Raw genomic sequence first — 71905 nt, forward strand, 5'->3', positions numbered from 1 at the left:
CGCTCATCGCACCATCACAGCCCTTCTCACAGCACAACACCATCGCAAGTGCTAGGCACTAGCGTGTGTGCGTGCGTGTGTGCCTTCGCACAGCCCATCACATCATCGCATCACATAGCACAGCACTAGGAAGCTCGCCATGTACGTGTGCATCGCTAACACAGCACCAAGCAATAGCGTGCTTGTGCGTGTGGCTGGCGAGGCAATGCCCAGCATGCACGGCTCGCTAGCAGCACGCATGCTGGCTATGCGATGTGTGTGCGAGAGGCTAGGTAGAAGCACTACACACCAGCAAGCAAGGTTGTGCGTGTGTGTGCGTTGGCTAGGCAGCAGCGCCCAGCAACCTAGCAGCACGCAACACGCACATGTTGGGGCCAGTGCGTGCTGGCACCTTGAGCTGGCTGGTGTGCTGGTGTGCTAGCTGACTGCCAGCCTAGCAGCCCTTGTGGGTGGCGGTTTAGGAGAGGTGGGGACCAAGGCCTCAAGGCTTCCCTTGGGGAGCAAGGCAATGGTCCCCCCATGGGATATGGTCCTCACCTAACCTATTCTCTCCTCTTGGCACTTGTTGCCTTGTGATTGCATTTGCTTTATAATTTATTTTAGAATTAAATAAATTAGTTCATTTGCACATGATCCCACATTGATCATGAAATGGGATTCAAGTCCCTATTCTCTATAAATACCCCTTGGTTAGGATTTTGAGAATACACAACTTGAGTAGAACTCAAAGGTATCTTCATTGTTGAGAAAGCCTTAAGTTCGTAAAACTCCCTTTTTTATTTGATCGGTTCCCGACTAACCTTCGGGACTTAGATCACTCGGGTCAGGGTTCGTGGGTACGAGCCGTCGCAGACCTTGCGATTACGTGGTTCAAGTAAGAGCTCTTTTGTTGAGCGAAGCACGCGTCTAGGGTATAATTCTTTCCCCCCTTTTCTCTTAATTATGCATTAATTATGTTTTGCATGCTTTAATTGCTTTAGTTATCGGGGCGGGTCTTGGTGGGTTTCCTTCCGCGTAGAGTGGGTCTCTACGAAACTCTACAACATACTGTATTATCAAGCGGCAGCCAACTTACAGGTCAAAACGGATTTAGAGGCGACCAAGAAGAGGATCTTAGAGCTGGATTCGTCTATTAAAGACCTCAAGGTTGAGCTCGAGCCTCTTAAGGATGAGGACAAAGAAGAAGCCGGCCTCCGCACTAGGGTGGACAAGCTCAAACTCCGCCTACAGAACCAAGAGACCAAAGTTGCCAGGAAATACCTCTCTAGGGCTGATGAAGAAAAGGAGGCCCTAGTCAAGGACATGATAGACGACTGCAACATGAAATGGGGGGCTCTCCTTCCCAGAGACCAGCAATGAGAACTAAGAGAATCAGTTTGTCGTCTCCTCCAAGGAATATTATGATTGAATCCTGAACCAAGTCCAAGAGGGTGGGGAAGAGGAGGAGGAGGAGGATTCGTCTGATTCTACTTCAGGGGAGTCGGACCAGGAAGAAGAGAAGGAGGGGGAGGATAATGAAAAAGAACAGCGGCCGACAGGGGACCAAAATGATGCGGCTGCTGATGCTGAACAACCCCCTCCTGCTGCTAAGGCTTTTTCCTTTTTATATCATTTTTTCTTTGGCCTTCGTGCCGCTTATTTTGTATCATTGCCCAACCAAGGGGTTGGGGTTCATTGACAATTTCATCTCTTTTTGTCGGACTTCTAGCCGACTGCTTATATGAATCATCCGGCAGTTTTGTCGGATTTTCCAATTTGCACTTTGCTTTGAATTTTTGCATTTCATACATTTTTCCAAGTATAGCTTGACTTTTTGTATGAATGCTTTGAATAGTTTCCATATGCCGATTGTTTTTTGTAAACCGACTATTTTTCCCCCTGGGCGGCTGTGCGCCTGATTTTTAAAGGCTGATGGATTGACTAGGAAATCTTTGATACTTTAAAGAGTATGGCTGATTTAAGTCAATCAATCACTATGGTGATTGCCCCAAGCTAGGCGGACAGACGGCCATTGGACAGACGGTAATACACTCAGCATGATCCGGCTCTCAGCCTCAATATAGTTCTTTTAGACGAACCATGCTTAGCCACTAAGTTTTGTACTTAGTTTATTTATTGATTGTAAATTGTCCATTTGTTAAGTACCTGTAGAGAAACTGGCGCCAAACGGGAAGTCTAACCAAAGTAGTAACTGCTTGTTGGGTTACAGGAGGTAGCTTCAATTATTTTGCTACCCTAAATTCGAATAGTTGTCGAATGTCGTCTGTTTATCAAAAGGACAGGCGGCTTCGTTTGTACGGTTTAGGTTCCATTTAAGGTTAGCTAGGTCGAGCGACTATGAGTTATCCTTTGGGATTAATCAGTCTTTGTGACCTTAGTTTGAGTAAATAGAAGAAGTAGACGGCCGTTAGCCACATGTTGTTTCCTCACAAGTGTTAAGCTTTAGACTTAGCTTTTTACTCAATTAGCTGCTAAGTGTGGAACTTAGCTTATATCCTCAATTTTTTCCGACCATGTTTCCCCTGAGCAACAACAGTCGGCATCCGACTTAGACATTATATGCTACCGCATTTTTTTAGAGCAGTCGGTAGTTTTTGTTATCTTTGTCTCATTTGATCAATTCACAGAGCAATGTGCCACCCAAATGGGAGATGCTCTCTGCGACAAATTCACGCAAATGGATGTCGTCGGACGCCTGCTCATGTTAGGGACAATCCGTATTGTTTTTATAAATTAAGAATATCCGGCCATAGGCCTCATTTTAATCGTCAGGCCATGAGCCTGACTTAGATCATCCGACCATAGGCCTCATTTGTTCTGACTTAGCTTATTTTCTACTCATGTTAGAGTAGTAGGAAAATAATAAGAAGGCCGACTGCTTATTAGGCAGGCGTCCCTCCCTTAGGGGAAAGCGTACAAATACAAAGTATTGAAACAAATATCAACTTTTTATTGATGTGCTTTCATTTTCAAAAAAATTACAAGTCTCAAAGGTAGTACTTTTTCAAGTTGTCTACGTTCCAAGTTCTGGCTAGCTGCCTGTCGTCTGGTGTTTCCAGGTTGTAGGTGCCGCCTCTTACTTCTTCATAGATCCGGTAGGGGCCTTCCCAATTGGGAGTAAGCTTTCCTTGCTCATTGGCCCTACCAGTTGCTTTCATTTTTCGCAGCACAAAGTCCCCCACTTTCAGGGGCCTCTTATGCACTCTTTTATTGTAGGCTCTCGTCACTCTCAGACGGTAGATCTCATAGTGCAAGGCAGCATTGCCCCTGTGCTCTGGGAGTAAGTATAGTGCTAGCCGCATGGCCTCCTAGTTAGCCTCCTCGTCATATAACATAACTCGAAGAGTCGGCTCATAGTGCTCAATAGGCAAAAAAACTTTTGCCCCATAAACCATGAGAAATGGAGTTTCACCAATCTCCCCTTTTTCAGTCGTCCTGATGGCCCACAGAACCTGCCGTAGCTCGTCAGCCCATAGGCTGCCAGCTCTTTCAATTTTCTTTTTAATGCCATCAGATATTAACTTGTTGAAAGCATCAACTTGGTCGTTTGCTTGGGGACGGCCGACTGATGCAAAACAGTGAAAGATCCCTTGGTCTCCCAACCAGTTCTTGAGAGCAGGCGTCTCAAATTGAAGACCATTGTAGAAGACCATAGACATGGGTACCCCATACCGAGTGATGACATTTCTCCAGATGAAGGAGATAACATCTTTTGTTTTAATACCTATGACTGCTTCCGCCTCTACCCATTTGGTGAAGTAATCGACAGCAACCAAAATATACCTCCGTCCGCCTGTAGCAGGCGTATACGGACCCAGAATGTCCATGCCCCGTTTGGCGAATGGTACTGGGCTATGAATGGCCATCAGATCAGTGGCTAGACGGTGTATGAGCTTGCCAAACCTTTGACACTTGTCATATTTTTTCACCATCTCCATGGCGTCTGCTTCCAAGGTAGGCCAGAAGTAACCTTGCCGCCTGGCTCTCTTTGCTAGGGTTCTACCGCCTATGTGGGAGGCGCAGAAGCCCGAATGCAGGTCTCCTAAGACCTCTCGTCCCCTCTCTAGGGTAACACATTTCAAAAAAGGTTGGAGATAACCTTTCTTAAAAAGCTCTCTAATGTGAATTTCAAAATTTGCCGCACATTTTTTCAATACGACCATCTCTGGGTAGGTATCCGACAAGGTGTCGTTTGTTAGGTATGTATGGTTTCGTAGTGACCCGACACTACGCGGAAGGAAACCCACCAAGACCCGCCCCTTAATTAAAGCAATTAACAAGCATAATAAACTTAATCAAACAAAATTAAGAACAAGAATTATACCTTTGACGCGTACTTCGCTCCCAAAGAGCTCTTACTTCAAAATCCCGAAAAGACGAGATCTCTGACGGATCGTACCCTCGACCCAACCCGAGCGTCCTAAGTCTTGAAGGTTAGTCAAGACCCGGACAAAATAACTATGAGTTTTACGAATCAAAGGTTTACTCTTTCTTAGAGTTGACTTTTTAATTCCACTCAAGGTTGTTCATTTCCCAATACCCAAGCTTGGTATTTATAGGGAAATGATCCCTTGATTTCCAATCTCCCATGAATGTGGGAGAGTTAGTAAAATGATAATTATTTAATTCCAAAATTAAATGATTAATCATTTCAATCACAAATCGACACATGACACAATAATAGAGAAAGCCAAGTGAGGACCAAGGCTTTGGGGGACCATTGCCTTGATCCCCAAGGCAATGAATTGGTCCCCACACACAATGCCCAAAACCGAATCAAGGTGGGCTAGCTGGCTGCCAGCTAGCGTGCCAGCTAGCATCGCCTTGCTGCCCAGCACCCAGCCAGCCAGCCAGTGCATGCTGTGCTGGTGCTACGTGCTGGCGTTGGGCGCTGCTAGCACCTAGTGCTAGCACTGGCCCTAGCAGCCCACGCACACCTCCTTGGGCGCCATTGCTAGCACAGCCAGCATGCGTGCTGCTAGCGAGCCACGCATGCTGGCCCCTTCCCTCGCACCATCCACGCAACACACACCACGCACCACGCAACCCTCGCATCAGCCAGTGCCTAGCAATGCTATGCTTGGTGCGAGGCACGCACACACGCACACGCACATGCATGCGTGGTGCTACTGCCTAGCAACCCAGCATCCCCATTGCACGCACACACGCACCAGCCCACAAGCATCATTGCTGATGTTGTGCGAGGCTGCGAGGCGAGGCGAGGCTGCGAGGCACACACGCACACACACGCACGCCCCTGGCATTGCGATGGTGTTGTGCGTGGTGCCATGCCTTGCTATGGTGCCTGGCTTGGGCAGCGTGTTGCGACAGCCTGCCACATGCACCCAGGCACCCAGGCTAGCGCGCTGCTAGCTGCGATGGGCTGCCTGGTGCTTGTGGCACTTGCGATGGCTTGACATGCGCACCTAGGCTAGCTGCGATGCCCTAGGCTCGATTTCAGACGTCTTTATTCGTAAAACTCTGTTGACTCATCAAATCCTTTCGGATTAATTCGTCATCTCGGATCAGTGATTCGATTGGGTTCGACCTGAAGGGTTCAGTTAATATTAAGTTGTAACATCAATTGCACATTGATATTACTGATCGGAAGCGGCCTCCACCTAGGCATTCCGATCACTTGACCTTACTGAAGAATTAGCTCTTTAATAATTCTGAACCTTCTATCGGAAGAATACACTTGTTGGAAGGACACTATTGCTTTTAATCTCCCACTTGTCCTTCCGAACAAGTGTGCATACAGTGTATAGCTCATTTCCTATGTCACTTAATGTTTCTTAGTGAACTATAAGGTAAGATTCTTTGTCATCCTTATTACGTTCAGAAGTGTTTCTCGATCTCCGAGTTCGACTGTCAATAAGAAGATGATTTCTAAAATCCATCTGAGCACGGCCATGCATTTTCATAGTCTCGCTCTTTGAGCGGCCTTGTAAACAACAAAACATTTTTCCCTATTGTTAGTAGGGGGACAATTCCAGTCTTGTATTGTAAGTTCTTCTTACTAAGAGGACATAGTCTCCTGAGTGTTCCCGTTATGATCCCCAGTTACGGCAAACATTTTGAAACATCAAAGAGCCTAGTACTCAAACAAGAAAAACTTCTCAGTACTCATGGTCAGAGGAAACAAGTTCCGATAGTCATAATGAGAAATGTAATTATGACAAAATTTAAATTTTCTTAAAGTACTCTCATAGGTCTTATCCAGTACAGTTCCAAACTGTACCTGTGCAAATGATTTATGACTGTCACGTCCTTGCAGCACAAGAATTGGTGCTGTAAATCATACTACACACTAATCTATGGTGGTCATCAATCGTCCATCTGTTAGATGACCTCGATTAGGGACAATTTTTGATTTAATATTTAATGTTCACTTAACAGGTGTTTCTTTATCCAAGACATGGACTTGATACCCTGTTTTGAATATTTCCGTAAATTGAATGGACACATTATTTAATTCTAAACCACAAATAAATAGTAATGGAGTGAATGATAATTTTGCACAAAAATTAATTACTCCATTAATGAATGGTTTTAATACAGTGTCTTACATTAAATATCCTATTTAACTAAAACACATGTACAGGGAATTTCAAAGCCAGTCTCCAACATGCTTGATTCCCATCGCCTCAATGTGCTTGTTGTGTTTCACTTGAGGCAAAGGTTAAGTCAAAGGATCGGCTACATTATCATCCGTGTCGATCTTACAAATTCTGATTTCACCTTCGGATTTCCATTCCCTTATCATGTGAAATAGCCTTTGCACGTGTTTGACCTTCTAGTGTTCTCTCGGCTCCTTGGCCTGAGCGATAGCTCCATTGTTATCACAATAGAGATATATCGGCCCCTTGATTGTGGGTACAACACCAAGTTCGCTAATGAACTTGCGAATCCAAACAGCTTCCTTGGCAGCTTCTGAAGCAGCCAAGTACTCGGCTTCAGTTGTAGAGTCTGCACTAGTGCTCTGCTTGGCACTCTTCAGCTAAATGCTCCTCCATTCAGACAGAATATGTACCCCGACTGTGACTTGAAGTCATCTCTATCAGTCTGGAAGCTAGCGTTGGTGTAACCTTCAACAACCAGTTCTTTGTGGCCTCCATACACCAAGAATTTATCCTTATTCCTTTTCAGGTACTTAAGGATGTTCTTGGCCGCAGTCCAATGCGCCTCTCCTGGGTTCGATTGGTATCGACTCATTGCACTCAGGGCATACGATACATCTGGTGTTGTACATATCATGGCATACATGATCAATCCGATTAGCGAAGCATATGGGATCTGATTCATTCTTTCTCGCTCAACAGGTGTCTGTGGACACTGTTTCTTGCTGAGAGTTACGCCATGGGACATAGGTAAATGCCCTTTTTTAGCATTTTCCATGTTGAACCGAGCCAGTACCTTATCAATGTAAGTACTATGGCTTAATCCAATCAACCTCTTAGATCTATCCCTGCAGATCTTGATGCCCAATATGTATTGAGCCTCTCCTAAGTCCTTCATTGAAAAGCACTTTCCTAACCAGCCCTTTACGGACTCCAACAATTTTGTGCTATTTCCAATGAGAAGTATGTCATCGACATACAGGACTAGGAATGCAATATCAGTCCCACTGACCTTCTTGTATACACAAGACTCATCTGGATTCTTGATAAAACCAAACTTGCTAATGGCTTCATCAAATCGCAGATTCCAACTTCTGCTGGCTTGCTTTAGTCCATAAATGGACTTCTTCAGCTTGCAAGCCTTTCCAGCGTTGCTTGGATCAACAAAACCTTCTGGCTGTGTCATATACACAGTTTCTTCCAAAAATCCATTTAGGAAGGCGGTTTTGACATCCATTTGCCATATTTCATAATCGTAATATGCAACAATCGCTAGGATGATCCGGAAGGATTTTAGCATTGCAACTGGTGAAAAAGTTTCGTCATAGTCAATTCCGTGGACTTGTCTATAACCTTTTGCCACCAGTCTAGCTTTGTATATTGATACATTTCCATCCTTGTCTGTCTTCAGTTTGAATATCCATTTGCAACCAATGGGTGTATAACCCTCGGGCAAATTCACCAAGTCCCAGACTTGATTTTCAGACATGGATTCCATCTCGGATTTTATGGCCTCTTGCCATTTTGCAGAGTCGGGGCTCGTCATAGCTTGCTTGTATGTCGCCGGCTCATCACCATCCATGACTAGGATGTCCTGATCAGGTTAAGACGATACTGAGGTATCTGTCTGGTTGAGATCTTTGCCATTGCGACCTACGTAGGGTAATCGGTTGAGCATTTACATTGTCTGTTTGATTCTGACCAATCTTCTTAGATGCTTCCAAAGTATCTAGATTGTCATTTTTGTCAGGTTGACATTGTTGCTCGTCCTCTCTAACTTCATCGAGTTCGATTTTCCTCCCACTTGTCATTTTGGAAAGGTGATCCTTCTCCAAAAAGACACCATCACGAGCAACAAAAACTTTGTTCTCGGATTTATTGTTGAAGTAATACCCTTTGGTTTCTTTTGGATATCCCACTAAGAAACACTTATCCGATTTGGGGTGAAGTTTGTCCGAAATTAATCGCTTGACATTTGCTTCGCATCCCCAAATCTTGAGAAAAGACAACCTAGGAGGTTTCTTTGTCCATAATTCATATGGAGTCTTTTCAACAGCTTTTGACGGAGCTCTATTCAGTGTTAGTGCTGTTGTTTGTAGCGCATGTCCCCAGAAAGAGATAGGGAGTTCACTAAGACCCATCGTTGATCGAACCATGTCTAACAAGGTTCAATTCCTCCGTTCGGACACTCCGTTCCATTGAGGAGTTCCGGGAGGTCTCAACTCTGAAAGAATGCCATTTTCTTTCAAGTGATCGTCGAATTCATGGCTCAAATATTCGTCACCTCAATCCAATCGAAGTGCTTTAATTTTCTTTCCAAGTTGATTTTCAACTTCTTTCTGAAATTCTTTGAATTTCTCAAAGGATTCAGATTTATTTGACATTAAGTAGACATAGCCATATCTACTATAATCGTCGGTGAAAGTGATGAAATATCGGTAACCTTGTCTTGCGGGTGTGCTCATTGGTCCACATACATCCATGTGTATTAGACCTAATAAGTCACTTGCCCTTTCTCCCAACTTGGAGAATGGATGTTTTATCATCTTGCCTAATAAGCATCCTTCGCAATTTTCAAATGACTCTAAGTCAAATGAGTCAAGAACACCTTCTTGAAGAAGTTTCTTGATGCGTTTGATGTTAATATGGCCAAGACGACAATGCCACAAGTAGGTTTGATTCGACTCGATGGTCTTAGCTAGTGGTATCAACTTTTGTCTAATTATATGTAAAACATGCAATTTAATTGAACATAAATTTGTAAGACAATTTTGAAACAACTATTGTCAAAGTCTTACACTTAAAATTCCTAGGTGTCCAACACCATGGATCATAATATATTCAAAAGGCATGATGAAAAACTAGAAATAGTTTAATTACATGTCATAGACAAAATAGTGCATGCAAGCACGATCAAAAAACCATCTTCGTCGTCTCCTTGCTCTTGCACCAACACTTGATAAGCTTCTCACTTGGTCCCTGAAAAGGCAACATTCAGTGAGTCATACTTGGTATCTAATACCTATGATAAGCTTAATTCACAAGTTTTAAGGAAGATACCTGAGGCAGATGCTCCATTCCTCTCCTCCTCTTCCCGAAAGAGCTTGCATTCTCTCTTGAAGTGGCCTTGCCCGCCACAGTAGAAGCAACGCATCTTAGCCTTAACCTTGAGATCCCTCCTTCTTGACGGTCTTTTGATTGCCCCAAATGAGTTGGCCCGGTGAAGTAGCTCCACCACATTCTTCAAGGAATGTGTCTCCTTTGATTCAGAAATATATGCCTTTAGTGCATCATATCCTGAGTGGAGTGAAGTGAGCAAAATATGACCAGCCATTCCATCTTCTAGTGGAATTCCGAGGAGTTCCATGTGCTTGAAGGGCTTAGTCATTCTTGCCACATGGGGTCGGAGGGGCATACCCGGTCTCAACTTAGTGTTGAACACCGTAGACCAAAGATGGTACCTCTCTTTCGCAAGACAACCTTGATTTGATGGCTTTACATTAGTCACTTCAAACAAGAGCTCATCATTGTTGTCGTTGAAACTCTTAGACAATCTCACACCGACAACATCCCTTAGTCCTCCAAAGAACAAGTCCGGGAAAGAGAATGGAAGTTTTTCTTTCCATTCTTTCGGGATGGAGTTAGCCATGAGTTGTGACACTAATTTGCAGTCTTTCGACCATGCACAATAAGTCTTGTCACTCAAGAGGGTCTTGGAACAGAGGGTTGGGAGGGAAGTATTCAGAACATACTCTTTGGAACAACTCTGGAGAGTTCTCCTGAGTTCTTCTTCCCATTCATCAAGGTTTGTTAAGTTAAGCTTGATAGCTAACTTTTCGGGGAGTGTTGGGCACATTTGGTTGTTGTTTGAGTTACTTGCAGACATGATTCTACAATTGAAATAATTTGAAGTGAAAAACCATTCATACATCAATAAGTTGAAATTTAAAACTTTTATGCATATATTCAATCTTATTGAGCATTTTATCCACGCATTTTAAAATTGTCCCTTATGGGCGAGAATAAAATGATTCCGAGATCCCAAAGATCAAGAAATGGTTAGGCATGCTTTGGCTTGTCTTAATCATTAAATATCTTAAGGTAAGCAATCCAATTTCTAATAGCTCCAAGCTACTCTCGGTTTGATAAAATGTCACATCTAATGCATTCTTGACATTTTATCTCTTTTGCCACGACGTCTAAGGACTCCTTACTGATATCGTTGAGCTTAACCAAGACAACTTGTATACCTAGTATACCTTACGTTCCTAGGGAAGTAGTGATTCCTCGCTTTGGCGTAATCAATCACGTACGTGCATTAGTTTGGTAAGTGTTGTTCTTGGAACGGCAAATTTTAGCTCAATATTATTAATGGGACCTAGGGTTTCTATGTTGGTTGATTTAAGTGAACTTAACTAATCGTCGCAACATAATAGAAATCCTAGACATGCATCTAGCAATCATATATATAATAACAATATATAAGGCATAAAAATAGATGCATTTGGCAACTAGCATGACCCCTTTGAAATCATCAATTTCCATGGGTCTTCATCTTAGCTTGTCCTCGTCGAAATGCCGTCTTGAGACATCTTGGCCAAAATGAAATAAAAGAAGTTAGCTAGAACGACTAAGATTAATCTAATAGTATAAAAATACATAACGGTTCGCAGACCGTATTTAGATTTAAAAAAATACATAACGGAACGCAGTCCGTATTTTCTATCCTGGTCGGGCCCCACTAGTTGCCATTTTCAAAGAAACTATTTTGAAAACAATTCTTCCATTCACCCATTCACTATTTGTGAATGGCCCATGCAATTTTACGAAATACATAATTTAACACGCAAAACTAGTAACTAACTTAGGTGGTTAATCCAATTAACGCGCCTAATTAAAACTAGTCAAAGTGGTTTAATCCATTATTCCTAAACGCAAAATGCTAACGCACTTAATTAAGCTCCCACTAAATTCCGCATCCGTACTTAATTAATCCGATTAATTAAGTCGGTATAACCCATAATTTGTCAAAATTTTGCAAAGTCGAAAATCGAGGTTTTTAGCCTCGTTAAAATAATTACCAAAATTATTTTAAAGACGGTATAATGCAAAAATCATAGCTCAAACATTAAGCAAAACCACTCAACAAAACCCATGGTGGGTGCGCACCATGGCTGCTAGGCAGCCCATGGCATGGCGCCATGGTGCGTGGGTGAGGCTTGCTATGCTCAACAAGCAGTGCTGCTAGTGCCAGCTGCCTGCTAGCATGCTGCGCATGCTTGCTAGCATGCTGGTGCCTGCGAGCATCTGGTCTGCTGGGCAGGCGCCTCTTGATGCTCGTGGTGCGCTGGGATGGTGCTTGCTACCCTGCTGCCCAACAGCATCCCTCGCAAGCCAGCCCCAGCCACTGCCCACGCACATCAGCCATGCCTCCCCGCCACACAACAGCGCACAACAGCATAATGGCTCACCCTTGTGCGCACCACAGGCAGCCACATGTGGGCTGCTAGGCAGCCCGGCTAGCCTTGGTGGCACTTGGGTGTTTTGCCTTGATTTGCGTGCTATGACTTGGGATTTTAATCCGGTTTACGTGTGACATGAATTAATTCTAAATTACATTTTAGAATCAATTTGAGGAAAAACAAAATAAAATTAAGTCTAACTTAAATAAATTTATTTTATTGGTGCACAAGCCTAAATTTACCCAAAATTTCAATTTTGAACAAAATTAGGTCTAACTTTATACTTAAAATAAAATTAGCTATGTCCAAAATTAATCTTGCCAATATGCAAATTAATAATGGATTTAACAAATGGGAGTTGGAAAAATATATTAACCATCCAATGATAAAATTTTCCAACTTGCATACTTGTGTAATTCCAAGATTATATCTTCCAATATGAAGATTAATCAAATTTTACTCACAAGTAATTGAACTTGATGGATTTTAATCAACTAAACTTGAAAAAATCCAAACTTTGTTCAACATGGAATTTAGGGTTAGGGTTCCAATCATTTAAACCTTTAAAGATTAGAACTTTAACATTATTTGGGAACTTAAAATACAAAATCACAACAAGTTTTCACTTTATTGCAATTTATTTGCAAAATTTGTGAAAAAAAGTTTATGTGAAAAATTGGTATATCAACTTAAGAACTAATAAAAACTCCATTATTATGCTCAAGGATATTTTAAAACCAGTAGATTAGTTATGCAAATGTGCATTTAATCTAACCTTGTAATGCTTGCATTAATCAAGGCTTAAAAAGAATTAAAATTTTCGTTGAAAAACGAAAAACCCTAGAAAAATTGGGTTTCTGGTTCGAATTTGGCTTCTGGACAATTCTGAAAGGGTTGAAACAGTTCCAAAATGTCGATTCCACCCAAAAATCACTATTTTTGAGCCAAAATCTGGGTTCGACAGCCAAATCGAAAATAAAATCGAGTTTTAAAATTAATTAAAACGAGCATCTAATCTAATTAGAAGAACATGAACCAGAAAATTAAATTCTTTCGAAACACCTTAATTAAAATAATTGCAAAAATTAAAAGGAGCGTGGCTCCGATACTACTGTATGGTTTCGTAGTGACCCGACACTACGCGGAAGGAAACCCACCAAGACTCGCCCCTTAATTAAAGCAATTAACAAGTATAACAAACTTAATCAAACAAGATTAAGAACAAGAATTATACCTTTGATGCGTGCTTCGCTCCCAAAGAACTCTTACTTCAAAATCCCGAAAAGACGAGATCTCCGACGGATCGTACCCTCGACCCGACCCGAGCGTCCTAAGTCTTGAAGGTTAGTCAAGACCCGGACAAAATAACTATGAGTTTTACGAATCAAAGGTTTACTCTTTCTTATAGTTGCCTTTTTAATTCCACTCAAGGTTGTTCATTTCCCAATACCCAAGCTTGGTATTTATAGGGAAATGATCCCTTGATTTCCAATCTCCCATCAATGTGGGAGAGTTGGTAAAATGATAATTATTTAATTCCAAAATTAAATGATTAATCAATTCAATCACAAATCGACACATGGCACAATAGAAGAGAAAGCCAAGTGAGGACCAAGGCTTGGGGGACCATTGCCTTGATCCCCAAGGCCATGAATTGGTCCCCACACACAATGCCCAAAACCGGGTCAAGGTGGGCTAGCTGGCTGCCAGCTAGCGTGCCAGCTAGCATCGCCTTGCTGCCCAGCACCCAGGAAGCCAGCCAGTGCATGCTGCTGCTGGGCTGTGCTGGTGCCACGTGCTGGCGCTGGACGCTGCTAGCACCTAGTGCTAGCACAAGCCCTAGCAGCCCACGCACACCTCCTTGCGCACCATTGCTAGCACAGCCAGCATGCGTGCTGCTAGCGAGCCACGCATGCTGGCCCCTTCACTCGCACCATCCACGCAACACGCAACATGCACCACGCAACGCTCGCATCAGCCAGTGCCTAGCACTGCTATGCTTGCGCACATGCATGCGTGGTGCTGCTGCCTAGCAACCCAGCATCCCCATTGCACGCACACACCCACCAGCCCACACGCATCATTGCTGATGCTATGCGAGGCTGCTGTGCGAGGCTGCGAGGCACACACGCACACACGCGCACGCCCCTAGCATTGCGATGGTGCTGTGCGTGGTGCCATGCCTTGTGATGGTGCCTGGCCTGGGCTGTGTGCTGCGATAGCCTGCCACACGCACCTAGGCACCCAGGCTAGCGCGCTACTAGCTGCGATGGGCTCCCTGGTGCTTGTGGCACCTGCGATGGCTTGCCATGCGCACCTAGGCACCAAGGCTAGCTGCGATGGGCTGATTGGGGCTTGTGGTGCTCTGCGATAGGCTGCCATGCGCATGCCTAGGCTGCGATGGTGCACCTAGGCTGCGATGGTGTGCCTTGTGCTTGTGATGGTGCGCCTAGCCATGCTAGGTGCATGCTAGCTTGAACTAGCCTAGCATCCACATGGCTAGGCCAGTGTGGTGCTAGGGCTATGTTCGTACTTGTCGCTTTGTGATTTTGCGACGCTCGGTCTCGACGCCCTAGGCTCGATTTCCGACGTCTGTATTCGTAAAACTCTGTTGACTCATTAAATCCTTTCGGATTAATTCGTCGTCTCAAATTCCGATCACTTGACCTTACTGAAGAATAAGCTCTGTAATAATTCTGAACCCTCTATCGGAAGAATACACTTTTTGGAAGGACACCATTCCTTTCAAGGTAAGCCCGAATGTCGTCCATCCAGGTTGAGCCTCGGTCTAGTATTCCAATGGGATCCTCAATATTTCTTTTTTCCATAACTTCCCAAAAGACAGACCTAGGTGTATCACAACAAGCGAATGATGCAAGTTTGGAGAGAGCATCGCCTGATTGTTCTCGGATCTGGGCACCTAACTTAGATTAAATTCATCAAGTGCCCCAGCCTCTTCTTTGACCGCCTGTAAGTACTTGATCATTGCTGGATGTGTGGCTTCATAGTCACCATGGTATTGGCTAATAATCAATTGCGAATCAGAACAGGCGTCCACTGTCCTTGCCCCAGCCGCCTTACATATGCGGATGCCGGCTAGTAGGGCTTCATATACCTCATTATTTGAGGCTTGGAACTTAAAACGCAATGCATACTCATACTTGTTACCTTCAGGAGACTGATATATGACGCCTCCACCACAACCGTTCAGGGTGGAGCTCCCGTCCACATATACCTTCCAAACCTGGTCAAGGTTTTCAGGATCAGTCGGCCTGGTCATTTTGACAATGAAGTCGGCAAACGCCTGTCCCTTCACTGCCTTTCTTGGTTCAAAAGAAATTTCAAGGCTTTGAATTTCAATCGTTCATTTGATCATTCGGCCGGATGATTCCATGATTGTCATTGGCCGCTTGATTGGTTGGTCTTTGTAAACAACCACCGGGTGCACCAGGAAGTAAGGTTTTAACTTCCTGACTGCCATAAAGAGGGCAAGTCCAAATTTTTCAATCATGGGGTACCTGAGCTCTACATTCCGTAGAACATGACTGATGAAGTAGACCGGGAGCTGGGTGCTGCCTCTTTCAACTAGTAGAACAACACTAAATGCATGGTCAGAGACGGCTAGGTACATGTACATCACTTCTTTTGGTAAAGGACTGACCAGCCTTGGTAAAGAGTGCAAGTGTTCCTTCAACTTTTGGAAGGCTACCTCTGCATCCGTCCCCCATTAAAACATAGTATTCTTCTTGATTGCTTGCAAAAAGTAGAGGCACTTGTCGCCTGACCAACTGAGGAATCTCCCCAATGCCGCCAGACAACCTGTTAACTTTTGGACCTCTTTTACAGTGCGGGGCGACAGCATGTCTATGACCGCCTGTATTTTTTCTAGGTTGGTCTCTATCCCCCTTTGATCTATCAAAAATCCGAGGAACTTCCTAGACTCAACTCCAAAAACACACTTCTTGGGATAAAGCATGACCTGGTGCCGCCTGAGTGTGGCGAATGTTTCTCGGAAGTCTGTAAGATGGTCCGTTTGTAGTTTTGATTTGACTATCATATCATCAATATACGCCTCCACATTCCTTCTAATTTGATTAATGAAGACTGTATTAATCATTTGCTGGAAGGTAGCAAGCACATTCTTTAAACCAAACGGCATCACAGTATAGCAGAATAACCCCTGATCAGTGACGAAGGCCGTCTTCTCTTAATCTTTCTTCCACAAGGGTATCTGATGAAATCCTTCATAGGCATCCATAAAACTCATCAAGGCATGGCCGGCTGTAGAATCGACCAGACTGTCGATCTTTGGAATGGGATAGCTATCCTTCGGACATGCCTTGTTCAAATCTTTGTAATCTACACACATGTGCCAGGTACCATTCGGCTTCTCTACGAGCACAACATTGGCAACCCAATCAAAGAAGTAACACTGTCGAATGAACCCAGCATCTAAAAGCTTTTTCACCTCAACGGTTGTCGCCTGGCTTCTTTCTTCACCATGGTTCTTCTTCTTTTGCCTTACCGGCTTCTTTTTAGGATCCACAGCAAATTTTTGGACGGCTAGATCCGGGCTGATGCCTGGCATCTCATCTACTTCAAAGGGAAAGATGTCTTTGAACTCCTTTGATAGGTTGTGCAGGTCTGCACCTAATTTAGCAAAAGCAGTCGTCCCCACCTTAAAAGTACGTTCTAGACAAGTGTCATCCAGAACAATATCAACGTGCTCTCCAGCCGACTAGGGACGAAGTTCATACGGCCGTTCTCCGGTCAGTAATTGCTATTGCTTTTCTTTTTTCACGGCCATCAACTGGTCGACCTTTCTCTTCTTTCCGCCTGCTATGGGGGCAGGCGCGGCTTCCTTGACTTTGCCAAGGTCCATAGTTTCTCCACGGGGGCCGGATGAGACCATAGTGGGTTTAACGTCAGAAAGATAGCACTCCCTAGCCGTCTTTTGGTCTCCCCTTAGGGAGCCGACTGTTCCATCATCCCTTTCAAACTTTAGAAGCATAAGAGATGGAATGATAACAGCTTTGGATTCATTTAGGGTGGGACGACCCAAAATCATGTTATAGGCGATCAGCTCTTCAACAACTAAGAATCGGACCACCAAGTGGCGTCCCTCTCCCTTTTCTCCCAGCCGAATGGGCAAGTTTATTCGACCTACTAAATGCACAACTCCTCCCCCAAATACCACTAAGGGATGAGAGACCTTGTGCATGCTCTCAAGCTTATACTTGAGCTTGGTCAGGCACTTGTGGCTGATGAGATCAGAGGAACTACCGGTGTCAATGAGTATTCGGCCAACCTTTTGGTTGGCCACTTTGCATTCGATGACAATGGGGTCATCATGCGGCCTCTTGACATTGCCCCTGTCTTCCTCAGAGATGAAAACTTTAGGGAAAGTGTCCCTAGACGCCGCCTCTTATCAACTAAGCTGACATCTAGCCGCCTGACGTAATCTTTGGTTCCTCGAATGGTAGGGCCGCCTCCAGCATAACCACCTGCTATTGTATAGATCCGTTCTTCATCAGTATTAGAACTATTAACAGGTTGAGACTTTTTCCTGGACGACTGACCAGGGTTGGCCTTGGATCTCAGAATGTAGGATTTGAGCACCCCTTTGTCAGCCAGACGATCCAACAGCTGCTTGAGACTATAGCAATCGTAGGTGTCATGGCCAACATCCTCATCAAAATGACAATACTTATTTTTATTCCGATTTTTGGCGGAACCTTTCATAGCAGCCGGCTTCTCAATAGTCACCAAGTCTTTGATCTCCATGAGGATGGAGTGACAATCCTTGTTAAACTCATACTTTGAGGTGTATGGTTCAGATTCTTTCTTTTTGGACGACTGTTCAGAGGTATCAGCCACCCAAACTTCTCTCTTTTCTTCTTTCTTAGCCGGTTGTGATGACTGACTCTCTCTTTTGTCGGACTTCTTTGAGTCCAACTGTTTACTGACATTGCAGAGCTCGGTCCCCTGTATATAGGCGTCCGCCTCCATTAGTGCTTCTTGGAGGGTAGCAACCCTCTTTCTGACAAGGTCGAACTTAAAGGTCGACCCGTCCTTGAGACCTTTGAAAAAGTCAGTATAGACCACCTCATCAGACAGTCCATGAGTCTGAATTCTCATTAGTTTGAACCGCCTTACGTATGACCATAGCCCTTCTTTCTCTCCCTGTTGTATAGCCCCCAAGTCAAGACTTATTTTCTTCGCAAGGATGTTCATTAAGAAGTTGGACGCAAACAAGTATGCAAGCGTCTTAAAGTTATTTATGCATCCGGCTTGCAGGTTGCCGAACCATTGTTGGGCGACGCCGTTCAATGTGGCCGGGAAGCATCTACGCCATGCGGCATCATCCAACCCTTGAAGATACATAAGGTTGGTGTATGTCATAAGGTGATCTTCTAGATTGGTGGTACCGTCTAGGTACCTACTAACACATTTTTTACCTTGGCCAGCTGGGCAGCCTCAGTTATTTCCTTGGAAAACGCAGAGGGTTGTTCCTCTAGTCTTAGCAATCGGAGCTGCCAGTCCAAGGGTTAGACATTATGTGCCGCCTGCTCCCTGAATAGGGTCGGCTGCATATAAGGTTGTCCATACGGTATGTATGGCTGTTGAGGCGCATACGGGGTCGCATGAAGCATCTGAGGACTAGGTGGGCGGACATGCCGACTGTCTGGTTCTCTTGATTTGATTGTGAGTACCTCATTGAAGTATTTTGAAAGCTGTCTTGCAAGTTCAACGTTGAAGCCCACTCTGATAGTTACATGTTCTTCTTCTGCTGGATTAACATCCGGGCATTAGAATAAGTTTTCTTTGAACCATCCGGCTGTACATGCCGGATGACCTTCCTCTTTCCTGGCTCAGGGAACTGGAGTTTGGCCAAATTTAACAAGGGCATGTGCCCCCTCCTTAGGTTTAGGATAAGGAGTGGCCTCACGGTCTTTGATCGGCTTATTCCTCCCAAAATGAGAGGGCATCTTGGCCGATTGTTCCCAGGTGGAAACAGCTGTCCGTTTATCAATCAGGTCTTTAATCTCCCCTTTGAAACTTGTCATGAGAGTCATGAGCTTTGGCCAAATTTAACAAGGGCCAAATTTAACAAGGGCCTCTGCCCCCTCCTTAGGTTTAGGATAAGGAGTGGCCTCACGGTCTTGATCGGCTTATTCCTCCCAAAATGAGAGGGCATCTTGGCCGATTGTTCCCAGGTGGAAACAACTGTCCGTTTATCAATCAGGTCTTTAATCTCCCCTTTGAAACTTGTCATGAGAGTCATGAGCTTGTTTTTAGTGATAGGGATAGAACCTCCGGCCACCTGGGGATGACCATTCAACTCGCCAACTGGTTCACTAGGGCTCGCCTGTTCGTCATTCCATTCCCTCCTTTCTATAGGATGGATGCGCCTAGTCCTTAGGGACCCGTCAGGGGCCATGTGTGTGTCGACTTCATAGTCGTCATCTGTATCCTGGTTTGTATAGACCTGGACATCGGTCATTGGCCATTTCTCATTAAGAGGCGGAACAGGTTCTTGTGAAGTCATCTTAGAATTACTCTCCCCACAGACAACGCCAGATGTTTCGAGGTTTTCTGGATGTCCTACGGGAGAGTTACAACACCAAGACTGGCCTCTAGTCGCCTCTACCTGCAAATCAACGGAGAATCCTGTGGGTGGGAGTTCCGCCTCCGACAATCAAGTTAGAACATGCTCGGATGTAAAAAGAGTGGAAAGTAAAGAGGATCAGGCTCCTCTTAGGAGAGGAGTGATCATCCGGCTATCTGAGACAACCTCGAAATCAAAGCCTTAGCTCTCAAGTAGTGTAATTAAAGTTGGGTTTAATGTGCAGCAGTCAATGTACACGTGTGTTTGGGAATTTTTGAATGATGTTCCTCAGGGGGAACATCTCCCTTTTATAGGATCTCGTAATGCGTGCTCGATACTAGGTTTCAAATACCTAGGACTGACTGGGCTTGCTCATGTATTTAGGCCATTAAAGGCCACTTTCCTAGCTGACAATCTATCTGCCACGTGTCGTGGCCTGATTAGTCCACCTTGGACCTCTCACGAGGTGACACGTGGCGGACTCTGGTTGGTCCGCGTGGATGACACGTGGCAGGATTTCATTAGTCCACGTGGCGAGGTTAAATCTCCTAATCAAGGTTCATGATATTATTCTGCATTTACTGCATGATGGTTTTGTCCTGAAGAAACTATCATATGATGACAAGGATTCTACAGTCAAGCTAGTTGATTTACTTAAAAATCATGCAGAGAATTATATGAAAGGAGAATGAGTCGGTGCTTCACCAAGGATATCCCCACTATAATGACATGTGAGGTAAGGAGTTACCTAATGACTTGTTATGAACATTTTAACTTTCACTTGGGTATGTGATACCAAGTTACAGTGCTAACATTATTCATATTCTACGTAAACTTCAAAGAAGTGAAACTAGCATAAAAATGGAGTTTGAAGGTGCACAATAAGTGTTCAAGGGCCAGAGAAAGCTTCATTGTTTTAATTTCAGTTTATGATGATTTTAAACTTATTTCCAGTTTTGATGAGACAATTTTCAGTTTTGTTAAAATACTGTTTAGTTTCCTTTTCATGGGCAAGTGTTGATCCATGACAAGGTAATAAATTGTTTTCATATGCTAGCTATAAGTTAATTTTGTTTTATAACATTGATATAAGTAGATCACAAAAGCGAAAGACAGATGAATCAAACCAACCTACTTATAACATAGTAAGGTTGAGTCATATTAACCAAATCGCGCATCCAAAGATTTCAAACGGATGGACTCTTATCCTCTTTTAATTATGAATCACTTGAAAATTGCGAGTCATGCTTGTTAGGTAAGATAACCAAGTCACCTTTTAGTTGAAAGGGTGAAAAAGCTAATGACCTTTTGGAACTCATACATATGGATGTGTGTGGACCGATGAGTTCAAAAGCAAGAAAAGGGATTTAACTACTCCATTACTTTTACTAATGATTTAAGTAAATATGGTTATATCTACTTAATGAAGTAATAGTTGGAATCATTGAAAAGATCAAAATCAGCTTGAGAAAAACAATTAAAACACTACGATATGATCGTTGTGATGAATATTTAACTCAAAAATTTGATAATCATCTAAGGAATTGTGGAATTATTTCACAATCAAAGGAACACCACTATTAAAAGGTGTTAGAAAGAAGGAATCAAACTTTGCTTGACTGATCTGCAAATATCGTTCTGAGGATATGCATTAGAAAAACAACTGCGAATATACTAAACAGAATTCCGTCCAAACCAGTTGAGAAGATGCCATATGAGTTATGGACTGGAAATGTTTCGAAGTTGTCTTTTCTCAAGATTTGGGGTTGTGAAACCTATGTAAAACGTTTACAAGGCGACAACATGGCCCTGAATCAAATAAATGTTTCTTTGTGGGTTATCCCATACAAACAAAAGGGTATTACTTCTACAATCGCGCAGATAACAAAGTGTTTGTTGCTCAAGATGGTGTCTTTTTAAAAAGGGAATCTCTTTCTACAAAGCCAAGTGGGAGTAAAGTGGTTCTCAAAGAAATTCGAGAGGAGAAACAAATGGATATGGATAGCACCACAAAAGGGCGAGGGAGCATGAGTAAGCTAATTTGTCAAATCATGTGTCGGAGAAAACTAATTCAACTAGCGAGACTCTTATTGTCCCACTTGAGTGAATAACTTCAAAGTGTTGAAGAAAATATTTCTACTTTTATCGTTGCTCTTACCCCGTAGTATATAGCTCAGTATAAAAAATAAGCAGTTTATTGAAATTCTGATAAACTGAGGATTCCAAAAAATTTCAATTGAAATTTGTGGAACCCACAGCCTACAAGCAAGCTTTGGCGAGCACCAACTCAGGAAATGGTTTAAGGCTATAAAATCCAGAATGGACTCCATAGCTGAAAATGATGTGTTAGTCCTAATAGACTTGCAAATGGGGTCAAACCCATTGGTTACTTAAATCTATTGGGATTCTTCTAGTGATTGCTGAAATTTTTTATTACGAGATTTGGTAGTTAGATATCAAAACCACCTTCTTAAATGGGTTCTTGATGGAGGATGTGTATATTGCACAACTTGAGAGTTTCGAAGATCAAGTTTTGCAAACTTTAGAAATTCATTCATGGATTGAAGCAACCATCAAGGAGTTGGAACATTCGTTGCAATGAGGTAGTCAAACAGTTTGGTTTCCTTAAGAACGAAAAAGAATCTTGTGTGTACAAGAAGTTTAGTTGGAGCAATCTAATTTTCTTAGTCTTGTATGTAGATGACATACTGCTCATAGGGAACGACATATCAATGCTTGATCGTCAGTCAAGTAATGGTTGAAGAGTTGTTTCTCTATGAAAGAGTTAGGAGATGCCAAGTACATATAAGGAATTAATATCCATCGAGAGAGGTCTCGAAGGATGATTTGACTAAATTAAGAGACTAATGTTAATAAGATTCTTGATAGATTCGAGATGCAAGACTCTAAGAGAAAATGCCTTCCCATATCTCATGGTATTACGCTCTATAAAACTCAGTGCCCTCAAAATCCAAAGAGTTGCGTCGTATGGCTAAAGTACCTTATGGCTCTGCAATAGGGTCCATTAGGTATGCCATGATATGTACAAAGCTGGATGTTACATGTGCCTTTAGCACGTGCAATAGTTTTCAAGCAAGTTCAGAAGAAGTGTACTAGAAAGTTGCTAAGAACAAATCCTTAAGGACTTAAGATGGACTAAAGAAATGTTTCTAGTTTATGGTGGCAAAAGTGAACTGGTTGTCATGGGTTATACGGATGTAAGTTTCCGAACAGGTAAAAATGACTTTAGATTTCAATCTGGGTACATTTTCTGTCTAAATAAAGGAACAGTGAGCTTGAAGAGTTCAAAGCAGAGCACTGTCGCATACTCCATGATAGAATATGAGTATTTGGCTACAGTAGAAGTAGCTAAGGAGGAATTTTGGATCAAGTTGTTTTGTAACAATAATGGCACCTTTGCCCAATCAAAGGAGCTAGGGTCACATTACAAATCCAAACTTGTTGAGATGAAGTATCACCTCATTCAAGATATCATTGGCTGGAGGGATGTCAAGATCTGCAAAGTTTGATATGAATGAGAATATCACTTACCTACTTACTAAATCCTTTCCAAGGCCAAAGTATGGGAGTCATACTAAGGCTCTTGGATTAAAGCAAGTTATGTAATTTAAGTTGTATATGTTTTGAACAAACTTATCACATAAGTAATACATGAACTTGCAGAATTATGTTCAATCAGAAATTTATTATTTCTCTTATTTAATTATATATGGTTTTGATATTAAATAAAATGTCCAAAATAATTATGAATTGATGGGATCGTCAAACACGTGATTTGGTGAATGAAACCCCATAGGTGAACTAAATTCATAATTTATTTAAGTTCCTAGTTCGAAATCATTAAATTGGACATAAATGATTTCAATAAATGGACTGGCATGTAAGATTGATTGGATAGCGCAGTTTCATGGACTATAGGGGCATAGAGATGCTCGGTCAATCACATGGATATGCATGAATGATGCATGATCGAACTATTAACCTACTTTGAAGTTCAAGTATAGAACTTTGAAATATATTAGTGGATTCCTCTGACATGAGTGGAACACTGATTTCATTCAATGATTGATTTAACTGTGGTGCATCCAAACGTCATTTCATAAAAGGGGACTATAAAAGATGTTTTCTGGTTACTTCAATAGTTGAATGGGAGCTTTGGTTGCCACAAGATTGGATTGAGTCTACCTATTTAATTAGGAAATGTGTCATGACCACTTGAAGAGGGAGAATTCAGAAAATATGTGGTCGCGTTCAATTGTATTACTTAGTAATCATTTGGTTTTGTAATTCCAACTCAGATTTCAAGAAATGAATTGTAGATTAATATGATCTCGACATAAGATGCAATCATATCATCAAATCGACACATATTGACTTAAAGAATTTGAATATTGCACACTTGTCTTAGACAAGTGGGAGATTGAAGGATTTATGTATTCGTCAGGTGCAATTACTAGATATATAAAGGATCAAATTATGGAGATAATTAAGTTCGTTCTTTTAGGTCGTCGTTATACCATAACTAGAGGTACTAACGATCATTGGGCTAGTAAAATAGGCCAAAACCCAATTGTATGGATCCTATAAGGTCACACAAAGGGCCTAGATTAAGCATAAGAGGAAGAGGCCCATGATGGGCCTTAGCACTCTAGGTGGCTGGCCATGAGGTGAAGTTTGGAGGGCTTTGAGCTTCCTAACCTAGTCTAGTTATAATAGGATTATACATAGACTAGGTGCCTAGGTTTTCAGTAGAACAGTTTTACTGTTAATTGAAACCCGATTTAGCAAACACGAAACCAACCCTCTCATACTCCTTCTCTCTCTCTCACGGCTCTCTCCCCTCCTCGGCGTCGGTGTGTGTGCACGGTGGTGGTGGTGTTCGTGGTGGTGGCCGGTTGTCCATAAAGGTGGTGATCATGGTTTTCCCCTTCACTCGACCAATCTAGTATTGGTGGACGGCTTGATCGAATCTCGTGGACTAAGTAGAGGAGTCACGCTTGGGGCTCTATTCTCTCCCTGATTTGTCAATCAATTTGCTTTGTGGAAATCACACTTCAAAGGTATAATTATGTGATTCTTGTGTGTTATGCATGCGATCCTATTTTAGGTGCGTATGAATATGATTCATGAAATTCCGCTTAGAGTACCTAAATCCCTATACTTTACTGACTTAAGCGTCGGATGGGCATTCTCGGGTCAACCCCTCGGGGCTGCTTACCTTCTTTCTCTTGCAAGTGTACCTCTCCGACACCCTTGCAAGGTAGACTTCAAGTACGTTTAGACATTGGACATCTTGCTTCCCCGAAATACCCGTAAACACCAAGGATAACATCTATTTCAAAAAATAAATATAATATATCTACCTTTTTAAAAGTATGAGTTAACTCTTATGAATAGTTTTGAGACGATTATGCCCCTAAAAATTTCTATTTACGTATTTACCCCTTTTAAAAGTATGACCACACTTTCATGAATAGTGTTGAGACAATTATGTCCTTAAAATGTTTATATAATAATAATTTATCCTCATTAATTTTAATAGATTTTTTTTTTAACTCATAAGAATATATTGTGAACACTTATACCCAAAAATATTTGTTTATATATTTTCTCTCATTAATGTTACTAACAACTAAAGTTGACAAGGCTAGTTGTACGTTCGCATCGCACGCGTTAGCCGCCCTAGTAGATTGAAAAGCAAAAACAAGTCTAATTTAGATTTGATATTGCCCTTGTTTTTTTATCTCTCCATTTTTTAAAATAAAAAATTCCCAAAAAGAATCTTACGTACTCCGTACAAATTTAATCTAACCATATCATATCACTAATAAATAAAGCAGGTCTCGCAGCCAGGTCATGAGACAACAACACTTGGCATTCCAGTTTTTTGCCAAGTATCACGCCACATAGGCGAAAACTAGGTATTATTGTGACATAAATGATGCTAAGTAAGCGAATTTTGGATAGATATTTTAAGATAATATTGTTTTATAGAGTTTTATTGTTGATATACTTCTAACATTTCATATATACAAAATTAATCATAACTTTTAATAAATATCGTATAACTCGGTTCTATTTCCATCATAAAATTCATTTTAAAAAGTTCTTTATAATTAGATCTATTTATAATATATTTAATTCATTTAAAAAATACTAGAAAATCAGTAAAAATAAGTTTTAATCAGAAAAAAAAAACTTAATTTTTTAAAAATACTTTCAGTTCAGTAAAAATAATTTAAGTTCAATAAAAATATCAAAAATAATTTCAAGTTTGTAATAACATAGAGTCATAGATATCTATTTACAAACAAAACTAAATTTTTTATATAAATAAGCGATATGATATTGTGAAGTGACTATATATGATCGTATTTAACATTTAAGCCAAAAAATTTATGCTAAAATTTTTTTCAACAATTCGGGCATCGCCCGAGCAAAAAACTAGTATATATATAAAGGGGAGTTTTTTCCCGAGTTTTTAGAGAGCCACATAAGATAAATTTTTCTTCACGCGCTATGCATGATTATAAATTTTAGTTATAGCCAATCACATGAGATATTTGTAATTTCTTTTAAAAATAAATTATTCAAATACCACATAAGAAAAACTGGCGAATGAGATTTTAAAGTTTAATTTAATTAAATATAAAAGATTATCTTTTAAAATTATGAATTTTATCAAAATATAAACTCACAATTTATTTTAAAATAAGAATATCAAATAATATACTACATACAACGAATAAAATAACAAATTTAATCACGTACATACAAAAAAATATTTGTTTTAAAAAATACAAATAAATCGGTGCATTGCACGAGTTTCATCTACTTCATACTAAATTTGGTGTATGAAAATGATACTCGTATTTGATAAAAATAGAAGGGTAGAAGAGAAATGGATTCGAGGTCTATTTCTAATTTCAAATCTCGTAAAGACTCGCCCCAATTATTTTATAGACGGATCTGACCCATTATAACTTGGGTGGGTTATGGCTTATATTAACGGGGCTCCAACCCATTGAATTTCTCTGTCAAAAAAAAAAAAAAAAAAAACGGATGAACATAGCCTTGCCTCCTCCTCCTCTCTGTCAGTTATCCATTGAAGTTCTCCATTGAAATACTTGTATCCTCCATTGAAGCAGCTTCTGAGGTAAGCTATTGTTTCTTTTTGTAAGCAATCATATCAATTTCACAATCAAAGTTGGTTGGTAATGTATTGCAGAACCCTTTAATGTTAGGATTGAACTATGATATTAGACCTCAACTCCCATGGCCCAGGGCGGCCGCCCCTCCTGCCCTGTACCGGGGACGGGCCTGGTTTCTTTCAGGATTTAAGCTTAATTGTGTTTCAAATGCATTGGTTTCTCACTTGAAAACCTCAAAATTTGTCAATGGTAAAAAGAAGAAATATGGGGGTACTTTACCTTCTGTCTTAAGGTCTTTAGATTCTGAACAAGATAGTGAGAAAACCCTTAATTTGTATGTGGGTAAGTTGAGTCCCAAAGAATTGACTGTGATTTTGAAAGAGCAGAGTAGTTGGGAGAGAGTATTGAAGATTTTTGATTGGATTAGGTTACAGAAGGATTATGTGCCTAATGTTATTCATTACAATGTTGTGTTACGAATGCTCGGTCGAGCTCAGAGATGGGATGAGTTGAGGCATTGTTGGATTGAAATGGCTAGAGACGGCGTTATGCCTACGAATAATACTTATAGTATGCTTATTGATGTGTATGGGAAGGCTGGTCTTGTGGAGGAGTCTCTTTTGTGGATTAAGCATATGAGGGTTCGGGATGTTTATCCGGATGAAGTGACAATGAGTACGATTGTTAAGGTGTTGAAAGATGCTGGTGAATTTGATAGGGCGGATAGGTTTTATAAGGACTGGTGTGATGGAAAGATTGAGTTCCAAGGTCTTGATTTGGATGATTTGAATGATATTCAGTCGCAATCTAAGCTGAAATCTTTGAGTTTGAAGCATTTCTTGTCAACAGAACTGTTTAAGATTGGAGGAAGGTATTCGCCTGCAAAGGGGGAGAATTTTGAGATGGAAAATACTGTTAGAAAGCCTCAACTTACGGCTACTTATAATACTATGATTGATTTATACAGCAAGGCTGGACGTTTGGATGATGCAGCTGGTGTGTTCTCTGAAATGTTAAAGTCAGGGGTGGCACCTGATACAATCACATTCAATACTCTTATTCACACTTGTGGAAGTCATGGACATCTGTCTGAGGCTGAGGCGTTGTTTGAGAAGATGGAAGAAAGGGGAACTAAACCAGATACAAAAACTTATAATACGTTACTTTCTCTTCATGCTCAAGCTGGAAATGTTGTTGCTGCCCTGCAATGGTACCATAAGATCAGAAAGGTTGATCTTTTCCCTGATGCGGTGACGCAAAGAGCTGTGCTCCATATGTTGTGTGAGAGACAGATGGTTAAAGAAGCAGAAGTTGTGATTAGTGAGATTGAGAGATTTAAAAAACATATTGATGAGCATTCTATACCAGGTATTGTAAAGATGTATGTGAATCAAGGACTGCTTGAGCAGGCTAGAACTTTTTTTGAAAAGTGTCTGGTAGATGGAGGGTTGTCATCAAAGACATATGCAGCAATTATGGATGTGTATGCTGAGATAGGAATGTGTGCTGAAGCTGAGGACATATTCTATGCAAAAAGAGATGTTAAAGGGGCGAAGAAAGATGTTTCTGAATACAATGTGCTCATCAAAGCATTTGGCAAGGCAAAGCTTTATGAGAAGGCCTTTTCAGTTTTCAAGAGCATGAGGAATTATGGAACATGGCCAGATGAATGCACTTATAATTCTATGATACAAATGTTTGCAGGAGGTGATCTGTTGGATCAAGCTAAGGAAGTTTTGATCCAAATGCAGGAAGCTGGATTGAAGCCACATGTGCAGACTTTTTCTGCTGTGATTGCTTGTTATGCACGCCTAGGACTGTTATCTGATGCCATCAGTACCTTCCAAGAAATGATTAACGATGGTTTAAAACCAAATGAAGTTGTTTATGGGGTTTTAATCAATGGATTTGCCGAAGCTGGTAGAACTAAAGAAGCTTTATACTACTACAGAATGATGAGAGGTGATGGGATTTCTGAAAACCAAATCATCTTGACATCCCTTATTAAGGCATATAGCAAGGGAGGTTACCTAAAGGGCGCCAAAGAGACGTACGAGTCATTGAAACGATTAGAGGGTGGACCTGATATAGTTGCTTCAAATAGTATGATCAGTCTGTATGCTGATCTTGGTATCGTTTCTGAGGCTAAAGCTATATTTGATAATGTGCGACTAAAAGGCCAGGCAGATGGTATAACATTTGCTCTTATAATGAACTTATACAAGAACATGGGGATGCTTGATGAAGCTTCTGAAGTTGCTGAAGAAATGAAACGGGCTGGTTTAGTCACTGATTGTGCTTCATATACCAAGGTAATGGCATGCTATGCAACAAATGGCCAGCTAGCTGACTGCGGTGAACTGCTCTATGAAATGGTCACTCGAAAATTCTTGCCTGAAGCTAGTACCTTTAAAGTATTATTCACAATACTGAAAAAGGGTGGGATGCCCAGTGAAGCAATCCAGCAGTTAGAAGCATCTTACCAAGAAGGAAAACCTTGGGCAAGTCAAGCTGTCATCGCATGTGTTTTCTCAGTCGTGGGGTTGCATTCTTTTACAATTGAATTTTGTGAAGCATTTACAGAAGCCATAAACCTTGATTCTTTTGCATACAATGCAGCTATATATGCTTATGCAGCATGTGGAAATACTGATAAGGCTTTGAATCTTTTTATGAGGATGCAAGATGAGGGGTTTAGACCTGATGTTGTTACTTATATTAATCTTGTGAATTGTTATGGAAAATCCAATATGGTTGAGGGGGTCAGACGGATTTATGGTCAGCTGAAATATCAAGAGATTGAGGTTAATGAATCCTTGGTTAATGCCATTGTAAACGCTTATAAAAATGCTAACAGACCTGATCTTGCTGAACTGGTTAGCCAAGAGATGAAATTTGGTTTTGACATGAATTCTGAGTCGGAATTTGAACTGTATTATGAGGATGAAACCTGAATATTGACAGCTTAAAACATTTTGTATGAAGTGATAGCTCCCCTTGGATTTTTACTGTGTAGACGTATTGCCTACCAGAATAATTTAGAGTCGGTTAAACATGTGCAGTATGGTCAGTTCCCCGTCCCCCCTTTTCCGCTCCAACTTTCAGATCTTTTGTAAAACATTTTTGTTGTAAATTTTGTAATGGTGAACTCCATGCTTGTAAACATAATAGAAGACTAGTAGTAGTGATGCTGTTGCTGTAAATGTAGTACTCCATAATATTGATCCTGTAGCGTGCAAGTCATTGCTTTGTGGATAAGTTTTGTTTATTTTGATTAAGGCACATCTACAGTTCGTTTGGTAGGGTGTAAAACATTTTCAATGTAAAATGGTTTGCCATGAAAATCATTTTACAATGGAAAACTCATTTTCAAAAAAGTTTTCCGTTGTTTGGTTGAATGGAAAATGATTTTCCATTTTAAGCATTTTGTTTGGTTGAACTGAAAATTATTTACTAATGGAAAACTTCAATTCTAATTTTATTCTCTATTCTCTTGTCATTTCTTTTACTCCTTTTCTTTTCTTTTTTATTATTTTCAAATATTTTCTTACTCATTATTAGCTACCCCAATATATTATACTATATTTTACTTCAAACATAATAATATAAAATAATCAAAATAAACCAAATAGTCTTTTTTATAAACTTTATAAAAGTTCAACAAGAGTCCTAATAATTACCACGATAATAAAAGGTTACTAGGATTAAAACTTGTCCATATCGACATATAATTATTATCACAAAGTTGGTAGAACAAAAGAAATAAAAAAATTAACGTAGAGATTTAACGAAATTTTGGACCTAAAGCTTCCTAAGAGCTTCTGGTCAAGAAGGCCCTAGCTAGCATTTCATGCTCAAATAGGTGGTCAAATGCAGCAATACGAACAGCTTCATCAACATCATCCATTTTCATGATCTCCCCATACAATTTTTCGACATCAAGTTGATTGTCCAAAAACTTCTTGAGAGAACTAACTACTTCTCCTAGTTGTGTAGAAATGTGACGCAAGTCACCTTCTTCCTCTTCAGCTCGAAATCTTTACTTATGATATCTAGGCTCCGAAGAAGTTGCACTGTCTGACTTAGTAGGCTCGACTTCAATAGTACTTGGCTGCCCACTTGAATTAGTTTGAATGTCACCAAACGTCTTGGAAAAATTACCCCTTGCAATGTCCTTGCCTGCCACTATTGATATCTCGTCGTACATGTCAATTTTCTTGTTCAAATACTTCTCATGAGATGGATATTGCTGTTAAGTAAAGGAGTAGCTCATATTAATCACATACACAAGAAGAGTAACACACATTAACAAGTAATGATCATCTCAAAAGAGTTGCCTAAGAGTATTGTTAGCATGACTGCATGACAGCATCTGTTAGAATAGCTTGCAATTAACAGCAGGTTGGTCAGTACAATTCATAAAGTTAACACATGGAATATTTCAAAATTTTAAGAACAGTTTCCTACAGTAGGACGGGGAAGATTGCTAGAATACATGCCACCCAAACAAAGATTAAGGATCCCTCTGACCACATATCGAGCACATCCTACATATTCGGATTTTCTTAAGAGTAACAGTGGATAAAAACGGCATTGTGAAGATCAACAATAAGAACACCCACCCAAAAAAATGACATTGGAAAGGCGGTGTTCAGACCAAATCAATCAAGCAGAAACTATTGAAGACTAACAAATGTGAGTACAGAGAGGTCAAAGACAGGTCCTAGGTAGGGAGGTTGCTCCATAGGCTTACAAAGAAAAATGGTATGCTAATCACATTAATACTCCATGAATACATAATAACTCGTACAAGCAGGTCAACTTTTCTTTAGCTTTATTATCAAATTTATTATCTCACAAAATGCAGGTCCAATAACTGAAGAACTATGACCATATTGGAAGTAAATGAGCAATCAATCAATCCAACAACAAAGAATAAGCAGAACATATGAACAATCAAACCTGAATATAAGCTTCATAAGCATTTGGTGAAGCAGTCACCATCTTTACATTATCATCCCAACCAAACCCAGATCTTCCTCGCACTTGAGAGATAACTCCCCAAGTAGTTCTCACTGTCCTCATATGATTCTCAACATGGTCAGCAGTACATGTGGTGTGAAACTTTTCAGAAATCGTCTTTGCAGCAGCAATGAAGGAGCTAGTCCTGAAAGTATTATTTGGCCGGTGTCCTTTCCTCACTTCTTCAGCAAGAAATTCCAATAGCTCCTTAGACATTTGTTTTGACCAACGAAAATTAACTTTTTTCTCGTCTTTCACCTGCATAACAAGTAAATTAAACACACAACAAAATAAACTAATAATAGGAAGCAAAATCAGAAATATAGACTCACGGCAGCAGCATTGCAACAATATACAGTATATGATTTGCTAGACCTTAGCAATTGGCCAAAAAGACAAAAGATAAAATAAAAATCAATCGATTAGATATGAAGTCAATATATTTGATAATGTAGTAATATATTCACTTGAACCATGAGTCTATCAAAATAGTTTACAATCTATTAAATAAGAAATAACATTCTACAACTTCAATTAGTTCGGTGCTTCTTATATGCATTCCACATGGCCAATGCTATAGAATTTCGTTTTTTCACACACTCTTTGGTTTCCTCACGAATTTCCTTTCGAGTAAGCGATTTCCTTATGTCATGTGTTTCAACCTCCAAGTCAGCCTCTTGTGTAATTGCATCATTGGGATCAACACCTCTTAGGTAGTTATGTATCACACAACAAGCAAGAACCACATCCACTTGGGTTTCATATGACAAAAAAGGCTCAGCATCTAAGACGCAAAATCTCTTTTTTAACACCCCGAACGCCCTCTCTATACACATCCTCAGTGAAGAATGGCGAAGATTGAATAATTCTTGTTCATTCTCGGGAGGATTGTCAATATACTCCTTCAAATGGTAACGAACACGTCTAAATGGAGGCATAAAACCTTTACGGTCCCCATATCCAGCGTCAGCAAGATAGTATTTCCTCACATCCATAAATTATTATCATACTTTAATCAATTCAAGTTAAGTTTAGACCACTATTATCAACAAGAGAAAAATAATTAATATTACCTTCGGGAACCTTAAATCCCTTTCTAAGTGCATCACCCAAAACCCTTGAGTCGTGGGCATAACCCTCCCAGCCAGCAAGCACATAAGTAAACTTTAGATCAAAGTCTACGGCTGCTAGTACATTTTGTGTTGTCTTATCCTTTCTTCCTCGAAATCTCTCTTGCATCTCAATAGGAACTGATGCACGTACATGAGTCCCATCTATAGCACCTATGAAGTCTTCAAACCAAGGAAAAAACCTAGGATTGTTCTGAATTTCTGGTTGCATATGAGTTCCTAGTGGATTCACTAAATATGGGTACAACCGAAGGATTGCTTGGAGCACAATATGAAAATAGCAATGTATAGTCCAAGTAGATAAAAAAAATCTCCCCCTAACATCCCTAAATCTTACATTATGACCCAACAAGTATAAAAAAATAAGTATTTGCTCTTTAACACTCATTTGTTTGCTTTCAGACAAAAGTCCCCTTTCAACCAAGATATTACATAAGCTAAAAAAAGTACTAGGCCTCATGCAAATCTATCCAAGTCAATGACTATCACCACAATATAAAACACTATCGATATTAGCCTCCCTTAAGCTATCCCTATTAACATAAGGTTGCCTAACTATTTTAGGTCTTTTAGTCCTATATTTTTTAACGTTAAGGAAAGCAAGGACATAAGCAATAATAGCGGTAACACCACCAATGATCATGCGTTTACGAATCATCTACAATGATTAAAAAATAAAAATAAAATCAAGGAAATTAGTTCCTTTAATCACATACATATGACAAATTATTATTGCATAAGGTGGATTAATACCTGAGACTTTTGAACATTGTTCGACTCCATGATAGATTGAGATAATGTCAATATGAAATAAATGGGAAATCACAAGCTCATCAAAATTTTAAAAAGATTACTAATAAAAAGATAAGCAACCCCATTGAAAACCTAATCGAAACCCCAACAAGAGTTAAGCAATCATATCATCTGTATTGGCTTTTTATCTTTCTACACTATTTTTGCTTGCTGCTTTTCTCTGCCATTGGCAGCCACAGCATCACCAGCACTCAATTCCTATAGGATTATCATTCTATAGTATCAAGAAATGGTACTTTCAAGCTGGGTTTTTCAGCCCACCAAACTCTGCCAATCGTGATGTTGGAATATGGTTTAACCAAGTTCCTAATATGACTGTTGTTTGGGTTGCAATAAATCAAATCCACTAAAAGCAACATTGACTTCCAACCCCATTCATAACCAGGATTACATTCACTTCACTTTATTTGAAGCTGCGAAAATGCAATTTTGCATAAACTAATCAAACAATACAACACAAATTAATCAAATCTTGCAGCAAATTCGCACAAAACTAAACAATCAAACAATTTGGGACTAAAACTAATCGAACAAATTCACATAAAATAAATCAAACAATTTCGTGCTAAAACTAATCGAATAAATTCGCACAAAATAAATATAACAATTTGCACAAACTAATCAAACAATATAACACAAATTAATCAAATCTTGCAGCATATATACCTTAGAAACAATCAAATTTTTCAGAACAAAACCCTAAAATAATTGATTATAAAAGAGATTAGAGCAATTATGTACCAAATTCGTTGAGATTGATGAGTGAGATTTGCGATGATAGCGAAAATGAAGATTAGAGAGCGTTTGGGAGGAGAGAGAAAATGTTGATGAGTGTTTAAGAGGAGAGAGAAAGTATAGTGGATGAGTTTTGTGATTTGTGAGAACAGAAAGGAAAACGTTTTCCTTTGAATTTTGGAGGAAAATGTTTTCAACTGTGGTGTAAAACAATTTTACAGCCTAAATTTTCCATTCTAATTTTCAGTTTGACCAAACAATGTAAAATGGGGAAAATAGTTTTCAAGGAAAACATTTTACGTCCTACCAAACGAACCCATAATTTAAATTAGTATGCTTTACTAACTTATACTTGTAATGCAAGATAGACTATCATATTGACTGCTTGAAATTTCAAATCATTCTTATGATCAGGCAACAAGATGGCTTGAATAACCATAGCTTCTTTTCTTTCCTCTTTTTTTTTTCCTTAAAAAAAATGAGTGGTTTCCCTAAATAATGCTGCAACTATTATCAGTTCCATAAATACAGCTAAACTTTTACAATTTCCCAATCTACTGTCCACATCACCATTTAAGTATAAAACTATTTTTTTTTTTAATAATTTAACACAAAACTACCACTTGAGTTAGCAGTTTTCAATTGGGGGAAAACCGCCAACTCAAGTGGTGGTTTCCATTTTATGTAAAAAAATAAATAAATTCAGATGAAATGGATTCAATCTTCTCTGAAAAAGTTCTACAATAATCAGGGATGAATTCAGATGAAAAATGGAATGGAAACAAGGCAAAATTAATTATACTTCTCCAAATTAAACAAAAAAAAAATAAAAAAATAAAAACAAAATCAAATCTTATCTGGTTAGTGAGAAAAAAATCAGAGTAATCTGATTTTAGAGAGAGAAGGGGGAGAACATAAAAAAGAAGGGGAAGAACATAACAGTATATACTTCGTATAAAAAGATGAAAAAAGTTAGGATTGAGTTAGAGAATTGCAAGATAATTCCACAAACTACCCAGAACAAATTGAATTAAAAAAAATAAAAAAATAAAAATAAAATTCTCAAACTTAATCGAAAAATCCCCTAATTTGAAGATGCTAGGCAATGGAGAATGAAAATTTGAAGAATGTATGAGAGATGTTTGAGATCTGAAATTTGAGTGGGTAGAATGGATGATGGGCAATAGAGAATTGGGGACTTTGTTTTTATCTGAAAAAGTGAGTTGAGAATGAGAGCAGCGAGATGAGGTTGAAATTTTGATAGTGAGTGTAAACCGCTACTTGAAGTAGCGGTTTTCCTATATAAACTGCCATCTAAGATAGCGTTGTATCAATAAATTGAAAAAAAAAAAGTAATTCATTACGGCTGACGTGGACAGTATATTGAGAATTATTTAAAAAGTAGATGTATATATGGAATTGCAAATCTTCTCAACAATATTTAGGAAAAGCACTCAAAAAAAATAATAAAATAAAATTTCGTCATAATTTAAAATTTGGGAATCTAACTGCGTTAAATCCCTTGTCTCAATTAATCTCGCTCCCTTCCCATTGAATAGGTTTCCTATTTCAGTTTTTCTGACTGCTGAAATGAGGTCCTGACTTTGCTCAGAGCAATCTAAACATATCATTAAGAGTAATACAGTTTTGAATAAAGCAAGCTATCAGTAGGACTGTAGTCTGTTGGAGTGATACAATATCAAAGCCAGTTATTTCTTTGGAGAATTGTCCTTGTATGGCACCTGCACGACTAACTCAAACCACAACTATTTTTCATTCCAACTTTCTTCAGCATGAAGTCCACTGAAATCCCCCTTTACCTTGTTGCACGACATACGTTTTACAACTAGAGCTATTTTCATCGTTGGTGATTGATTAATATCTTAAAGCAATTAATAATTGTAACAGAATACAACAGTGTAACCTGCAAGGTAACATAGACAGCCAGCAAATTGGTTGGTAATTGCATCATTGCAAGAGTGCAGAGGAATAGTTTCTGTGAATTCTCAACTGAGTGTGAAAATCTCAGTATACTCCATACAAAAGATGAGAAGTTCGGACACAGGTTTGGAGTTCCAGGGTCAATGCACCAGAAGAGCGACAAGATACTATTACAAAAATATGATTTTATGTACGGTATTACTGCAATATTCTGCAGAGTGATTCTACAATTCTGCCAGAAGGCCCAGAACTATTGAACTGCTTGCTTACTATTACTCGGGCTATTCTTTATCTCAAGTATTGGTGCTGGATCCTCAACACTTGACATGAAAACTTGATACTTCAATTCGACTGAATACATGGATACTTTTCTTCAAATACATGTGCCTGACACAAGTACCTAAGTTGCAGCAATATTGCTTGCTTGTTTTTTTACTGGGAGTAAAAGTTTAAGACAGAAAGGTAAGAATAAACAGCCCTGGATTGCATAATTATATGAAGTACAGTATATCCTAAATCCAATCTGCAAAATACATCAGAAACTGGAAACAACAAATGGTACAGAAGTCAATCTGCATATTCACAGTGTAGTCGGAATAAATTCAGTTTCCATCAAATATGACAATCACTTTATCACTTCCAGTTTCTCTGTTACACGAGTAGTTTATACACCCTCCAATGATGGTAGATTTGAAAAAACTCAGATCTGTTGTCAACCCAACACTTTCCAAGAATCTTTAGAGCTTCTCTTTTGTGTCACCTTAGCACACTCTCCATGTTACTATCAGCAATCTGAACTAACCCAAATGCATTTTCAACCCAACTCTTGCCAGGCAACTTTTCTGCTCTTCTATCGTCCATTAACTTCCTTATCTTTAAAGCATCATTCCAACGACCATCACATTTGTAAACATTGATAAGGTGCACATAACTTAGATGGTTTTTAGGTTCCAGTTCCATCATTTTCAGCGCAATTCGCTCCACAGCAGCTGAATTTCTGTTGGTTGTACAAGCACCTAGAAGAGCTGGCCACAGAGAAAAAGAGTCTTTGCACTCAGCTTTCTCGATCAAATTTTCAGCTTCGTTTATCAACCCAGCTCGACCTAAAAGATCCACCATGCAATTGCAATGCTCAGTTCCAGGTTTGATTCCGTATACTTCAGTCATAGAGAAAAAATACCCCCGCCCCTGCTCAACCAAGCCAGCATGACTACAAGCAAAGATGACGCCAAGAAAACTAATGTAATCAGGCCGAACACCCTCTTTAACCATTTTATTGAATAACTCGATTGCTTTAAGACCTCTACCATTCTGTGCAAAACCACATATCATTGAGTTCCAAGAGATCAAATTTCTGGTAGGCATCTGCATAAACAATCTCTGAGCATAATCAATGCACCCACATTTTGCATAGAGATCAACTAAAGCAGATTCAACAATAACATGTCCCATCCTACCCTTCCTTATATACTGACAATGAACCTCTCTTCCCTGTCTTACAGCAGCCAAACCTGCACAGGCCCGGATAAGGGTTCCGAAACTGTAAAGATCAGGATCCTCCATCATCCTGAAAAGCTTAACAACAGACTCAAACAAACCATTTTGACAGTACCCATTAAGCAAGGCACACCAAGACACCGCATTTCTTTTCCTCATTCTATCAAAAACGCGTTGAGAGTCTCCCATTTGCCCGCATTTCCCATACATATCTACCAGGCTACTCTCTGCCACTACATTTCCACAAAGCCCAGCTGTGATGACCCTAGCATGAACCTCTTTCCCTTGCTTCAACCTCTCTAAGTTCCCACAAGCTGTCAAAATCGACCCATACGTAAACTCATCCGGCACCACCTTATGCTCCCTTTGCATAACATAAAAGTATGCCAAACCCTCCTCATACAAATCATTCTTTATCAAAGCCGAAATGATCGAAGACCAACAAACAGGATCTGGTACAGACAATTTATCAAACACATTGCGCGCATACTTCAAACACCCATTCTTACCATACATATCCATCAATGCACTAGCAATCACATCATTTAACTCGAACCCGCCTCTGAAAACAACCCCATGAAAGCATCTACCAAGCCTAACATACCTAATTTCAGAACACGCCTTAATCCCAGCCGATAAAGTAAAAGCATTAGCCTCAATACCATCATCTAACATAGCCCAAAAATATTTAATCGCTTTCCGGGGTTTCACCCGTACATATCCAGAAATCATTGAAGTCCAAGAAATCACATCTTTTGTACGCAATTCATTAAACAATTTTGTTGCTAAATTCAAATTCCCGCCCAATTTGAAATACAAAGATAATAAGCTGTTACCCACAAGACTGTTTGCAATAAGACCAGATTTTGTGATGTAACAATGGAGTTGTAAGCCATGATTGAAGCACTTGATTTTGGTTGCAGTTTGTAGAAGAGAAGCATAAACTAAGGGTTTTACATCTGAGCTGATTTCTGCTGAATTAATGGTGTTTAGGAGTTTGAGCGATTCGAACAATGCGCCTAATTTGCAGAAAGAGAGGATTTGAGATACGTGGGATGATCGGAGAGAGGTGTGACTGCGGTTGATCAATAGTTTCATGGAATTAACACCAATTTCACCATGCGAAAATGGAGGAAGTTTTGTACTTCAACAAATTAAATTTTTTTTGTTGCTTAAACCCAGAGGTATTAAGTACGATTGTACGAAGAGTAAAGGTAAATGCCTAAATGGATTGCTCAGAGCTCTACGTAATTCATTAGGAAAATTTGTCAAAAGATCTTTTTAGTGTTCCATTACGTGGTAAAGGTCCTTTAAAAAAAAAAATTAAAAAAAAAAAAGCATCAAAGGTCCTATTATCTCATTTGGATGTGAAGAGGGTTTTTTAAGAGAAAATTCAAGTTACTCAAGCATAGTAACATGAATCGACCAATTGTTACTTAAGGGATACGGTTGTAATTTCGCCTGTTTAAGTAGAGGTAAAATAGTCCGGCTATTTTAATTGCTTTCTTCTTCTATCTTCCTCAGAATTTCTCCATTGTTGCCTCCTCCATCCTCCATAGTCTAGCTTCCTCCATCAACGCCTCCTCCATTTCCACCACCTAAGGTGGTTAAAATTGATGCCGGGAACAAATTGTTTCCCCTAAAGGGTTGATATGGCCCTACTTGACACTCTATGTTACTAGGGTTTCGTTTTGTTCCGCAGCGAATAAGTTAGCCCCAAAGGAGAAGTTAAAGGGGAGTAGGATTAGTAATAGTAGTTTTGTAAATAAGTGTTTTTTTTAAAAGGGAAGTATAAATACTTAAAACCTCAAGAACTTTACACTCTAAAATCATAATTGTCAGATTTCACAAAAACCCTACAAGTTTTTCCTCCTATTTTTTCTCCTTTTTCCTCTCTTTTTTTCACTTTCTTTTCCCACGCCTCTCTCTCCCTCTTCTATTCCCCTCACACCCGACAGCCACCGGCGCCACCACCAACCACTAGCGGCCAGCAGCAGCAGCCGACGACCACCAGCCGGCCACCATCCTTCTCTCTTTTGTTTTTGGTTCGGTATTGTTATTTTTTTAATAAAAATAAAAATAAATAAAAATAAATAAAAAAAACTCTTTCTTTCTCCTAATTTAATATTAGCTGTTTTATTATTTTAAAGCATGATTTTTTATTATGTTTTGGTATTGATTTTGGGTATTTGATGTGTTAAATTATTCACATAATTTTCAGATTTTAATTTAATTAATAACCCCAATTTACAAAGCCTACAATTTGGGAATTTAATGTTTATGGTCAGGGTTTGATCCTAGGTTGGTTGTTGCGATTGTTAAATTAATGGTTTAAACATGTTTCTAATGAGTTTAAAGCCTTCAAATTAATGCTGAAATTTAATTATACACACTACTTTTTAAATATGGTTTTAGGGTTTGATTACCCATAAAAGGGAAAAAAAAGGTTTTAATGATATAAATATGATTTTCTAGTCTATTAATGATGTTTTATATTAAATAAGTATGCTGGAATTTTATTGAAGTCACAAAAACTAAGTCTTTTTAAAAGGATTTAAAGTACACACTTAAAGAAAAGGTTTTATGGCTTTTATACCATTAAATTGGGTTAATTAGTAAGGTATAAAGAGTATTATAGTTGCTGGAAATTTGTGAAAATAGTGGATTAATTATATATAGTTATAAAATCTTCTTTGTAGGAAGCTTTAATCTAGGTGATTTCTAGCGAGTGTGACCAAGTTTAGGCACTATTCAAGGTACGTATGTGCACAAGAATATTTGTGTATGCGTAGAATCATGCTAGGTTTGTAAAGTATGATTTAACGGATGAAGTAGTAGCATGTTTGGTTCATTATATGCTTGGAATTGTCGTTGGTTGAGCATGAATTATTATGCAAGCGTGTGAATATGTTGTTTGATGCATAATACAAGTTGAATATGTATGAATCATGGAAGTATGTTTTATTTTCAAGTATTAAGAAATCATGAATTTAATAAGCAAGGCTTATGTATATTTAAAAGAGCTAAAGTTAGAATTATTGAGCATGATTCATGAATTTATTTCTCACCCATTTATTATTGGTGTTGAGTCAAGAAGTTATTTTATTTATTTACTCACTCATGTAATTTGAGTTTGAGTCAAGGAAGTTTAATAGTGCATCTTATGCACCAAGGTAGTAATCGTGCAATTTTGTGCACAAAACTAGGCAAGAAACCTTAATTGAAATAAATAGTATGTGCTCACTAATTAATTCAAGAATGAACTAGAAGTATGAGATGAATGTTGCTATGTTTGTTCTTGATTGATTGGTTGGAGTCATCACATATTAAATTGGTAAATCACGTAAAGTGTAAAAGAATACAAATCAAAACTCTTGGAACGTATACAGCTAGATTATGAACATATGGGGGAGTTATGGGGCTTTATATTTAATCATAGCTTCTACAGGGGTACAGGACGCTGTACTTTTTTTTATTAATAATGTGCTTGGAATTCCGTCACAAGTGTGACATAGTAGGTGCCAATTGGGGTAGCTCCCTAATTGGAAGCTCAATATTTAATAGGCTATATTTTTAAGGAAGGAAACCTGTTCGATGCGTAATCCAAAATTATATTTAATAATTCATATTGTTAGTTATGAGTCAAAGGTAAGTTAACTTGTGATTGTATGACGAACATGTTTTAATTATCTTTGTTGATGGTAGGATATTTATGTTAGTGTGGTGCATATGTACTCAGCTTTTTCTTATTCGTACTTTTGTGTTTGTGGTTGGCTTTCCTTTGGATAGGCCCTACTATGATCCATTTTTATGGTGAGTAGAGGGATTGAAATAAAGAGAAAGTGGCGGTAATATTTTGGTTATTTCCTAAAAAGGGTTTTATTTAGAGTAAAATGAGTATTTTAAAAGAAGGAAATTTCCAGGGTATTACAAAGTGGTATCTGGGAGTTTTGGTTGGATTTTAATTACCTCTAAAGCCAAAAACGTTTTTTTTAGGTACCTATGTTTTAAAGCTTGGTCAAGTGCTTATTTAATTAAATTTGAAAATATTTTTTTTAGAGGTTCGATTTTTTTTTTAACAAAGGCCGATATTTTTTTTTAATTTTAAGTGGTCCGAATTTTTTTTTAAAAAAAAAATAATAAGGGCCGAATTTTTTTTAAAAGGGGTTCGAATTTATTATTATTATTATTTTGGGCAATTATTTTCGAAAATAAAGTTTGATTAAAAAAAAAAAGATTATGTGTGCAGGTATTCGAAGCAATTAAGGTATGTAATTATGTGTTAATCGCTTTTGAAAGCATGTGGTTAGATTGGGTAGGAAAGAAAGGGCATATAGGCTAGAATTGTATGTCTTCCTATGTGCATATTTTATTTATGCAAGGTGTTCAAGCATGTTGTATGATAATATGTATTTAAGTGAAAGCATGTTTATGTGTAATAATATAAATTGAATGATTGAACACCAAACTTAATTTTTTTTTTATTTTTTTATTTTTTTATTTTTTTATTTTTGCAAAGAACTGTATACTTGAATTGAAAAAGCAACTTTTCTTTCTTGAGTCATGACCCAAAATACCTTGCAGGATGTTTGATTTACCTAGTAGATTCACTACCATGGGCACTTAGTAAAGAAGGACTATGAGCATGTGTGGGATTATATTCACAGGAATCGTTTTTACTGTACTTATATAGATCTGATGTGTTTGGAGAGCGTCATTTTGACCAACCTAATTATGTCTCTGTCATGATTGTTCATTGCTTGCCTAACTATCCTCCCTATGAAGCTATTAAGAGTCGCTTTCGTGATTTTCATTTGCCTAATGGTGTAGCTAACTATACTAAGTATAAGGACTCTAATGGTCAGTGGGGAGCAAATTGGAGATACTTATACCGTGATATTGCTCACAAGGAATTTATTTACCTTAACCCTCAGTATACTGCTTATCCTCCACCTTACCATAACTTTGGTGATCCAGCTCCGAAACAAAATGCACCTTACTATTCTTCAGAAAACTATGATTCCATGTCTAAGTCAGAACCTGAGAAAACTTATGAGAGTGAAGGTGAGCCAATGGAGCAAGATAATGAGTCTGGAGATACTTCATGCATTCCTAATCCAAATCCTCCAATCCCTCCAGTAATCATTAACTTAATCTGATGAGTCTAACAGAGACCCAGATGAAGAAATGGCTCTTGAGGAAGATGATGATGATGATAGTGGCAACGATGGTGATAATGGGAGTGATCCTGAGTATAATCCAAAGAAGTATCAGGGAATAAAAGACAAGATTGACAATGTCAACATTTGAAGATCTTAGACTAACTTTTCTTTAGTGTTTTAAGTATTTATTTCATTCTTTATTTACAGTTACAGTTTAATAAAGTAATGCATATGGGTAATAAGTAGCAGAGCTACATTTGGGATGTTCCAAACATTTCTTTCATTATTTTAATAAAGTAATATATATTCTTTTCCTATACGTTTCTATTTCGGGGTTTTTTGATGTCCTGCGGGAGAGTTACAATTCCGGGACTGGATCCGTGCGCCTGTACCTGCAAAACAACGGAGACTCCGGGTGGTGGGGGCTCCGCCTCCGACGGTCAAGTTAGTACTTGTTTGAGGAGTAATAAGTGCGGAAAAAGTAAAGGTTGGGAGATTTGGTTCCTCTAGGGGAGGAATGATCAGTGTGTTTAGGTTCTCTAGGTGAAAGTAATTCATTGCTGAATTTCCTTTAATGAGGATAATTAGTGTATTTATAACCTTGGGAAACGTGCCAAATACTAGGTTTAAGATAACCTAGGGCTGACTCGGCTTCCCTTGGAAATTGGGCCTAGGTGGCTGTTTGGCGTGTTTGGCATATAGAGGCCACGTGGCGTGACACAACTGTTCCATGGTGGACAGATCAACGCCTAACACGTGGCAGGCTTCTATTGGCCCATGTGCCGGACACTTGGCAAAGCCTGAATGGTCCACTTATCAGATGATGATTGGTAGGGAAAAATCTCCTAATCATTTGCCCCTCATAGGTGGCACGTGACTGTTCACATGTCACCTGTGACAGGTGTCGGCCTGTAACAGGTGACGACTCGCTACAAGTGTCGCCCTATGACGGGCCGAGCATTTTTCCCGCTTGTTTTTTGAATTTAGAGGCGACTCTTCGCATTCTCCTTTGCCCTATATAAAGGCATGTTGACCAAGTCTTTTGTTCACATTTGCGAACTTTTTCAAGGGAACTCTCGGACCCCTGAACTTGAGCTCTGACTTTCTGGACGGCTGCTTTTACCAACCGCCTGTTTTTAGTGGGACGCCTGTTCGATCAAGCTTTCATCCAGAACTTAAGTTTCAGGTAACCGAATGTTCCTTTATCCTTTTTCTGTTTTCGTTTTGCATTTTTTTTTTTTAAAATGAGACCCCAAAAGCATCCGGACCTAGGTTAGCAATCAGCCGGTCACCGGGGATGGCTGAGTCTAGGACTAGGGGTGCTGACTGCCCTGCGGTAGTTCAAACTTTGCGCAAGTACCGGAATCCAACTGTCTTTGTATCTATGCAAGACAGTATGGCAAGAACAAAAAAAGACCAAGAGAATAAAAAACTCCGATGGCTCCTCTTTCCGGGTTCAGATTAGTGAGTTGTCGGACCAGCCGCCTGATACCGCAGGGACCCAAGGTGGCCCTTCTGCCAAGAGCTCTAAGGAGGGAGCTAAGGTAGTCCCTTCCCATTTCACTGTTGACCTTGCCAGTCAGCAGTCGGCCCCTGAAGAAGAAGAGGGGTTGACCCCCTCAGGGAGAGGGGAGGAGTCGGACTCTTCTGATAGTGAGTCTGACTCTAGCTCTTCAAGCTGCCTCTCTATAAACTCAGAGGAAAGGCATTCTCTCTTGCATGAGGCGAGAATTTCTCATGCAGCTGAAAAGGGGGACGGCTGGTCGGAACCATCCGCCTCTCATAGGGAGTTGAATACTCCTTACTATTGTCATGTCCCAAAGGGCTGGATCAAGGCCATGAAAGAACGAATAAACACTTTTCTATCGGACCATGCTGAGAGTACACGGCCTCCGAAGGCTGATCAGTGCCAAGAACAAAGAGGTAAAGGCTGCTAAAGCTATGGCCGCCTCTGACGTTGATAAGACAATGTTACAAATTGCCCAAAATGAAATTTTGACAACTGATATTCTTTATTATCAAGCGCAGGCCACTTCCACTATCTGCACTGAGTTGGAGGCGGCCAAAAAGAAGAATAATGAGCTGGAGGCGACAGTCAAGAGTCTCCGAGACGAGCTGAAGCCGCTTAGGCAAAAGATGACCCATTTTGAGGCCATGGAAAAATCCTTGGCGGCTGTCAAAGACCGCCTGCAAAAGTAGGAGAAGAGCCACACTGACGAGCTCTCGGCCAAGGCCAAGAAGGAAAAAAGGAATTAGTCCAAGCCATGATGGACGACTCGGCTCAAATCATGAAGATGACTTGGACGACCCTCTTCCCAAAAGCTCACTATGCCTCCTGGGAGAAAAAGTTCAACGCTTGTACTGAATCGTACAACCAACAAATCATGAGGCAGGCGGCTGAGGAAGACAAGGCGGTTGAGTCCAGCTCAGAGGAGGAAGAGGAGGTGGTGGCCCTACAGCCGATTGAGGTGGATGCGTCTAAAGAAGCAACCCCTGATGCCGAGACAAGTAAGAAGGAAGCCTCCCAGAACCAGGCGTCCCTTGCTGATCAGGCGGCAGTCAATACCGAAACTTTGCCTCAATCTTAAAGCTTTTATGTCTTTTAACTTTTTCTTCGGCCTGCGCGCCGTGTGCTCTCGTATCACTTTACCCGGCCAGGGGGCTGGGGTATTGAATATTTTGCTGGTCTTTATGGCCTGCTGTTTATATGAATTTGGCGACCATCTTTTGGTTGTTTTTGCTCATTGAATTTTGTTTTATGCTTTATTTTGCAAAGTGTCGAGGATCCTTGATATCCGCTTGCATTTCATACCGACTGTTTTGGCTAGCCATGTATTTAAAATTTGTAACTTATCGTAAACCAAAGATTGCAAACAGGTACAAAGTACCGACAACCTATGCCCTTGGACGACTGGTTGTCTTGGTTCCAGGTTAGGAGATCAGTCGGCCATTTACCCAGTTGAATCCCCAACATATTTTAGAAAATACGTTAGGTTTGTTTAATTTTTTCAAGTTAGGAAGGAACAGGCCGCTTATAACTAGCCCGCCTGTTTGTTAAAATAGGAATAGTTCTTGAGTCCTTGTTTGCAAAAAAGCAGTCGACTTACGAACCAGATTTTCAAACATGTTTGGTTTGAAAAGCAATCATCTTAGTAGGGTTGGGGTACGAGAGCTCTGGTTCGCCTTTAGACAGGCGGACTCGTCATACCTTTTGAATCCTTACTAAGTATGAGAGAGTGACTTATGAGTAATCTTTGAGGTTACCCATTCGTCAGCTTTTATGCTTGAGTAGTAGAGGCACCAGGCGGCGAAAGCCGGCTGTTCCCTTTGATTCACCAATTTTCGTTGGCTATTTACTCAAGTGGTACCGGCTGTACTTATCCCAAGTAATACAGACGGTCATCCGACGCGGATGTTAACTGCTAACACTTGTTTGGTTTAGTGTTAGAGTTATCCTTGTCTCAAAAACGGCTACGTGGTTGTCCTTGGTGACAGTCGTCTGGGTGCCGTGTAATTAGTTTATTGAACAATGTTCCATCCAAAAGGGAGCTGCACTCTGCGACGAATTTCATCCGGAGGGATGCCACCGGACGCCTGCTATAATGTTAGGACAGGTCGTATTAGTTTAAAGATTGGATCAGTTGGCTAGGCGCCTGGTCTGATCATTCGGCCATAGGCCTTAGGTAGTTCATGGCGAACTAAGTATAGGGGAGTAGCCGACTGTATAGCTACAAGCGGCACGCCCCTCTTAATTGAATGCATATTTGAGTAGAATGGAGAGTAGCAGACTGTTTTACCAGCTGGCATGCCCCTTAATTGATAGAAAAAACGGAGAGTAGCTGGCTGCTCATGGAGCAGGCGGCATGCCTCTCTAAGTACAATACTTAATGAAGCAAAATAGCAAACTTTATTAGTAGCTCTTGGCTATATACATCATTAAAAAATAATACTTCTTTAAATCATCTACATTCCAGGTCCGAGGCAAAGGTTGGCCGTCTGGTGTTTCCAGGCGGTAGGTGCCATCCCGGACCTCTTCATAGATTCGGTAAGGTCCTTCCCAGTTGGGAGTTAATTTTCCTGACTCATTAGCCCTACCGACTGCTTCCATCTTTCTTAGTACAAAGTCCCCCACTTTGAGTGGACGCTTGTGCACTCTTTTGTTATATGACCTTGTCATTCTCAAGCGGTAGATTTCATGGCGCAGGGCTACATTGCCCCTTCGTTCTGGAAGTGAGTCCAATGCTAGGCACATGGACTCCCAGTTCGCCTCTTCATCATACAACATTATTCGAAGAGTCGGCTCGTAGTGTTCAATTGGAAGAACAACTTCTGCACCATAATTTAGGAGGAATGGAGTTTCTCCATTCGACCCTTTTTCAGTCGTCCTAATGGCCTAGAGAACATGTGGTAGTTCGTCTGCCCATAGGCCACCTGCTCGTTCAATGTTCTTCTTAAGTTCGTCTGAAATGATCTTATTGAAAGCTTCTACTTGGCCGTTTGCTTGAGGACGGCCGACTGATGCAAAGCAGTGTGAGATGCCTTGGTCTCCCAGCCATTTTTTGAGAACAAGAGTCTCAAATTGGGGACCATTATCAAAAAACCATAGACATGGGCACCCCAAACCGACTGATGACATTTTTCCAGATGAATGAGATCACATCCTTCGTCTTGATTCCCTTAACAGCCTCGGCCTCAACCCATTTGGTGAAGTAGTCGACTGCAACAAGTATATACTTCCTGCCGCCTGTAGCAGGCGTATAGGGACCTAGGATATCCATGCCCCACTTAGCAAACGGTAGTGGGCTATGGATGGTAGTGAGATTAGTAGCCGGACGGTGAATTAATTTGCCAAACCTTTGGCACTTGTCACATTTTTTCACCATGTCCATGGCGTCTGCTTCTAAGGTAGGCCAAAAGTAACCTTGCCGCCTTGCCCGTTGAGCAAGCGACCTGCCGCCTACATGAGAGGCGCAGTATCCAGAGTGCAGATCTTCTAAGACCTCTCGTCCTTTTTCTAGGGTAACATATTTCAAGAGGGATTGAAGGTACCCTTTCTTGAAGAGTTCCCCCTTTTGCATCTCAAAACTGGATGCACGCTTTTTCAGTAAGGCCGCCTGGCGATGATCATCCGGCAAGGTGCCGTCTGCTAAATATGCCTGATTGGGTCCATCCAGGTTGAACTTCGATCTAGAATTCCAATATGATCTTCTTCAATACTCCTCTTTCCCATAACTTCCTAGAAAATGGTTCTTGAAGTGTCATAGGAGGCCGAGGATGCCAGCTTTGAAAGAGCATCTGCCTGGTTATATTTTCAGACCTGGGCACTTGAGTTAGATGAAACTCTTCAAGTGACCCAACCGCTTGTCGTACCACCTGCAAATATTTAATCATGGCCGGATGGGTTGCTTTGTATTCACCATTATACTGACTCACTATCAATTGTGAGTCAGAGCAGGCGTCTATTCTTCTTGCCCCAGCCGCCTTACACATGCGGATACCGGCCAGTAAAGCTTCATATTCCGCCTCGTTGTTCGAGGCTTGGAAGTTAAAACGTAGAGCATACTCAGACCTGTCGCCTTCTGGCGACTGACATATGACGCCTGCTCCACAACCATTTGAGGTGGAGCTCCCGTCCACATAGACTTTCCAGACTTGGTCTGGAATTTGAGAATTAGAGGGTCGAGTCATTTCTACAATAAAATCAGCAAATGCTTGCCCTTTACTGGTTTTCTTGGCTCGAATGTGATTTCAAGGCTCTGAATCTCTATTGCCCATTTGATCATTCGGCCTGACGACTCCATGGTTGTGAGTGGCCGCTTGATTGGCTGATCTGTGTTTACAACGACTGAATGTGCCAAGAAATAAGGCTTCAATTTTCTAACGGCCATGAAGAGAGCAAGACCAAATTTCTCCACTAGGGGGTACCTCAACTCGGCATTTTTCAATACATGACTAACAAAGTAGACCGATAGCTAGCAGCCGTCTCTTTCAGTAAGGAGGACGGCGCTTAGAGCATGGTCAGACACTGCGAGATACATGTAGAGCACTTCTTTGGGCAAGGGACTGACTAACCTTGGTAAAGAATGCAGATGGACTTTCAGTTTTTGGAAGGCCGCTTCAGCATCCGGCCCCCATTCAAACCTTGATTTCTTCTTTATTGCCTGAAAAAAGTAAAGGCACTTGTCGCCTGACCGGCTGAGAAATCTTCCCAGGGCCGCCAGACAACCTGTTAACTTCTGAACCTCTCGGACTGTTCGAGGCGACTGCATATCAATGACCGCCTATACTTTCTCAGGGTTCGCCTCTATACCTCTCTGATTTATGAGAAATCCGAGGAACTTCCCAGACCCAACTCCAAACGCACATTTCGTTGGATTGAGCATGACATGGTGCCGCCTGAGTGTGGTGAATGTTTCTCGGAGGTCAGCCAGATGATTTGTCTGAATTTTGGACTTTACAATCATATCATCTATGTATGCCTCGACATTCCTTCCAATTTGGTCAAAGAAGACCGTGTTTATCATTCTTTGAAAGGTAGCCGGGGCGTTCTTCAAACCAAACGGCATGACCATGTAACAATACAGCCCTTGATCAGTGACGAAGGCCATCTTCTCCTAATCTTTCTTCCACAACGGAACTTGATGGAAGCTAGAGTAGGCGTCCATGAAGCTCATTAAAGCGTGGCCGACTGTTGAGTCGACCAGATTGTCAATCTTAGGCAATGGATAGCTATCTTTGGGTCACGCCTTGTTTAACTCAGTGTAGTCCACACACATGCGCCAGGTACCATTCGGCTTTTTTACTAGTACAACATTTTCAACCCAGTCAGGAAAGTAACATTACCGAATGAACCCTGCATCAAGCAGCTTTTTAACCTCGGTGGTAGCCGCCTGACTTCTTTCTTCACCATGGTTCCGCTTCTTTTGCTTGACCGGCTTCTTTTTCGGATCCACAGCCAATTTATGTACAGCCAGGTCAGGACTGATGCCTGGCATTTCATGAACTTTGAACGCAAAGATATCTATGAATTCCTTCAAAAGTTGGTGAAAATCTTCACCCAATACTTCAAGAGCAGTCGTCCCTACTTTGACTGTTCGATCAGGACGTGAGTCGTCCAGGACAACATCCGTGTGCTCGCCAGCCGGCTGAGGGCGGAATTCGTCCGACCGCTCCTCTGCCAGTGATTGCTATTTTTTTCTTTTCTCTCGGCCCCCAGTTGAGTAGCCTTTCTTTTCTTGCCGCCTGCTGTTTGGGCAGGCGCATCCTCCTTGATGAGCTCAAGGTCAATTTTTTCACCACTTGGGCCTGTAGTCGCCACAGTGGGTTTGATATCCGAAAGGTAACACTCTTGCGCCATCTTTTGATCTCTCCTTAGGGAGCCGACTGTTCCATCATCCCTCTCAAATTTAAGCACCATAAGAGAGGGGATAATGACAACTTTAGAGTTATTCAGGGTGGGTCGTCCCAAGATCATGTTGTAAGCCGACAGTTCTTCAACCACTAAGAACCGAACCACCATGTGGCGGTCCTCCCCTTTCTCACCCAGGTGGATGGGAAGATCCACTCGTCCCACTGGGTGTACAACACTTCCTCCAAACCCTACTAAAGGGTGAGATACCGGATGTATGCAGTCAGTTTTGTACTTGAGCTTTGCCAAGCACTTGTTGCTGATGATATTAGAGGAACTACCGGTATCTAAGAGGATTCGGCCAACTCTTTGGTTTGCCACCTTACATTCAATGACGATGGGGTCATCATGCGGCCTAACTCCTCCCAGATCTTCTTCTGTGATGACAATTTCTGGGAATGAACTCTTGGCGGTCCGTCCTTGGTGAACGGAATTAACATTTAACCGCCTGATATTGTCTTTGTTGCCCCTGATAGTGGGGCCGCCTCCTGAGAAGCCGCCGGCTATAGTGTAGACGACTGCGTCATCGGTATCAGAACTGTAAGCCGACCTGTGATTCTTCTTGGCCGACTTCTTGTGCTTGGGGGGAGCATTCCCCTTGGACTTCTTGTCAGAGGAGTCAAGGTCGCCTTTCTCAGCCAGGCGGTCCAGGTAGCGCATGAGGCTATTGCATTCATTGGTTTCATGGCCAATATCCTCGTGAAAATGACAGAACTTATCTTGGTTCCGATTGCTTGCAGAACTCTTCTTGGGGGCCGGCTTCTCGATTGAGATCCGGCTCTTGATTTCTTTGAGGATAGCTTGGCTATCCTTGTTGAACGCATACTTGGGAGAGTATGGTTTGAATTCCTTCTTATTTTTCTGGGACGGCTGTTGAGAGGAGTCGGCCGCCCAGACTTCTTTTCTTTTTTTCTCATCTTTATTTGTCGACTGTTTTGGTCGGCAACCCTCTTTCGGACCAAGTCGAACTTGAAGGTCGACCCATCCTTAAGACCTCTGAAAAAGTCAGTGTAGGCTACCTCATCCGGCAGCCCTTGTATTTGAATCCTCATCAGGTTAAACCGCCTGATGTAGGAGCGGAGTCCCTCCTTCTCACCCTGCTGAATGGTCCCTAAGTCAAGGGTCGTCTTTTTAGCAGGGATGTTCATAGAAAAATTGGAGGTGAACAAGTAGGCAAGTGTCTTGAAATTATTCACACAACCAGTCGGCACGTTGCCGAACCATTGCTGTGCAATTCCCTTGAGAGTGGCTGGGAAGGACTTGCACCAAGTGGGATCATCCAACCCTTGGAGGTACATTAGGTTGGTGAACGCCATTAGATGATCTTCTGGGTTAGTAGTGCCATCATAGGCGCCTACTAACACATTCTTCACTTTGACCGGCTGGGCGGCCTCAATAATTTCCTTGGAGAAGGCAGACGGCTGTTCTCCAAGTTTGAGCAACCGTAGTTTCCAGTCCAATGTTGGACGTTTCTTGCCACCTGCACTCCAAACAAAGGGGGCTGTAAGAAATATTGTTGTTGCGGTACGTATGGTACATTCGGTACCGACTGATCTTTAAGAGATCCGGACCGACGGGAGGTACCGCCTGTCTGACTCTCATAATTTGATTGAGTATACCTCATGGAGGTATTATGCAAACTATCTTGAAAATTTGAAGTAGAGGCCGACTCTGACAGTCGGTCATTCTTCTTCTGCTCTAGCAACAGTTGAGCATCTGAGTAAGTTTTCTTTGACCCATCCGCTTGTACATGACGAATGGGCTTTCTCTTCCCTGGTGAGGGAAAGTGATACTTTGTTAAGTCAATCACAGGAGGCTCCCACTTCCTAGAATTAGGGTGAGGAGTCGCTTCTCGACCCTGTACAAGTTTCCCCCTTCTAGACTGAGAAGGTTTTCTAGCCGACTGCTCCTTGGAGGGAGCAGGCGTCTTCTTATTAATGAGATTCTGGATCTCCCCTTTGAAGCTATTCATGAAAGTCATGAGTTCACTTCTAGTGATGGGAGCAGATCCCTCGGCCGCCTGTTGAAGATCAAGCGGCTGGCCGGCAGGTTTACTAGATCCAACCTGGCAATCTTTTAGTTCCTTCTTTTTCAGAGGAACGGGTTCGTCGAGCTCGTAAGGTCCCGTCTGGGGCCGTATGAGTCTCAACCTCAACCTCATTTTCAGTATCCTGGTCACTATAGACCTGAGGGTCGTCCGTAGGACACCTCTCGCTTTGAGTCGGTACAGACTGTGATGCCATCTCAAAAGTACTCTCCCCATAGACGGCGCCAAAATGTTTCAGGGTTTTTTGATGTCCTGCAAGAGAGTTACAATTCCGGGAATAGATCCGTGTGCCTGTACCTGCAAAACAATGGAGGCTATGGGTGGTGGGGGTTCCGCCTCCGACGGTCAAGTTCGTACTTGTTTGAGGAGTAATAAGTGCGGAAAAAGTAAAGGTTGGGAGATCTGGTTACTCCAGGGGAGAAAGATCAGTGTGTTTAGGTTTTCTAGGTGAGAGTAATTCATTGTTGAATCCCCTTTAATGAGGATTAATTAGTGTATTTATAACCTTGGGAAACGTGCTAAATACTAGGTTTAAGATAACCTAGGACTGATTGGGCTTCCCTCGGAAATTGGGCTAGGTTGCTGTTTGGCATATAGAGGCCACGTGACGTGACACAACTGGTCCATGGTGGACAGATCAACGCCTGACACGTGGCAGGCTTCTATTGGCCCATGTGGCGGACACTTGGCAAAGCCTGAATGGTCCAGTTGTCAGATGATGATTGGTTGGGAAAAATCTCCTAATCAATTTCCATCTTCAAACAAGCCTGCCAAGTGTCATTTATTACTTTTATTTTCTGTCTATGGTATCAAGGGAAACGACTCAAACATATTTTTTGTGGTGTGCTACTTAAGTGAAATGGTTGCATGACAACCAATACAATGTGTTGAATTATTCGTAGGAGAAATGAGTAGGTGCTTTTACTATAACTCAAAATGACTGCTTGTATGCTTAGATTAAAGTAGCATGGTTGTTTTCTAGTTACAAGAGAGTTGTGACCAACCTAGTAGTAGTCATTTCTTTATTCAGGAGGACTAGGATGGCAGGGAGAAACAACTATAACAATGATCAGAATGAGGTTGTAAGGCAACTAGCTGCTTTAGCTCAACAATTAGCTGAAAGGAATAACAATAACAATCCTGACCCTGTTGGGGAGTTGTTTAAGAAGATAGCACAAATCTAACCTTCTACCTACTAGGGAGAATCTGACCCAACTATCCTTGAGAACTGGTTGAGAGAGTTTGACAAGTTGTTTGTGGAAGTAGCATGCCCTAATGAGTTCAAAGTGAGTAGTGCAGCTTACTACTTAAGGGGTGAAGTAGATTTGTGGTGGCAGTAGAATGAACAAACTGTGAGAGCATTATCTAACTTTGGATGGAATGTGTTCAAGGAGCAAGTGAGGGATAAGTTCTACCCAATGTTCTTGGAAAAGCAGAAAGCTGATGAGTTCCTAGAACTTAAGATGGGAGGTATGTCGATGACTGAGTATTACACTAAGTTTATTGAGTTGTCTAGGTTTGCTGAAGATACTGTGGCTACTGATAGGCAGAAAACTAGAAGGTTTGAAAGTGGATTGCCTCTTTCTCTACAAGGAAAATTGTTAGGGCAAGTGTTTGACAATTTGAATGAATTATATGGTAGGAAAGCGCATTTACATGCGTTGGAGTTGAAGGAAAAAGCTGAAAAGGCTAAGTTGGATGCTGGGGAGAAAAGAAAAGAGACTATGACTAGTTCTGGACCATCTGGGAACCAGAATAACTTCAAGAAGAAAAAGTTTAATCACCACCAAGGTAATAACTTCCAGAACAATAGGAACAACCAAGGTGGGCGCAATTTTCCTAGGGAAAATAGGAACCAACCTGGAGATCGTAATCAAAGGATATACTACTATAAGAGATGTTCCAACAATCACCCAGGGAAGGACTGTGATGGAAACTTAGTCATTTGTAACCTATGCAATAAGCAAGGACACAAGGCATACGAGTGTTTTAATAAGAATAAAGGGGTCAAGGAAACAATCAGCATAAGGGTAGTGGACAGAACTGGAATCAGCAGAAAGGAGGTCAAGGTAACAATGGGAATCAAGTGAATAAGGGAGCGCAATTTCAGAATGGAAATAAGAATACCAATGGTGGTAACACACAAGTCAAGGGTGGAACACCAGGAAAGCTTAATGTGATGGGGTCGCGTGAGGCTGATGCAGCGAGAGATGTCATTACTAGTACATTTTCTATAAACTCAATTCCTGTTAAAGTTTTGTTTGATTCTGGTGCAATATATTCTTTCATTTCTAAAGCTATGCTTCGAAAACTATCGCATTGTCTGAAAACTATAGATGACATAGATATTCCTTTAGAACTTTTAATTGGGGATGTAGTTCACTGTACTAGGTTTTATAGGGATGTACCTATAAAGATTAAAGGGTAAGATATTATGTCCAACCCGATTGAATTTGAACTAAGAGACCTTGATATAATTCTGGGAATGGATTAGTTATGTCGCTATAATGCTGAAATACGATGTCAGTCACAGAAAATCCACTTGAAAACGGCTCAGGGAGAGCTTGTAATCCATTGGAGGCATGGAAAACCCAGGCATACTAAGATCATTTCTATGATGAAGTTGGCATAGTATATGAAGAAAGGGAACCCAATCTATTTCTGTAGTGTGAGAAACTTGGAGTATGAGGAACCATCTAAGTTAGAGGATATTGAAGTAGTGAAGGAGTTTTCATATGAGTTTCCAGAAGAGATTCCGGGTATGCTGCCAAAAAGAACAATAGACTTTACCATAGACTTAGTACCTGGAACAACACCTATCTCTAAGGCACCATACATGATGGCACTTGCTGAGATGAGTGAATTAAAGAATCAATTACAAGATTTGTTGGAGAAGGGATACATAAGACCAAGTGCATCACCATGGGGAGCTCCTGTACTGTTTGTGAAAAAGAAAGATGGTAGCATGAGGCCATGCATCGATTTCAGGGAGTTGAACAAGGTAACCATAAAGAACAAATACCCTTTACCTAGGATAGATGACTTGTTTGACCAGCTTAAAGGTGCAACAGTGTTTTCTAAGATTGATTTGAGGTCTGGATATCATCAACTACGAATTGCGTAAGAGGACATTCCGAAAATGGCATTTAGGACGAGATATAGACACTATGAGTTTACAGTAAAGCCTTTTGGGTTTGACTAATGCACCTGCAATTTTTATGGGCTTGATGAATAAAGTGTTTCAACCTTTCCTGGACCAATTTGTGGTAGTGTTTATTGATGACATTTTGGTTTATTCAAAGAATAAAGAGGACCATGCAGAGCATTTGCGATCAGTATTAGCTACGTTAAGGACTAACCAGTTGTATGCTAAACTCTCAAAGTGTGAGTTTTGGTTGGAGAAGGTAGAATTTTTTGGACATTTTATATCTAAGGAATGAGTGGAAGTAGATCCTACAAAGATTGAAGTGGTGAAGGGGTGGCCTACACCAAAGAATGTGTCGGATATTCGAAGCTTCTTAGGCCTAGCTAGATATTATAGGCGGTTTGTGAAGGACTTTTCGAAGATAGCTAGACCTATGACTTCGTTGATGAAGAAGGAATCTAAGTTCATTTGGAGTGATAAGTGTGAAAAGGCGTTTAAAACCATGAAAAAGAGTTTGAAAACAGCACCAGTGTTGACTTTACCTGACGGGAGTGGTTCTTTTGATGTGTATAGTGATGCATCTAAGAATGGACTTGGATGTGTTTTGATGCAACATGGGAAGGTGATTGCTTATGCATCGAGACAGTTAAAGAAACACGACGTTAACTACCCTACTCATGATCTAGAACTTGTAGCGATAGTGTTTGCGGTGAAAATATGGAGACATTATTTATATGGAGTCAAATGTAGGATATTCACAGACCATAAAAGTTTGAAGTACCTTTTCACGCAATCAACATTGAACATGAGACGACGGAGGTGGTTAGAATTCAATGACTATGACTAGATATCCAATACCACGAGGGAAAAGCGAACGTAGTCGCAGATGCTTTGAGTCGTAAAGCAAATCATGGAGTGAATGCTTTGGTAGTGGTAGACGAACTTTGTAAGGAAATGAGTAAGTTGAACCTCGAGGTAGTACCACATGGAACGTTGGAAAGAATGTTTAATAATTTGAATATCCAACCAACAATATTTGATGAGATTAAGGATAACCAAGTAGGGGATCTGAAATTAGATCACATAAGGGAGAAGATCAAGCAAGGGAAGGCGACTGATTTCAAAATCCTTGATGATTGGAGTATTCGATTCAAGGGGAGGTGGTGTGTACCACAAAAGTGTGAGGAGTTGAAGAAGAAGTTGATGGAAGAAGGGCACAATTCACCCTATTCAATACATCCAGGAGGAGATAAGCTTTACAAGGATTTGAAAAAGGTGTATTTGTGGCCTAAAATGAAGAAGGAAGTGGCAGAGTTTGTAGCTAAGTGTCTAACTTGTCAGAAAGTTAAGATAAAGCATAAGAGACCACAGGGAACAGTGCAACCACTCGAGATCCCGGCTTGGAAGTGGGATTGCATCAGGATGGATTTTGTCACTAGCTTACCTAAGTCTAAGAATGGGAATGATACCATCTGGGTTGTGGTGGATAGACTTACCAAATTGGCAGTGTTTATACCAATGAAGGAGACTTGGAAAATGGAACAACTTGCAAAGGCTTACATAAAAAATGTTGTGAGGCTACATGGAGTTCCTAAGGATATTGTTTTTGATAGGGATTCCAGGTTTCTTTCAAAATTCTGGAAAAGTGTTCAGGAGAACATTGGTACGACATTAAAGATGAGTACAACATTTCACCCTACAACGGATGGACAATCTGAGAGAACTATCCAAACCTTGGAAGATAAGTTAAGATCATGTGTGTTAGATTACCAAGGTGGATGGGAAGATAGCTTGGACTTGGTAAAATTCTCTTACAACAATAGTTACCATGCAAGCATTGGCATGGCACCATTTGAGTCCTTGTATGGAAGGAAGTGTAGAAGTCCACTATGTTGGAGTGACATTAGTGGGACAATAATTCTAGGTCCTCGGTTGATAGAAGAAACCACGAAGCAAGTGAGAGAAATCCAAGCTAAGGTTCAAGCTACTCAAGATAGACAAAAGAGTTACGCAAATTTAAAGTGTAGAGAAGAGGAATTCCATGTGGGTGATAAGGTTTTACTTAAGGTTTCACCAATGAAAGGAGTGATGCGATTTGGGAAGAAAGGAAAGTTGATTCCAAAGTACGTTAGACCATATGAGATTTTGCAAGGAATAGGTAAAGTTGCTTATAGATTAGCATTGCCTATGGACCTCATCAAGGTACACAATGTGTTTCACGTTTCTCAGTTAAGAAGATACATCCCAGACAAGTCGCATGTCCTACAACCTGAAACCATAGAACTAGACCAAATCCTAACCTATGAAGAAAGACTTGTAAAGATTCTTGACAGTAAAGTACGTAGTGCACGCAAGAAAGCTGTCAAGATTGTAAAGGTTTTGTGATCGAATCAAGAAACCGAGGAAACGACATGGGAAGCTGAGGATGAAATGAGAAAGAAGTACCCAGAGTTATTTAAGGTTAGTTGAGTTACGGTGTAACACCCTAGAAATTCCCTTTTTTTAAAATACCAAATTTTGCCCTTTTAAAATACGAAATAGGAAAATCTAAGACATTACCGTCCCCGTGAAAACAACTAAGGCAAATATCAAAGACTCACACAGCGGAAGCCTATCTTTAAAACCATTTTAAACAAGTCAACTTTAAAAGTCAAACCAAACGAAAGTAAAGTCAAACTAAGTCAACCTACAAACCAAAATAAAATATACTAAAAACCTTTACGTTAGTCTCATGAGCATAATAAAATAAATAATGTTCATAGCAAATAAAACACATCATATTCCTATGGAAACTAAGCATGATTCGCTCTTCACTCATGCCCATCATGAATATGCTTCATCACCTGAAAAGCTTCTCTCTACTTGTCCCCACTACTCGCCATTAGAAATGGGTCGTCGTAGGGCCAAGGTAAAGACAAGGCCAAACAAACATACAATACACAATCAGCAATACTGAGTACATAAGCGTAATAAAAACACACTAACATGCTTTCATCCTATCAACACACAACTTACCTTGTTGCACCTGCTTACAGGCATACAACATACCAAACGACCAACCAACAAATAAATGAATTGCTTATTTAAATTTGGTTACGCATCGAACGGGTTTCCCACCAAATCCCTGCCCCAAATAAATTGAGGTAAACTACACCGGGAGCTAACCGGGTAGGCAAATGTCACATGAAGTGACTGGACGTCCTGCGCATAAAATAAATGAAGGAAAATACAACGTCTGTACTCCCAGTAGAAGTTATGGTCAAATATAAAGTCGCATAACTCCCCCCATATATTCATACTCAAGGTATATACGTTCCAAGAGTTTTGGTGTGTAATCTCTTTCACTTTACGTTTTTTACATATTATTATACTTGGTAATGACTCTCAAACCATAACACAATCAGTCATAATATTTAATCAATCGAATATACCAATTTAGTTCTTGAATAATTAGTGACCACATAAATTTAATTGTTGAACCCTTTTTATTCTACCTCGGTGTCAAAGACACCTTAAACGCATAATGCGCCGCAAATCCTATCCCTCGGTGTTAGAAACACCTTAAGTGCACATACGCACCACAATATAATTTATTCCTGTGTACTAAGACACTTAAATAGCTCAATTCCCATGCTTAAAGCATCAATAAAAATTATATGAACCATAATAAAATCCCTTATTATATTCCAAACCAAATTAAACATTTAGTTTAATTAAACATGCCCTCTATCATGCCAATAATAAAAGTGTGGTTAATAATTAACATGCCAACATAATTAATTCCAATCACCAATTCATCATAATAATTCATACATCACAAATCATTCACCAACATCAATCCATCTAACAAATTCCAACCAACACCTATCATGATACGACTTGTGTTTCGGGGTTTTTGAAGTCCCTCGGGAGAGTTACAATTCAGAGAATGCGCGCCAACCGTCTGTACCTGCAAAACCACGAAACTCCGGTTGGGTGGAGTTCCGCCTCCGGATGTATAAATGTGCGGAAAGTAAATGGATTTTCTCTCTGATTCAGAGAGAATTCTGCAATTAATATTGCTCAGTTTTTGTGTTTGTATTTATGAATGAGTAATAAATGAGGATTTTCCTCCATTTATAGTAGAAGAGGATCAATTCTCCTATTAGGGTTACAGTGCCACGTGTCAGCATCCGATTGGATCCCATTGGGCCTCTCTAGGCTGACACGTGTCAGCATGCCATTGGGCAACGTGGCATAGGGTAATTTTATCCCCAATATTTTCCCATCACAGGTGTGACGTGGCTTGCCACGTGGCACCTATGACAGGTGTCACACTCTGGGAAGGTGACGATTCGCCTCCTTCCCTCCATTTTTTTTTTATTTATTTTTTTTTTGAATTCGAATTTCGAATTTGAGATTGAGGGGGAGGTGACGGTTCACTTTCTGCCTCTTTCTATAAATAGGAACCCCCACCCTCATTTGCAACACTTTGCAAATTTTCACAAACTTCTTGAGAGAAAAAGCTCTAATACCGGGTGCCTTTGCATTCAACCATTTCCTTTCTTTCACACTCATCCGGTCACCGTCTGAGTGCTCATGCTCAATTCTCTCAGGTATCGCCTGACTTTTAGTCAATTTTCTCTTCTTGCTTTCAATAGACCCACAGCCGGTCTTTTACCGTCTAGGGTATCTTCAAGCAATTTTCTTCAAAAACGCTTGACCATCCGTTTATTTTCTTTAGCTTTCAAAACACCCACAGTCGGTCTCTACTGTCTGTGGTATCTTCAAGCCACATTTTGGAAAAACGGTTGGATCTTCTACAAATTTCAGTTGCTCTTCAAAGGGGTACATCCGGGCACCGTCTAGGGTATCTTCAAGCAACAATTCAGAGTTCTGTCTGCTAGCTTAAAGGAGTCAACCGTCTTCCAAGTTTTTTCACAACTTTAAGGTACCGTCTCTGCCCCTTGCAACTTTTTTGAGTTTTTCCCGGTTGTATAGGCTGTTAGAGAATAATGGACTCACCCAACACACACACGGCACGGCCTAGGGCAGTTGTCAACTGGTCACCAGACACGGCTGAATCTAGGACTAGGCATACCGTTTGGGGGTGTTTGGACCACCCTTACTCTTCTGCGAATCTGACCGTCTCTGTTCATGTGCAGGGCATAGTGGCTTGGACTAGGTGGACGGTTGTAGACCCCGAGTACCAGTCAGGTGATTCAGTCGAAGCTCCGGTTAATGATGCTCCTTATGACCAACCAGGCGTACCTAGCACGCCCGGACATGAGATTCTTGAGGAATTCGGGAGCTTAGACGGTGATGAGACCGTCCAACAATCCAATTCCATTAAGTCAACGATGGAGCCTGATGCCCCTCAAGAGAACGAGGAGGCATATAATTTGCCTTCAATAAATAATCCAACGAAGGCGCACATGAGCGCTCGGGACGTTGTTACTTTAAACGCCACCCTCTCGACATTTTTGGAAAAGCACCCGGTAGGGGCCGGATGGGAGATCGTAGTGCCACCTGTGGAGGCAGCCGTCGTCTGGGATGACGACTTAGATCACGCCGATGATTACTTCGGCTGCTATGAGGGGTTACGACCTTGGCGTCTGGCAGCTCACACCCAACTCTTGGGTGAACATTCTTGGGTTTATTGCCGCCTGCAAAATGCAGGACATAACGCCTAGCTAGGAGGCGTTTGCACATATGCACTATCTCAGCTGTGCCCCAGGCGGCTGGAATGCGTGGTCACATTGACCACGCATCCGGAGTATATGATGACGCTAGAGAAGCCGTCTAAGTGGAGCAGCTGGAAGAGAAAGTTTTACATGGTCTCTTCCCCTTCTCCGCAATAGAACCACCGGCTGCGTTGCTACAACAAACACCCGGCTTTCCTGGGAAAGAAGTGTGCCCTCCCCAAAATACCGGAGAGGGCCTAGGATCAAATAATGGAGCCGGGTCTTTTTAAGAAGACCGCCCTGCCTCTGGATGATGGGACACAAGTCACTGTCCCTAAATTTTAGGTCCCTCATTTGAATTGGTTTAAAGACGAGGCGTTCCTTTCCGCGTGCGGTCTTAGTACTTTTTGCAGCAAATGTACGTTGATTGCTAACCGACATCTCATGCCGCCTGTATCATGCTTGGATGATTTTCTAATTTTTAATTTTCTTCTTTGCAGAGAAAGGTCTTGAAATGGTTCCTCTAGAGAAGACTCCGGCTAGGTCAGCCGCTGAGACCAGAAAGGAACTACTTGAGAAAAAGAAGGCCCAACTGGCGGCCAAAGACGATGAGGTAAGCACCGGTTGATTTTTACCGTCTGTATGATTTGTAGCCCATTTTGATGCTAACCGGCTGCTTTGTTTTGTTTTGCAGACGGGGAGCAAGAACGTTCCTCGTTCTCTAAGGCAGATGCTGAAGAGGCCGGGAGAGGAGCCCTACCAACCTTCTTCACAAAGGTAGAGGGTCCTGGCTGCCCCTGCCCCTGCCTCTGCCGGAAGACCACTGGCTCCTGAGAGGCCTACTTCAACAGGTAAAAGTCTACGAGATCTAGGCTTGAGCTCAAGGTCGGTTGAGGCCAGAACTGGGGAGCCTGAGGTTCCCTCAAGCCGTGTGCTTGCTGTAGCATCCGGTTCCAATGCGGCTAGGGGTGGTGTTACCCCTCAACCTGAAAATCAAGGTACGCTCTCACCTTTGATCCCCCTGGCCGCTTGGGCCTATTCGAGTCAAGTCCCAAGCTACCCAGTCAGGGGATTCTTCAGGCAGCCGGCAGAATATAGGCGCTGCATATGCTCAGTATTTAACCAATAAATCTCATGATGTAGATGCCTCTTCTTGTTGGTCGGATCTCCAGAGTTACGCCAAGAGAATGCTGCGAACCCTAACCCGGTCCGAGAAGGAGGAGGTGTCGGCTGTGCACCAAGTCAACCTTGACCGCCTTACTGCCCTTCTTGCCGAGGTAATTTCGCCGGTTGGGGTGTTGAGAGCCAATCTGGTTTTCCACCGGCTGATCTATACAACATATTTTCATATTTTTGCCGGTTGTACATTATTGGAATGACCTAACCCTTTTCCGGCTGTCATTGCCGACAATGATTAGAATAGAAGGCATGAAGGTCCCTTGCGAAAAAAGCAAGAGGAGGTAAAGGATGCTAGAGACGGGCAGGCAAACTAATAGATGTTTCGCAATATAACTCCCTTATGCTTGAAATCCAAACTAAAAGCTGGGAGATGAAACAGGAGGAGCTGATCAAGGAGCTCACGGCTGCTGCTGATACAGCCAACAAAAAGGCAGCCGACTTTGAATTCCAAGTCAACAAACTCAAGGCTGACGTCAAAGCCTTGGGGGAGGCTGACAAGGAGAACACCGGCTTCTTTTTTGGATCCACAACAAGTTTGTGGACAGCAAGATCCGGGTTGACGCCAGACATCTCTTCCACTTCAAAGGAAAAAATGTCTTTGAATTCCTTCAATAGTTGGTGCAAATCTGCACCCAACTTTGCAAAAGCAACCGTCGTCCCCACTTTTACGGTTCGTTCCGGACGGCTGTCATCTAGAACAGTATCAATATTTTCACCAGCCTGCTGGGGACGGAGATCCTCTGATCATTCCCCGATCAGTGATTCCCAATGCTTCTCTTTTTTTACGGCCACTAGGTGGTCCGCCTTTCTCTTTTTGCCGGCTACTTTGGGAGCTTGCGCGGCTTCCTTGAAGTCATCAAGGTCGATGGGTTCCTCGCCTAGGACGGCTGCAGCCACAGTAGGCTTGACGTCTAAGAGATAACACTCCCTAGCCGTCTTCTGATCCTCGAACAGGGAACCTACTGACCCGTCATCCCTCTCAAATTTGATCAGCATGAGGGATGGGATGATGACTTCCTTGGACTCGTTGAGGGTTGGACGACCCAGAATCAAATTGTCGGCGGTCAATTCCTCGACCACCAAGAACTTGACGACCATGTGGCATCCTTCCCTCTTCTATCCTAGCCGGATGGGTAGGTCAATCCTCCCCACCGGATGCACTACTCCTCCCCCAAAGCCAAATAGAGGGTGAGAAGCCTTGTGCATGCTGCTAGGCCTGTACTTGAGCTTTGCCAAGCACTGGTAGCTGATAAGGTCAGACGAGCTCCCGGTATCGATGAGGATCCGGCCCACCCGTTGGTTGGCAACCTTACACTCGATGACAATTGGGTCATCATGAGGCCGCCTGACCTTGCCCCGATCCTTCTCAGAGATGAGGACCTCAGGGAAGGTGTCTTTCGACGCCTGGCCCTCATCCACTGAGTTGACCAGCTTTCGGATGTTGTCCTTGGTACCCCGGATGGTAGGACCCCCTCCCGCGAAGCCGCCTGCTATGGTAAAGATGTGCTCTTCATCAGTGTCAGAGCTCATAGCCGGCTTCTTGGACGGTTGTCCATTGTTTATTTTGGGGTTACCCTTGGACTTCACCATATAGGACTTTAAAGCCCCCTCATCAGCCAGACGGTCCAATAGCCGCCTGAGGCTATAACAGCCATTGGTGTCATGGCCGACATCCTCATGGAACTGACAATACTTGCTCTTGTCCCTGCTGTTGATGGGACTCTTCATTGCTGCCAGTTTTTCAAGGGTCAACCGATCTTTGATCTCCATGAGGATGGAGGAGCAGTCCATGTTGAACTCGTACTTGGGAACGTACGACTTCAACTCTCTCTTTTTCTTCTGGGACGGTTGACCAGAACGGTCTGCCGCCCAGAATTCTTTTCTTTTCTTACTCTCTTCTTTTTTGGTCGGCTAAGTAGACCTGCTCTCTTTCCTGTCAGACCTTTTAGGTTCCAATGAGTGCTTGATGGCGCAAAGCTCCGTCGCCTGTATGTAGGCTTCGGCTTCCATCAATCCCTCTTGGAGGGTAGCAACCCTCTTGCGGACCAGGTCGAACTTAAAGGTCGACCCGTCCTTCAGACCCTTGAAGAAGTAGTATAGGCAAATTCATCAGACAACCCCTGAATCTGAATTCTGATCAGATTGAACTGCCTGACATAGGACCGTAGTCCCTCCTTGTCTCCCTGCTGAATAGCCCCTAAGTCGAGACTTGTCTTTTTGGCAGGGATGTTCATGGAGAAGTTGGACGCAAACAGGTATGCAAGCGTGTTAAAAAGTTGTTGATGCACCCGGCCGGCAGATTGCCAAACCATCGTTGGGCTATGCCCTTCAATGTGGCCGGGAAGCATCGGCACCAGGCGGCGTCTTCTAACCCCTACAAGTACATGAGGTTGGTGTAAGCCATTAGGTAGTCTTCCGGGTTGGTGGTACTGCCATTGGTACAAACCAACACGTTCTTAACCTTGGTCGGCTAAGCCGCCTCGGTTATCTCCCTGGAGAACGCCCGGCTGTTCCCCAAGGTTTAGCAGCCGGAGCTGCCAGTCCATAGGCTGGACCTGCTGTGCCGCCGGACTCCCAAAGAGGGCCGGCTGCATATGTGGTGATCCATACGGCATGTATGGCTGTTGGGGCACATTCGGAGCCGGCTGGATAATCTGAGGGCCAGTACGTGCGGACATGCCGCGTGACTTACTCTCACGGTTTGTCTCCGAATACTTCATTGAAGTGTTGCGGAAACTGTCTAGGTAAGTCGACGTTAAGGCCGACTTAGACATTTGTTGGCTTCTCTTCTCCTGGATGAACATTCGGGCGTTAGAGTAAGTCTCTTTTGACCCATCCGGCTGAACTTGCCGGATGACCTTCCTTTGCCCCGATTCAGGGAAACAAAGTTTGGAAAGGTCGATCAGGGGCCCATCCGCCCCCTTTGGTTTAGGGTGAGGAGTAGGCACCCGGTCTTTGATGTGCTTCTTCCTAGAGGGAGAAGGCTTCTTGGCCGACTGACCCTTGTTGGAGCCAGTTGAGTTCTTTAATATGTCCCTGATTTCCCCTTTGAAACTTGTCATGAATTTCATGAGCTCGTCTTTGGAGACGGGAGCTGTGCCCTCTGTCGCCTGGGGTTTCCCAGCAGGCTTGCCGGCTGGGTTAATGGGACCAGCTTTGTCTTCGCCCCGTTCCCTTGTTTCTTTGGAACGGGTGCGCCTTGTTCGGAATGACCCGTCTAGGGCCACATAGGTGTCGACCTGAAAGTCGTCACTACTATTCTGGTCCGTATGGACCTCAGGTTCGGCCGTAGGCCTCTTGCCCTCACCAGGCGCTATAGAATCGGATGCCATCTCAGAAGTGCTGTCCCCACAGATGGCGCCAAATATTTCGGGGTTTTTTTAGTCCCTCGGGAGAGTTACAATTCCGGGAATGCGCGCCGACTGTCTGTACCTGCAAAACCACGAAACTCCGGTTGGGTGGAGTTCCGCCTTGACGATCAAGTTAGAACGTCTCCGGATGTATTAATGTGCGGAAAGTAAATGGATTTTCTCTCTGATTCAGAGAGAATTCTGCAATTAATATTGCTCGGTTTTTGTGTTTGTATTTATGAATGAGTAATAAATGAGGATTTTCCTCTATTTATAGTAGAAGAGGATCAGTTCCCCTAGTAGGGTTACAATGCCACGTGTCAGCATCCAATTGGATCCCATTGGACCTCTCTGAGGCTGACACGTGTCAGCATGCCATTGGGCCACGTTGCATAGGGTAATTTTACCCTAAACAACTTGGAATTAATTTTTCAAAGCTTAGCATGCTTCTACCTATTCAAATAATTACTAAGTACGCGAACTTACCTTGAATATGATCTCAAAATCGCCACGACTAAATAAAATCACTCACTTGGAAGTCTCCTACAAGCCAAAATTACAAAGAAGTATTAATACGCCTTCCACACAAATTTCCAGCAATATATACCCTCTTTAAATCAGTCATAAACCCTCTAAAACAAGATGAATTTTCATTTAAAACCCTTTTATTCCCTATTAATGGGTAATTAAAAATCCTTTCAAGAAACATAATTATAGCTTATATATAAAAATACCAGCATTATAAAAACTTAAAAACTTGCTGTAATTTAGTTTTAAAACATTAATTTCAATAGTTTTAAAAACTACAATCAAATTCCACCAATAAACATTAATTTAGAAACCTAGGGTTATCAATTTGGGGCTTTTTAATTCAAAAACTAAATTTTAAAATTTATATACAAAATAATTATCATCAAACATCGTAAAATAATCACAAAACCCAAAAACAATAATTAGGATTAAGGCTTGATTTATTCAAAAACAAAAGAATAAATAATTATTTATTTTTCTTTTTTAAAGGGTGCGCACGACCACCACGGTTGGGCAGCTGCCACACGCTCGCCTGGTGGCCGCCGCTACTGGCGTGCGCTAGTGGTGGTGGTTGTCGGCCGGTAGTGGCTGTGGTGGTGGCCGGCCGGTGGTGGTGTGTGTGTGGGTGGTGATTGAAACAAAAATAAAATAAAGGGGAAGGGGAAAAATTAAGGGGAAAAGAAAATAAGAGGAGAGAGATAGTTTACCTTTAAGTGCACTCCACCTTAGGCATATGATGGGTATTTATATCCTCTCTCATAAACCCTCCTACTTAATATTCCTTTACTACCCTTAATGATCTCTTTCCTAGTCAAACTAGTATTTTGACTTTCTTTAAAAACTCATAGACTTTAAATTCTCCTTTTATAAAATAATATGCCCTAATATTTCCAAATCATGAAATAAAATATTTTCAGGATTATTAAAAATAAACTTTTAATTAAAATATTTCTTTTTAAATTAATGAAAACCATAAATAATTCATTTCGAATTATTTAAATACTTTAAGAAATACTTATTTAAATTAAAATACATAAAAAAATACACGGTATTACATATGGGGTCGTAACTCGTTTTCTTTAAAGGGGGTAGAATGCGGTAGAATTTTGCGCTTTTTACATTCACTTCAAGCATTTTTGTGCATTTTTAGTATATTTTGCACAATTTTATATAATGTTTAGAAATAAAGAGAACAAGAAAGGTTACAAAAAGTACACCAACTATAAGTATTAAGAAAAGTGTTTACTAAGTGGGTGAAAAAGTGCAGTTTTAAACAAGTTTTGAACAAAGTTTCATAATATTCGTGCTCAAGTTTCGAGGACAAAACTTCTTTTAAGGGGGGTAAACTGTAATACTCCGTATTTTTATAATATTTTATATATATAAATTATTTATTTTATTTATTTTTATTTATAAATTAAAATGATTCATTTCATTTTAAAAGAATTTAATTATTTAAATATTAAGAAAGTTTGTATAAAATAATATGAGTCATTAATTAAGGCAATAAAGTATTTTTAATTTGGGTCAACATCAATTAAATTGATGGCTCAACTTGTTAGGAATTCATGAACACTTAAGAGCCCAACAAGTTGGCCCCAAATGAGAAGTTAAGGAGGAGTAGGATTAGTAATGACAGTTTTGTAAATAAGTGTTTTTGTTTTAAAAGGGGAGTATAAATACTTAAAAACCTCAAGAATTTAACACTCTAAAATCATAATTGTCAGATTTAACAAAAACCCCAAAAGTTTTTCCTCCTTTTTTCTCTCTCCTTTTTTCTCTCTTTTCCGACGCCTCTCTCTCCCTCTACTCTTCCCCTCACGGCCGACAGGCACCAGCGCCACCATCGACCACCGGCGGCCAGCTGCAGCCGGCGACCACCAGCCGGCCACCCTCTTTCTCTCTTTTGTTTTCGGTTCAGTATTGTTACATATATAAAAAAAAATAAAAAAGTAAAAATAAAAAATAAAAATAAATAAAAAAAAAAATCTTTCTTTGTCCTAATTTAATTCTAGTTAATTTTATTATTTTAAACCATTATATTTTTATTATGTTTTGGTATTGATTTTGGGTATTGATGTTGTTAAATTATTCCTAAAATTTCAGATTTTAATTTAATCAAAAACCCCAATTTACAACCCTAGAATTCGAGAATTTAATGTTTTTTGTTAGGGTTTGATTTAAGGTTGTTGTGATTGTTAAATTAATGGTTTAAACATGTTTCTAATGAGTTTAAAACCCTCAAATTAATGCTAGAATTTAATTATATACACTACTTTTTAGTTACGATGTTAGGGTTTGATTACCATAAAAGGGAAAAGATTTTAATGATTTAAATATGATTTCCTAGTCTAATAGTGGTGTTTTATATTATATAAGTATGCTGGAATTTATTTAAGTCACAAAAACTAAGTCCTTTTGAAAGAATTTAAAGTACCTAATTAAATAAAAGGGTTTATGGTTTTTATACCAATAAACTGGGTTAATTAGTAAGGTCTAAAGAGTATTATAGTTGCTGAAAATTTGTTAGGGTAGTGGATTAATTATACATAGTTATGTATCTTCTTTATATGAATCTTTGAGGTACGTGATTTCTAGCGAGTGTGGCCGAGTTTAGGCACTATTCAAGGTACGTATGTGCACAAGAATATTAGTGTATGCGTAGTATCATGCTAGGATTGTAAAGTATGATTTAAGTGATGAAGTAGTAGCATGTTTGGTTGATTATATGCTTGGAATTGTAGTTGGTTGAGCATGAATTATTATGCAAGCGTGTGAATATGTTATTTGAGGCATGATACAAGTTGAATATGTATGAAACATGGAAGTATGTTTTATTTTCAAGTATTAAAAAATCATGAATTTAATAAGCAAGGCTTATGTATGTTTAAAAGAGCTAGAGGTAGAATTATTGAGCATGATTCATGAATTTTTTTCTCACCCATTTATTATTGGTGTTGAGTGAAGAAGTTAGTATATTTATTTACTTACTCATGTAAGTTGAGTTTGAGTCAAGGAAGTTTAATAGTGCATCTTATGCACCAAGGTAGTAATCGTGCAATTTTGTGCACAAAACTAGGCAAGAAACCTTAATTAAAATAGATAGTATGTGCTCACTAATTAATTCAAGAATGAATTGGAAGTATGAGAGGAATGTTGCTATGTTTGTTCTTGAGTGATTGGTTGGAGTCATCACATGTTAAATTAGTAAAATCACTTAAAGTGTAAGAAGATACGCACAAAAACTCTTGGAACATATACACCTGGAGTATGAACATATGGGGGGAGTTGTGGGGTTTTATATTTAGCCATAGCTTCTACAGGGGTACAGGAAGCTATACTTTCTTTTATTAATAATACGCTGGAATTCCATCACAAGTGTGACATAGTAGGTGCCAATTGGGGTAGCTCCCTAATTAGAAGCTTAATATTTAATGGGCTATATTTTTTTGGAAGGAAACTTGTTCGATGCGTAATCCAAAATTATTGTTTAATTATATATATTGTTAGTTATGAGCCAAAAGTAAGTTGACTTGTGATTGTATGGCGAGCATGTTTTAATTATTTTTGTTGATGCTAGGATATTCGTATTAGTATGGTGCATATGTACTCAGTTTTTGCGGATTCGTACTTTTGTGTTTGTTGTTTGGTTTCCTTTGGATTGGCTATACTATGACCCATTTTTATGGTGAGTAGAGGGGTTAAAATAAAAAGAAAGTGACAGGTACTTGAAGCATGAAGGGAATGAGTGTTGAGAGTTACTAGTTATGTTTTTTTTGTTTTATGTTTTGAATTGATGGTTTATTGTTTATGAACTAACTTTGTATGTTTATTATTGAGTTGGTTTTTAAAAGGGTCATGATTGAATTGGTTCCAACTTGTGAACGATTTAATTCTACTTTTGTTTTGAGGTTGTGAACTCAAGTTTTTTTTTGAAAGTTGGTTTTTATTTTTAGACTTTTGCTGTGTGGCTTTGAAAAATAGCTTTAGCCGTTATCACGGTGGCGGTAATATTTTGGTTATTTCCTAATAAAAAGTTTTATTTAGAGTAAAAAATGAGTATTTTAAAAGAAGGAAATTTCCAGGGTATTCCAACGGCAGAGAGTTGGTGGCTGTGATGATGGTGGTGGTTGTGTTGGTGGTGAACCGACAACGGCGGAGAGAGATGAAGAAGAAAGCTGCAACTATGGAGTCACCTGGGTGGAGAGAGTTGAAGAAGAAAGGATTGCCAATATTTACAAGCTTGCCATTTGAGTAACAATATTTGTTACTCAAATTAAGTAACCTGGTCTCACTCGTTTTTTAATTGAATTCTGATCATTGACTTTGTTTACCGATAAAAAAAAATCACATGCACTTTTTCCCCCTTTTCCCTCCAACTTAACCTTAATTTCTTCTTCATCATTCCTCTCCGCGAACCCTAATACTCAAGAAGCATCATCATACTTCGGTTTTAATCCCTCCCATTAAAATTAAAGGCAATTCGAATCAGATTAGGTGAAAACCCCTTTATTAAATATATGAATTTATTTGTTATTGTTGATTTTACAATATTGCATTTTCAATTTAAAAAAATTTAACCCAACTGCCCCACTCCCACCATCGACACCCTTTCCCCACCCCATCCCCGACACACCCCCTTCCCAAGCCCAGCCACTGGAAGACCACCTTCCTCTCTTCCCACATCAAAATCGACAGCCACCCCTTTCCTCCACCTAAAAACGGTCGTCCATTTTGTAAATTCCCAAAAAAATATGATGAAATGACCACTAGCGGTTGAAATTGACTAGTTTAGAGTCGAGTTCAACCACTTAATTAGCCCTTAATCGGTCGATTTCAATAGCTGGTGGCTGTTTTGGTGGGAAAAAGATAGGGGCATGTGATGTGTTAGGGTTTAGGTAGTGGCTGAGGGTCGACTGACCTGGCGAAAGGGGTAGGTTGGGGTAAGGGGGAAAGGGAAGGGTGGAATCGCTAGTAGAAAGATGAGGAAGGTGGGGGTAAGGTACGTGGGCAGGTTTTGGTTGACTGGGTTGCGCAAGTTGGTTGGGAAGAGGGGTGCGGGTGGTAGTTGTTGGGGTGGCTGAGTTGGTTATAGGGTTTTGATTTTATAATTTTTATAATTATTTTAATATTTTTCTTTTTTTGCAACAATAAAATAGTGACACGTGGATATTATGGGCCCACTAACGAACTCCTTGATTATGGAATCTGTTAAGTGACGGTAAAATTCATTCTTTGAACTTATTTGTCGTGTTAAAATAAAAAGATTTGTTTTTTTGTAGCTTTAAAAAATATTTTTGTGCTTCTTTGTGGTGTTTAAAATTAAATTTTCTCCTAATATATTACCCATATATAATATTCATTCATATATCCAAAATGTTCAATAAATGTCGTTATTTACTTTTCTTTAACCTTTCCT

The 71905-nt window shown here is 40.7% G+C and overlaps 5 protein-coding genes across 5 annotated transcripts; 2 read left to right on the forward strand and 3 right to left on the reverse strand.

The window, feature by feature from the left end:
- Window positions 1-26539: 26539 nt before the first annotated feature.
- Window positions 26540-30344, forward strand: LOC110685215 (pentatricopeptide repeat-containing protein At1g73710-like). Its single transcript, XM_021861700.1, has one exon. The coding sequence runs from the start codon at window positions 26950-26952 to the stop codon at window positions 29815-29817; it is 2868 nt and encodes a 955-aa protein (XP_021717392.1). The 5' UTR covers window positions 26540-26949; the 3' UTR covers window positions 29818-30344.
- Window positions 30345-30564: 220 nt separating this feature from the next.
- On the reverse strand, window positions 30565-36391 carry LOC110685218. The gene is made up of 3 exons (XM_021861701.1): window positions 34570-36391; window positions 31826-32143; window positions 30565-31112 (listed from the first exon to the last, which is right to left on the reverse strand). The coding sequence occupies exons 2-3, from the start codon at window positions 32099-32101 to the stop codon at window positions 30903-30905; spliced, it is 486 nt and encodes a 161-aa protein (XP_021717393.1). The 5' UTR covers window positions 32102-32143; window positions 34570-36391; the 3' UTR covers window positions 30565-30902.
- On the reverse strand, window positions 32416-33226 carry LOC110685113 (protein ALP1-like). The gene is made up of 2 exons (XM_021861574.1): window positions 32959-33226; window positions 32416-32828 (listed from the first exon to the last, which is right to left on the reverse strand). The coding sequence occupies exons 1-2, from the start codon at window positions 33224-33226 to the stop codon at window positions 32416-32418; spliced, it is 681 nt and encodes a 226-aa protein (XP_021717266.1).
- A 576-nt stretch (window positions 36392-36967) lies between the features above and the next one.
- On the reverse strand, window positions 36968-39584 carry LOC110685219 (pentatricopeptide repeat-containing protein At1g03540-like). Its single transcript, XM_021861702.1, has one exon. The coding sequence runs from the start codon at window positions 39097-39099 to the stop codon at window positions 37261-37263; it is 1839 nt and encodes a 612-aa protein (XP_021717394.1). The 5' UTR covers window positions 39100-39584; the 3' UTR covers window positions 36968-37260.
- Window positions 39585-53658: 14074 nt separating this feature from the next.
- On the forward strand, window positions 53659-55046 carry LOC110685114. The gene is made up of 4 exons (XM_021861575.1): window positions 53659-53766; window positions 53818-53904; window positions 54010-54687; window positions 54729-55046. The coding sequence occupies exons 1-4, from the start codon at window positions 53659-53661 to the stop codon at window positions 55044-55046; spliced, it is 1191 nt and encodes a 396-aa protein (XP_021717267.1).
- The last annotated feature ends 16859 nt before the right edge of the window (window positions 55047-71905 follow it).

This window comes from Chenopodium quinoa, unplaced genomic scaffold (assembly GCF_001683475.1).
Source record: "Chenopodium quinoa cultivar QQ74 unplaced genomic scaffold, ASM168347v1, whole genome shotgun sequence".
Classification (NCBI taxonomy): Eukaryota; Viridiplantae; Streptophyta; class Magnoliopsida; order Caryophyllales; family Amaranthaceae; genus Chenopodium; species Chenopodium quinoa.

Bases quoted from the DNA above. Each gene is read 5' to 3' on its own strand.
- LOC110685215 (XM_021861700.1), top strand. From the start codon at position 26,950: ATGTTAGGATTGAACTATGATATTAGACCTCAACTCCCATGGCCCAGG.
- LOC110685218 (XM_021861701.1), bottom strand. From the start codon at position 32,101: ATGTCTAAGGAGCTATTGGAATTTCTTGCTGAAGAAGTGAGGAAAGGA. The intron at 31,113-31,825 runs GTTTGATTGTTC...TTTACTTAACAG, and splicing joins CTTATGAAGCTTATATTCAG to CAATATCCATCTCATGAGAA.
- LOC110685113 (XM_021861574.1), bottom strand. From the start codon at position 33,226: ATGCAACCAGAAATTCAGAACAATCCTAGGTTTTTTCCTTGGTTTGAA. The intron at 32,829-32,958 runs GTAATATTAATT...GGGACCGTAAAG, and splicing joins GGGATTTAAGGTTCCCGAAG to GTTTTATGCCTCCATTTAGA.
- LOC110685219 (XM_021861702.1), bottom strand. From the start codon at position 39,099: ATGAAACTATTGATCAACCGCAGTCACACCTCTCTCCGATCATCCCAC.
- LOC110685114 (XM_021861575.1), top strand. From the start codon at position 53,659: ATGGCAGGGAGAAACAACTATAACAATGATCAGAATGAGGTTGTAAGG. The intron at 53,905-54,009 runs GTGAGTAGTGCA...AATGTGTTCAAG, and splicing joins CATGCCCTAATGAGTTCAAA to GAGCAAGTGAGGGATAAGTT. The intron at 54,688-54,728 runs GTAACAATGGGA...GCGCAATTTCAG, and splicing joins TCAGCAGAAAGGAGGTCAAG to AATGGAAATAAGAATACCAA.